Source organism: Myotis lucifugus, unplaced genomic scaffold (genome assembly GCF_000147115.1).
Source record: "Myotis lucifugus unplaced genomic scaffold, Myoluc2.0 scaffold_77, whole genome shotgun sequence".
Taxonomy (NCBI): Eukaryota; Metazoa; Chordata; class Mammalia; order Chiroptera; family Vespertilionidae; genus Myotis; species Myotis lucifugus.
The window spans coordinates 2401424-2473512 of NW_005871125.1; the positions used below are offsets into that span (position 1 = coordinate 2401424).

A 72089-nucleotide genomic window follows, 5' to 3' on the forward strand; every position below is an offset into this window, starting at 1 on the left:
AAGGCATGCAACACCCGACTGTTTAGTCAGGAGCACTGACCTCTTTTCCCTTATATTATCAAATAAAAATACGACAACAGCCAACAACAATAGCCGTCAATGTGAATGAATCTAGTTATACCTATTTTATTTTATTTTTGTCAGATTAGCAAAAATGTATTTTTTGGTATACCACAGAATTTTAGTGATTTTAGTGTAGGTGTACCAGGAGATGAAAAAGGCTGAAAGTCGCTGCTCTAGTGCAGAGTTGAAAACATGGTGCTGCCTCCCCCGAAAAGTTCCTGACCTTTATCTCTCACAGTCTATTGCTGTAGACTGAATACTTGTGTCTCCTCAAATTCACGTGTTGAAAACCAAATGCTCAATAAGAGGTGGGGGCCTATGGGAGGTGACTAGGTCATGAGGACAGAGCCCTTACAAACAGGATTAGTGCACTTATAAAAGAGTGTCATGGCGGGGGTGGGCCAAAAGGGGTCAGTAAGAGAAAAAGGGGGACATATGGTAATACTTTCAACAATATAGATTTTAAAAATAAAAATTTTAAAAAATAAAAGAGGTTCCAGAGAGATCCCTCCTCTCTTCCACTATGTGAGGACACAGACGTTAAAAAGTTTGCAAGTGGGAAGAGGGTCTTCACCAGAACCTGACCATGCTGGCAGCCTGATCGTGGACTTACAGCCTCCAGAACTGTGAGAAATAAATTGTTTATAAGCCACCTAGTCTGTGGTGTCTATTTTGTTATAGCAACCCAAACGGACTAAGACCTTTATCAACTAGAGACTCACTTCTCTTTTTCAGTCCTGACTGCAAAACTCTTCATTGTCTGGCCTCCATTAGATGCACACCCCTGTCCCATGAAATGTGCCCACGGGCAAAATCATATGCAACCATCAGGGCAGCGCACCTCTAGGCTTATGGTTGGGAATATATGATTGTACCCCCTCCTTCCTAGGATCCCAGTGAAAAGATAATAAAGATATACAAAAAGAAAAAAGACTGTTGCAGTATGGAAAACAACAGAAAGTACAATCAACAAACCTGAGATTTTTATTTCTGTGATTATATACCAAATCACTACATCAAAAGACCTTGATGAAACGAATCTCCAGCCCCTCACCTCCATTAAGGAGGTTAACAGGAGCCATTTGTTATGTACAAATAGGTAATTGTAAAGATAACTAGAGGCCCAGTGCACAAAAATTCGTGCACGGGGGGGGGGGGGGGTACCTCAGCCTGGCCTGCGCCCTTTCACAGTCCAGGACCCCTTGGGGGATGTCCACCTGCTGGCTTAGGCCCACTCCCCCGAGGAGTTCTTAGCACTGCCATGGAGGCAGGAGAGGCTCCTGCCACCGCCAGCTGTGAGCCCAGCTTCTGGCTGAGTGGCACTCCCCCCTGTGGGAGCACACTGACCACTAGGAGGCAGCTCCTGCGCTGAGCACCTGCCCCCTGGTGGTCAGTGAATGTCATAGCGACTGGTGGTTCAGCTGTTTGGTCGATTTGCAGATTAGGGTTTTATTATATAGGATTAGGGATTTCTAAAAAACAAACCAAAAAACACACAAAAAAAGAAACAAAGAGCTTTATGAAGAACTCGTGGTCCAAATGAAGGCAAATTGAAATTGGACACAATTGATGGTATGTGTTACAGGCTAATTTGAGTCCCCCCACCCAAATTCTAATATTAAAGCCCTAACCCTCAGTACCTCATAATGTGTATTTGGAGATATGGCCTTTAAAGAGGTAATTAAAAGAGAGTTAATTTGGTGGGCCATAAACCAATGTGATTAGTGTTTTTATAAAAAGAGATTAGGACACAGAGAAAGAGACACCAAACATGTGCACACAGAGAGAAGGCTATGTGAACACATAGCAGGAAGATGACCATCTGCAAGCCAAGTAGAGAGACCTCAGAAGAAATCAAACCTCCTGACATCTTGATCTTCCACTTCTGGCCTCTGCAACTATGAGAAAATAAATTTCTATTGTTTAAGCTACTCAATCTGGTATTTTGTTATGGTAACCCTAGCAAACTAATATAGGGGTGGTGAGGAAAGAGAAATTTGCTTCTTTCCTGCATTCTTTGGTATTGTTTGCATGTAGTAAAAATTGTTTAAAAATAGAGGAACTGATACCCAGAGATGTGAAATGACTTACCTTCAATAACAATGCACAATGGCAGATGAGGTCTCAGATCTCCTGAGTCACCAGCCAGGGCCCTCTCCTTAGTATTACTTGGTCTCCCTGTCCCCAGGTGAACACTTGAATTACAGAGAGTGGACTGCTGGACTGCTTCCTAGGAGCAAGGAGGTTGAAAGGTGGCTTTTGAGGCTAGGCTTGGTCAGACGATGACCAGGATGTTCTGGGAGTAAAAGAATGTTCCATTTATTAAAGTGAACTCTCTTACCTCTAGAACCCAAAAATAAAATCCCTAGAATTTGTTAACAGTGGTGCTTCACAGAAGTTATGACAGGTACAGCTTAAAAAGTACCTGACACGTATGCATAAGAAAGCATTTTCAAGGAAACTGTTCTATAGATCAGGAAGCTCTACCAAGAAATAATAATAAATAATTTCTTCAGGATGACCCCCAGATTGAGGGAGTGGGGCTGAAGTCAGATTACTGAATTCTCATCTGTGGCTTTCTGTAAATATGTACTGTGTCCAAGAAAGCTATTTGTGAGAAACCGCAGATTGTTTCTGAGATCAGAAAGGGAGCCATTCTGGAGAACTCTAGGGGAGATGTAGTTGATTCTTGTTACTTGAAGTTAGGTTTTATAAAATCACCACAAATACTGATTTAGTGAATACTGAACTATTGCTCCTAGAGGAAGATAGGGTTAAGTTCCTGTGAGCCTCTGTACACAACATTTTCATTAAGTGATCAATACATGCATTGTTTTATGTGTTTTTTTGTTTACACGCTGTATTTAGTGTATTATTGATTCATTAACATTGAACTCACAGCCAACAGAGGCTTATCTAACATACATATTTTCTCCATAAGGTACATTATAACTTCTTACTCTTAGGAACACTAGGCAACACTTCTGCACTATGCCTTTAAACATTTTATTTTTAAAATATATCTTTATTGATTTCAGAGAGGAAGGGAGGAGAGAGAGAAAGAAACATCAGTGATGAGAGAGAATCAATCAGCTACCTCCTGCATGCCCTACACTGGGAATCGAGCCCACAACCAGGGCATATGTTCTGACCAGGAATCATGACTTCCTAGTTCACAGGCCGACACTCAACCACCGAGCCACACCAGCTGGGCTGCCTTTAAACATTTTAAATAGTGAAATCACCAACAAAAAGCACAAAAATGAAAAAAAAATGTGGCACTTGTTTACAGTAAGAGAGCTGAGCTAAGAAGGCAGAACATTGCCTTGTTCAACCTCAGCTGGTAAACTGAAGTTTCTTGTCATTCTGTGTATGTCTGTGCATGATCATGAAATGAATTTTGGCAAGCAGGAAAATTTGCAAATATAGAATCTGTGAATGAAGAAGATTGTATTATTAAGTCAAACTAAATCCTGAATTATATACCAAATCACTACATCAAAAGATTTTGATGAAACCAATCCCCAGCCCCTCACCTCCATTAAGGAGGTTCACAGGAGCCATTTGTTAACAGAGAGATGGGTGACCTTTGCCAAGCTACTCAACTCTTCTGTGTTTTAGTTTCTTAGTCTGAAAAATGGGGAATGATGATAATGGTGATAGTCCTTGTCTCATAGGTGTTGTATTAAGCGAATAGGCTTATATAAAAGCCAATACAAATTTATTATGGTAGTGTCAGGTACAAAGCACTACAATTATTGGTAATTATTATTCATTTGACAGATTTATTTTTAATTTATGAAAGAATGAATCATCTTTTTCAAATACAAAAGCACCTGTGATCCTAAAAGCCATCACTTTCCACCTCCTTTCAAATCCTTTAGTTTGGGAAAAGGGATGTGCTGAGAAGGAGGTAAGAGAACTAAGAAAAGCGGAAGTTAAGCAGGGAAATGAATCATTTTTCTCTTCTATTAAAACTTTATCTGTTGACATGTCTTTCAGGTAATTTTTTTGTGGCTAAAAGTTAATTTTCTAATATGCTATATATTGTGTTTACAAATAAATTCCATCCTAAATACAATAAACTTTATTTTTTTTCTAAAAATATATATTTTTTATTGATTTCAGAGAGGAAGGGAGAGAGTCAGAAACATCAATGATGAGAGAGAATCATTGATCGGCTGCCTCCTGCACGCCCCCTACTGGGGATCGAGCCCGAAACCCAGGCATCTGCTCTTGACCAGAACCCAGGACCCTTCAGTTCTCAGGCCAACACTCTATCCACTGTGACAAACCAGCTAGGGCACAATAAACTTTTTAAATGAAGGCATTTTACATAGAACTGTTATGCTAATAAGTTAATATATCAACAGTATTTTTATTGTCTGATGGCTTTCATTTGTTACTTTTAAACCTAGATTAGCTTTAAAATGCTACTTTCTGCAATTATAATAAATACCCCTGAAAAATGACAGTTTAATAAATAGTTAACATATATATATGTACAAATAGATAAAAACTTTAAATGTTGGAATTTCATTACTGAAGTAAAAATCTGCCCTAAAAATTTTCCCCAATTCTTCTTCACCAGGAAAAATGAAACTTTGTCTGACAAAAATGAATTTGGACATCTCAGGAGTGAAGATACTTGGATACCAGAGCAGATTACTCAGAAGTAAAGGGAAAACCCCTCACAAGGTAAGATCCCTTCTTTCGGGCCCTGAGAACAAAGATGTGTCTGGTGGGCTCTCAGGCATTAGAGAAACTGATAACTGGATTTTCAACTATTAGAAAGCTCAGTTGACAGCCCAGTGGTGAGCAAAATGTGTTAACATCTGTCCTGTAACTGCTGATATATGATTCTAGGAATTTAGTTTTGCTTCTTGAGGACAGCCCTGGAACAGCATGAAAATTTCAAAAAGTTGTGTCACACTTCTACCCATTCATCTGGCACTGAAGATGTTTAAGTCTCCTTTTGGAAAAAAAGCTTTTCTCAGAAATATACTATTTCTGAGAAAATTAATCAATTAATTATCAGGTACTTACTAGTTTTCTACTTTGTTTTCAGCACTGTGCAAAATACAGATGTAAGATGTAGTTCTGGAAATCAATGCTAATTTGAGCCATCTACAATTTGGAAATGGATGTATTTAACAGAAACTGGTTATCCAAATAGGTATAATCTACATTTTTGGTGCTTCATAGTCTAGAACTGCTCAGGAACAATATGAAGATTAATGTGACTTAGATGTGTAGGAGGGCTGCAGACGGAAAGGGGGGCTTTTGGAGAGCAGGAGGAGGTTTCTCTGCTTGGAGGACTGGTACCCTGGAAATGGACATTTGTCTTTATATCAGTGAGAAGGGAGGGCAGGGTGCTGAACTTTAAAAAAACAACTCTGTAATTGGATCAGAGCCTTGATTGGCTGCTGAGCTAACATATTTAATTTTCACATTAATTTAATGCTAAGCCTCCCTTAAAAACTAAGGATTCTGGGAGCTTTTGTGTTTCTAGCAGTAGGGACTTCTCTATTCTATGACACAGGTTAACTTAGTCATTTTATAAAATGTCCCTGACTGTCTATCCTATGTCAGGCACTGTTTTAAGTACTGAGGATTCAACAGGACACAAAACAGACAAAAATCTTTGCCCTTGTGGTGTGGGAGACAGACAATAATCAAGATAAAATGTTGGTGGAAGGTACTAAGGAGAAAAAAATAGAGAACAATGGGTGAGGTGGGGTGTTATAATTCTAAGCAGGGTGGTCCAGGAAAGCCTATCGAGAGTGACATTTAAGGAAAAGTCTGGGGAAGTCTCCATGCTCTAAGTACATTACATTTCTAAATTAATCTAACTCTGACTCAGAGCTGCAGTTAAACACTGTAGCGAGAAATTAACCTCAGCCAGGTTTTGAGAGTCCCTCCCATCCTTTGGTTGTAGGGGTTCAGCAGAGGGTATGTCTCTATCCTCCAAGTGAGTTTCAAGCCCCTGATCTTGCCTCAGTCGGTTTTTTTGTTTGTTTGTTTGTTTGTTTGTTTGTTTGTTTGTTTGTTTTTTCCTGAGGTCTCAGTGTCCAACCCTGTGTGGTTCCCTGGAGGAGCCAGATGTTGGCACAGGAATCTTTCATTGACTGCAAAGCCATGGCTTAATTTTGTCACCCAGGCATCCAAGTGTTACCTCATCATAGAGGCTCTCTCCTGTAGGGACACAAGTGTGGGCTACTCTGGGAACACCCACACACTCGCCAAAACTCCCAAAACCATCTTTAATCTAGAGGCCGTTCATGATGAGGGTATTTCTCTTCCTCAAATATCAGTACACACCTTTCTAATAGACCTTCTAACAAACCAAGCTCCCAAACAAGAGACTGCGTATTGTTTTCCAGGTGTCTGGCTACCTTTTTTAAAAACCTCTAACGCTGTGGTAACAAGAGAGTGACTTTTAAAGATGAAACTCACTAGTAGAACCCTTATTCCTTTGACACTGCTAAAGCACTAAAGATAAAAAAAACAACAATAATGTTTCAATAAATTACCTTTCTATACATTCAAATAATGAATGTGGTCATTATAACTTATTTCTATTGGTCAGTACACTCAGAGAATTGTTTGAAAAGTAATTTTGTTCTCCCTTTCCCTATTAGCATTGTGATTATTTGTGCTTGAAGTTAGGGGGGGAAAGACATTTCTTTAAGAATATTCCGTTACCCAGACTATTTCCAATCTCTCCCTCCCCCACCAGTTGTGTTATATTTATAATAGTTCAGTTTATCTAAAAGACCAGTAAATGCCTTTGAGACAGCATGGAGAGACCTAGAGAGTATCATGCTCAGTGAAATTAGCCAGAGAAAGACAGGTATCACATGATCTCACTCATATGTGGAATCTAAGTAACAAATTAAACTGATGAAGGGAGTGGATCCAGAGACATGGAAGCATGGAACAGTGTGGAATCTGAGAGGGAAGGTGGGGGAGGATGGGTGAGTGGGAGGTAATCAACCAAGGACCTTGTATGCATATATGTATGGCCCATGGACACAGACAATGGAGTGGTGAGGGCCTGGGGCAGGGGGTGGGGGCGGGCTGGAGGAGGTCAAGCGGGGGTGGGGTGGGGAAGGGGATATATGTAATAGTTTCAACAATAAAGAATTATTAAAAATAAATAAACAAAAGACCAGTAAATGTTAAGGTGGAGAGTTGACAGTGGTGAGCAGAGAGATTAGGAGATAAAAAAGAGAAATGTTTAGGGGACAATGGGGGGATAAAGACACATTTGTAATACCTTAATCCAGAGGTTCTCAACCTGTGGGTCACGACCCCTTTGGCGGTCGAACGACCCTTTCACAGGGGTCGCCTAAGACCATCCTGCATATCAGATATTTACATTACGATTCATAACAGTGGCAACATTACAGTTATGAAGTAGCAACGAAAATAATTTTATGGTTGGGTCACAACATGAGGAACTGTATTTAAAGGGCCAGAAGGTTGAGAACCAATAAAAAATCAAAAAAAAAAAAAAGAGAGAGAGAAATGAAGGTCAAATGAAAGAAAGGTAGAAATGGGAGAAGGAGAGGGACAGGGAAGGGGATGGAGTACTGAGAAATGGGGAAGAGAAGGGACAAGGAGACAAAGAAGAAACAAGTGAGGAGCACTGACCCATTACTAAACTTCTGAAGGTCAGAAGTTTGACAGTGTCACTGGGCTAAAATCAAGGTGGTAACAGGGTTGTGTTTCTTTCTGGAGGCTCTAGAGGAGAATCCATTTCCTTGACTTTTTCAGCTTTTAGAGCTGCTGTATACCTTGACTCATGGCCCCATCCTCTTCCCCCTTGAAATCATATCTCTGACCATTCTCTGATCTTCAAGTGCATTTTTCTGACCATTCCTCTATAGTCACCTCTCTCCCTCTCCATAGCCAGGAAAGGTTCTCCATTTTTAAGGACCCATGAGATTAGATTGAGCCTGCTTTCATAACCCAGGATAATCACCCCATCTCAAGGTTCTTAATAATCACATTTGCAAGGTTCTTTTTACCATGAGAGGTGATATATTCACAGTTTCTGGGAATTAGGACATGCGTATTTTGGGAGGCCATTATTGTGCCTACTACAGAGATCATGTAGCCTTCATTGGAACTCTCTGTAGGTCAGATGATCATGTATATCCAGGCTAGGCCATATCAACTGTGTTTTACCCTGCATGTCATTTGAAATGTAGAAATAGAATGTCATTTATTCTCAAAGAATTAAGAAATGCATATTTTGAAGAAAAAATGCGTATTTTTATCATGTTCTAATGTAAGACAGCAAAAATAAATGGATGAACTATAAAACTTCATATGAAATCCCCTACTCAGGTAGCCTGGAGACCAGGATTAGGTAGTGAGCCACTAAAGTGGGTGGTTCATTTGACCCTGCATGAACCAGGGCCATGCAACCATTGCTGAGGATCATGGTCAGCATATCCCTTCTTTCCTCGATGTTTCTCTGCTAAGATGTTTGTGGATTCAGAATAACTGCTGGTGATTCCAGATGGCAGCTGTTGCCCCTTGACTCCCAAAAGATGTTTAAGGGGCCCCTCCTCAGATTAAGAGTTGATGATCCTTGTGTCTGTAGCTAAGGGACATTCTGTGTAATTCATTTCCTCATTCATAGGTATTCATGTGCTTGCATTTGCCACACATCATTGTAACTAGAAACTAGCCTTTGTGAGAAATATTGGTCAGGACCCCTTTAGGAATGTAATTTCACTATTTGATTCTGATTCTGATTCATGTCCTTTTCTCATCTTAACCATTCTTGTACCAGCTCCCTGAGCAAGCTGGGAGTGGAAGTAAAAAACTCCGTGTGAGAGAGAAAAATGAGGTCTGAGAGAGAAAGAGAAGCCAAGCTTTGTTATGTGGAGGCCTGGTGCATGAAATTCATGCACTCAGGGGGTCCCTCAGTCTGGCCTGCTCCCTCTCGCAGTCCGGGAGCCCTCAGGGGATGTCCAGCTGACAGCTGGCCTAAGCCATCAGTCGGATATCCTTAGCGCTGCCTCGGAGGCGGGAGAGGCTCCCACCACCACTGCTGCACTCACCAGCCATGAGCCTGGCATCTGGCTGAGCAGCGCTCCCCCTGTGGGAACACACTAACCACCAGGGGGCAGCTCCTGCGTTGAGCATCTGCCCCCTGATTGTCAGTGCACATCATAGCAACGGGTCATTCCACCATTTGGTCAATTTGCATATTAGCCTTTTATTTTATAGGATAGGCTTGACCTTTGCAGTCCTCAGGAAGGAAATGTAATGACTCAAATTACCCATAGGTAGAGCTATTTATCTCAGAGTTCTGAGCTCATCACTTGGGCTATTAGTATTTGGTATGTTCATAGGTCTTGTTGAGTGAGAGTTTATATATAGAAGAAATTCACATCACATTTTCCTATGAGTACCAACATATACAAATTTATGCAAGATCACCTTATATTTGTTAAACACTTGACTTGTCAGAGTTCTTTAACCTCAACTCTTTCATCTGGTCTTATGAAGATGACAGCAAATATGAAAACAGAGTCATAGGGAGGTTAGCTATATTATTCTCATCTCACTTGATCAAAGGGATAGTTTATTAGAAATGAGATTAGAAAGTTTCTTTACTTTCAAGCCAGGGCCCTTTCTACTTGATTATGTTGATTTAAAAAAAAATTCCAGTAACTCAAGAGTTAGAGCAGAGTTTTAATGACATCAGAACTGTAAGAGGTATCACACCAATTCTCACAATGTATATTTAACCTTAATTAACTGTTATTTGGTGGTAGGGGAATAAGAAAAAGAAAAAAAAGACATTTCATAATATCATATAAAAACACAACAAGATCTTGAAAATGCAATGTCATAGAAAGATCTAAGAAAGACTTTGAAAAGCAAATACTTTTGCTGCTGTACTGTTCAGAAATAGTACATAATGAATATCTGGATCAAGTAAGTAAATGTAAAGATGACCTCTAAGTTTAAATGTTTTACATGCACAGAGATAAACATTTTCTCATCAATGTAATTAATCCCACCAAAAATGGGATAAGTGATATGCCTTTAAATGTAGGCTATAGAATTTAGAATTCTACCCTTTACCTCATGTGTTGTTGTTTTTCTTTAGTTTAGCTAACCTAGGCCAGTTATGCAGAAATAATTTTTACATAAAAATGATCAACACATTGTTTGGGACTGGCTTGAGCTCATAATGATTTTCCAGATCATTTATAACATTGAACCAGGTTGGAGTTTTGTTTTCGTTTTTATGCCAGTCTAAAAGTACACACAAAACCTGTTTCTTCCTGGTTTTATTTGTCAGTTTTCAACAAATTAAAATTTTAAATCTTTCAAAAATGTACTTTAAAATAATATGGTTTGTCTTTTTTACCTAATAATTTCTTTCTGCCTCTTTAAACATTTCTCTAGCCATATTGAATATCGACAGGGGAAAAACCTCCACACATGAAAAATTCCTCCTAAGTTCTCATACATATTTTGCTGATATTTATGGCAAATGTGAATATTGCATTTAGCTAAGTAGATGAAAAGTGGCCTTTGTTTCAGGATATTGTTTTGGTCTGTAAGGAGTGAGGTCTGGCTCCCATACAGGGCAGGCTCCTAAAGCCTTTCCAGTGCCACTGCTTCACCGCATGCAAGGAGCATCAAACAACTCTTCAAGTCTTTATTCATTGAAATGGAATGTTTCGTTAGGAGTTCTACTCAAAGAGTAAGTCTGCATACTGAGAAAGTTGTGTCGGGAAAGTTATCTTTCCCTAACCTAAAAATAAAATACAAATGTGGAAAAGTTCACAGCATTTCATGCCCCCTGTCCTCTCCCCATGACCACCTGGAGGCATGGTTGAACCAAGAGGAGGTACTGCAGACCCTCAATGGGCTCAATATTAAGAGTCTGTGCAATAACTTCGAGGTCCTTCTCTGATTAGCTGTGTTTTCTCATTTGCATTTGTAGGCTGAAGAACAACTGGAAAGTCCAAATCTAAAAGTAAACAAAGCAAAACAATAAATATCCTCTTATCATGCTAAGCAAGTGGTGGATATTTTTGTTGAAATGATGATTGGCAAATCAATTCAACTCGTAAGATATTGAGGATGGTTATCATTTAAAGGACTTCAGAAGGGAGGAGACACTGTCCTTACTCTTCTATGAGTTCTATCAATCATAGAAATATAAAACCAAAGCACTGAACCCAGCTTTCAGTTTGAGGCAATTGCTGAACTTGGTTTAGTTTTTACCATCTTATGGGAATGAGGATAGACCCACTACATATCATATAGACTATAATATATATATATATATATATATATATATATATATATATATATATATTATGAAAAATGCCCCCTAGAGTTGTGCAGTGCACAATAGCATATAAGGCTCTCGTCGGGAGAGAGGCCAAAACCCAGAGTTTGCTTAGATAAAGAGTCTAATAGGAAGCTCCCTACATAAAGCCAATACTCAAAATGGTTATGTGCTCTGTAAATCACCATACCTCTAAATCTGCAAGGAAATTTGTTAGTCTTGAGTTGTGTTGAGACATTTACTACATTTGCTGTTCAGCATTCACCACGCTTTATAAACCAAAAAAAGGGCACCAAGGAAGATATTAAATTCTTCCTCTTTTTCACTGATCCTCACTTCCCTTCCTACTCCCTCTATATCCAAAAAAAAAAAGTCTCCACCTAAACCTCACACCTTATACAAAAGTGAACTCAAAATGGGAATAGATCTAAATGTTAAACATAAAACTTTTAGAAAACAATGAAGAAAATCTTCATGATAGAGGCTTAGGCTAAGAGTTCTTAGACATGACATCAAAAGCATAATCCATTAAAAACATTAATAAATTTTTCATCAAAATTTTTTCTCTGCAAAGCAGCAGGAAAAAAACACACAAACCCAATATGTAGCTATAACATTTTTGTAAAACAAACAAAACCCCTTATAGTTACACAAAATTTTTTTTAAGTTGTGATCCTTGAGGAGCTGGTGCCAGGAGGTTTATATAAACTTGGCTTTCTTTGACTCTGTACCCCCCTGTGGTGGTTGAATTTTTATGAGTATGTCTTACTTTTCATACAAGGTCCCAAACCTCCCCATGATTGGTAGCTTTCAAATGAGGTTGGGCCGCAGTCTGCTAGAAAAATTGTGGGGAGATGAGGGTTGACACCTTGGACTCCTTCCAACTCTAAAATCTTAGGATTTTATGATTAGATCCAATATAGGATAATAAAAAATCCTCTAAGTGAGAATATGTTTGCTATATTTTATTCTATTTCAGAATCACCAAAATAAAATAAGCAGAGCTCCAATGACCTACATGTGCCTTCTAATGGACTCAAATCTTGATGTATGCTGCTTATCATTTGTCACGAGTAACTTGATATCCAAGTGACTAGTAGCTACTTTCAAGTGCCTTTTCTTAAACAACTTTAAGTGGGTCTTCTTTTGCAGAGCGGAAGAGACCATAACCCATTAATAGGATCAGAGTCCAGAAAGTATAGTCTTCACATGGAATCTTCGTTTACATCCTCACAAGCCTTAAATTGCGCTAATTTTACCAGTAAACTACATTAAGTCTTTGAATTAGTGGAATAAAAGTCTGAAACTAACTAATGCACTTCACTTCAAATAAGGCATAAATTCTCATAATGAAATGTTAGACTGAGGAGCAGTGGTGGTGGATTTACTGCAGTTAATGAAAGTTAAGCTTCAGGGACCCTAGAAATATGTTCACATTTTTTGTAGATTTGCAAAAGTAAAATGTTTTAATCATAACAAAACACTGTCTCTTTCCACTTTACTTTTCCTCCATCATGCTTTTCTTCTTGATGAGTGGCAACAGAGGGGCTATGGACATTTTGGAGATTCGGTTAAGGGGAGATATAGTTGGGGATAGGTTTCCTTTGGGTTTAGTGAGATATGATTTTGTGGTTTGCAGCAACTCTGTGTATAATTATTGGTAGCCATACTGGCATAGGGATGGCTTTAGGGATAAGCTTGTAACTCAGTATGCCAATCCACTTGTTGAGGGGGCACGAAGATTCACACCAGAGGTGGTGTCACACAGTATGAATGTGTCGGTGGGCTCTGATCCTGGCAGTATTGGGTGATGGAAGGGAAACAAGGTTTGAAATGTGCAGTCAGAAAATGGTGTGTGGAAAGTTTTTTCCAAATTTTATGTTATATATGAAATCAACTAATTTTCGCAGATTTGACAACAATCCCTAAAAATTTAGACATTAGCAATAATGAGTTGCAAAACTGTAACTTTTCTCATCTACAATCATAAAAACAAATTGATCAAACATGCTAGAAGAAAGAATTATTTTTCTATTCTTGTTACAGAAAATGATATTATGAAAGTATTGTTCAATGAAGAGGCAAGCAAAGAATATGCACCCAGAAAGCATAGGGTAAAAGTATTATAGAGATGTGCCAGGCACTTAATTAAACTATTGCTGTTTTTCTAGATTTTGTGATATTTATGTTATCTGTCAGTTTTTTAAAATATATTTTATTGATTTTTTACAGAGAGGAAGGGAGAGAGATAGTTAGAAACATCGATGAGAGAGAAACATTGACCACCTGCCTCCTGCACACCTCCTACTGGGGATGTGCTCGCAACCAAGGTACATGCCCTTGACTGGAATTGAACCTGGAACCACCTGGAACCTTTCAGTTCGCAGGCCGACACTCTATCCACTGAGCCAAATCAGTCAGGCCTATCTGTCAGTTTTTAAGCTTTGCAGTTTGTTGTGATTTCTTCTTCTCATTCTAAATAAATATTTACTTTCTGAATTTAATTTTGCATTTGTAATTTTGTGTTCTTTTTCATAAAAAGGACTGTCCCCAAATTGTATAAGTTTAAAGCCCTACAAAACCTGGATTAATTCTGCATTGGAGCTTTTAAGTATTTAGGAATGGAATAAAGCTTTTTCCTCTTGGCTAAATCTTCTTTGGGAGGGTGGTCTATTTTATTCGTCAGTTTATTTTGTTCATTATATTCCACTTATAAGTGAGATCATGTGATACTTAGTAATACAGTAAAATGAGATCATAATTTACTTAGTCTTGACCTCTGCAATGGAATTGGTAGCTCTGGGGGGCATCAGAACTGAGAACAGTGAGAGACACATAGATTTATCACCAGTCACCCTGCAGGAAGGAAACCTGGGTGGAATTTGGCACCAAGGATGAATTTCTGTTCCAGAAAAGAAATCTGCAAAGAAGGTCCACTGAAATGACCTTTGGAACTTTGATCTAATTTAAAAGAGGAAAAACTTTGCCTTGGCTGGTGTGTTCAGTGGTTAGAGCACCAGCCCACGCACCACCAAAGATTCATAGGTTTAATTCCTGGTCAGGGGCATGTACTTGGGTTGCAGATTCCATCCCCAGCCCCAGTCAGAATTTTTAAAATTAAAAGAGGAAAAACTTTGAGGCTTTTCAAAGACGTGTGGACACTGGATTTGTGATATCTAAGTTCAATTCACCTAGTTTTGGGTTCCACAGTATAAAAGACAAGTTAAAGTTGCTCTTTACAGTGGGTGATGATGACAGTGCTCTCCTTCCTATCCTCTGTCAGTGAGTGAGTACTGGACAGGAGTGATGGATATTATGGGAGATCCTCTGAACAATGGGACCAGAGACCTCTGACATGATCTTTCAACATTTTACCTGCCTCAAGGAGCAGTTGGGATTAATACACTGGGCTCATCATTCTTAAACAAGTTATGCCAAGGCCATTCACTGGCCCTTTTCTGAAGAGGAGTTTGCATATATGTATCTCTTTTTAACCCGTGTATGAGTAATACTGCTTGCTTGTGCTTTTTGATATTTATGCCTCCATTAAAAGACTTGTTCTTTTATATCCCAAATAAGGCAAAGGAAACTTATGATCACATTTCACCTTGGGCCCATACTTTGACTCCAGGGACAGTAGTAAAAAATTGTAATAGCATCCCCCATTTGCTGGACTGGTCACCCAGCGGTCTCCATAAGAAGGGGTCACAGGTTACAGGGAAATCCCTTCCATCCTCTCTGACCCCCCCAATCCTAAAATGGTGTGAAACTAAGCATGATTCACATGATTGAAGACTCCTTCCTTGAAGCTGGAGTCAGGGTGGATAGTAACTGGATACTACTTAGCATCACATTTGATTGGGAATAAAAGATGCATGCAAGCCTTTAAGCAGTCCGCTGCTTGATGTCATGGAATTTGTTTCATTGTGATGCAAAGAAGCAGAGTATGGCCCTAACTGGTTTGGCTCAGTGGATAGAGCGTCGGCCTGTGGACTCAAGGGTCCCAGGTTCGATTCCAGTCAAGGGCATGTACCTTGGTTGCGGGCACGTACCCAGCGGGGAGTGCAGAAGGCAGCTGATCGATGTTTCTTTCTCATCGATGTTTCTAACTCTCTATCCCTAACCCTTCCTCTCTGTAAAAAATCAATAAAATATATTTTTTTAAAAAAAGAATCAGAGTATGGTGCAGTCCAAAGTGCACCATTCCCAATTTCAATAGTTATGACAACACTGGGCCACTGTCTGAATTACCAAGTAATTCTCTTATTTGGCTGTCCAGGGTTCTTTGTGATTTAGTGATAGTCCATAATTCAGAATAATGATGCATTCTACAGGAGAAAATGACAGTAGAATTATGGCTACAAGATAAAGGACAATGGCAGGTTTGACTCCAGCTTGTTTAAACAAAATCATTTTTCAGCGAATGTGAAATATTTCTGGTGTTGTAAATTCTGTGAGATTTTATCATTTGCTACATTTTTTCGTTATCATTTCTGGGCAAAGTGAACTTGAATAATCAAGTAATATTTCATGGATATATACATATATATATATGTGGATATATACATATATAGACATGTGGGGGTGGTTTAACAAAAGAAATAGCCCTGTTTACATAGGACAATATTCTTGTTGCTGGTTTAGGGCAAGCTCTAAAGTGTAGGTTTGGAAGGAAGCTACATTTCCAGGGAAAAAAGACTATGCTCCCCCAAATCTACCCAAAACTCATTATAAAATAATCAAAAAGAAGAAAAGTGACAGGTTGCTGACTTTTCTTGATGTCCATTCCCTTCTATTTGAATAAAGATCCTAAAGAAACAGGCTGAAATACTTCTTCTGGGAGAAATTTCTACCTTGGTTCTCCTACCCCTGGGCACTCCCAATCCTCCCTGAACCCAGAGCTCACACTCTTGTAATAAGACCATGAATTATACTAGCTTTGCATATTGTACTAGACCAGCATATTTCATGATTTCTTTCTAATGGTGTCAGGCTCTGTTTTTCTCTGTTGCTGCTAAAAGTAACTATTCTTTCATCCTCTGCAAAAGAAGTACCAAAGCTGACAGTCTATGGCAATGGTTCTCAACCTTCCTAATGCCGCGACCCTTTAATACAGTTCCTCATGTTGTGGTGACCCCCAATTTCATTGTTACAAATTGAACATAATTAAAGCATAGTGATTAATCACAAAAACAATATGTAATTATATATGTGTTTTCCGATGGTCTTAGGCGACCCCTGTGAAAGGGCTGTTCGACCCCCAGGTTGAGAACTGCTGGTCTATGGGGTTCTCCCAACTTGGTTGATGAATTTCTCTCACTTTTGTGATGACCATCACCATGGGACCTGGTGCTTGGCCAGGCCTATGAAGGGACACCCACTACCTCTGCTCTCATCTTACTCTACCTTTTTCCATGTCAGTCTTGATCTGCTCCTCAAGATCCTCTGGGGACACATAGAAGTCCTCTTCTGGCTCCGATGATTTGGGCCGGCAGCGTCCACAGCAGCAGTTGCAACAACAGCATAGACAGCAGCAAAAATAGCAGCCGGTCAAGAGGCCAATAATGACAAACAGGGTCTAGGAGAAACAGGAAAAGCAAAACAGGGGTGAGGGGTAGTGGGGTATGTGAGAACTCCAGAAATCAAGTGTGTACTCATGTACCTCCAGAGACTGAAGACCTTGCAGTTCACCCTGCACTCTCATCTTTATTGCATGCAATTTTTTTAGTTCCCTTGGAAACAAATTCCACATAGAGTTTTACCTAGTAAGTTAAAACCCAGAGGAAATGTCTTGTAGCCAAAGTAATGATGCATGACATTTTCTTTTTTATTCTTAAGTTATGGTGATCATTATTAAGAGTAAACCAAACCAAACAAACCCAACCAACCGACAAGCAAAAAATCTACAGGTCTCATGATCTAACCAAGGGGACAGAATCATTCTCACCAGAGGAGCTATTGATAGCTTCCCCTCCCCCACCCACATTCCTCTTAGTCTCTGCAGACTTTCTCTTCTCAGTATATCTTACCCTCTCCCCTGTCTCTATCCTGGCTGGCAGGGCTTTAGAACAGGTCCTGTTACCTCTGTTTTGGATGTTTCAGTAACATCGTAACTGGCTTCCCTACCTCCTCCTAATCCACCCTATGGGTTGCTGCTGGAGCTTCCTGAAATATATATATTCTCTTGAACCTATGCAGCTACTCTCTGCCTCTCAGATAAGGCTGGAGCTTCTTGTTATGGTCATCAGCCCTTTGCCAACCCTTCTCCTGCACCAGCCTGACCTGTTCCTGCCATAGCTTTGCTCTCCCTGTGGAATTGTCTGCCTAGATGTACCCACCTAGCCATGTAAAAATTACCCACTCTGTGTTTCAGAGTCATCTCAAAGATCCTCTCCCTGACATGTTTTCTGACCCCCCCCACTTTATACTCCATATAAACTTCCACCACAGTGGTGCTTAAGTGGTTTATACACCTTTGAATCAGAATGCACATTTTTATCTAATAAAAGGAACAAAGAGGATAAAGATCACTGTGTGTGTCTGCATTTCTTCAGTGACTTAAGGTGACTTAAGACTTAGGTTGAGGAACCTCACCTGCCCCATCCTGGCTTCCCAGCCCAGCACTCCATCTGACTCTGGCCCCAGTTGTGGGGTGGCTTGGAGTGAGGGAGCTTTAGTTACACCCTCACACCTACTATCTTTTTGCTCTGAATACTCTACATTTTTGTAGACTTAGGTAAATTACTCTAAAAATAAAACTGCAGCCAAAACCGGTTTGGCTTGGTGGATAGAGCGTCGGCCTGCAGACTCAGGGGTCACAGGTTCGATTCCGGTCAAGGGCATGTGCCTTGGTTGCGGGCACATCCCCAGTGTGAGGTGTGCGGGAGGCAGCTCGTCGATGTTTCTGGCTCTCTGTCCCTCTCCCTTCCTCTCTGTAAAAAATCAATAAAAATATATTTTAAAAAATAAATAAATAAAATAAAAATAAAACTGCAGCCCAGCTGGCGTGGCTCCTTAGTTGAACGTCTACCTATGAATCAGGAGGTCATGGTTCAATTCCCAGTCAGGGCTATGCTTGGGTTGCGGGTTTGGTCTCCAGTGTGGGCAAGCAGGAGGCAGCTGATCAATGATTCACTCTTATCATTGGTGTTTCTATCTCTTTTTCTCTCTCCCTTCCTCTCTGAAATCAATAAAAAATATATTTTGAAAAAACAAACCTGCAACACCCTATTCCTCGACAACTGCCTCTAAGACCCTCCTGTGCAGTACTCTGGAGTCATTGCCCCAACAAGCTCCTCCTTTCATCCTTTTAAAATTTTTTACTGTGCAATTGCCAGATTTTCCTCTTCTCTGGAAATTTTCTTTAATTCACATACTGTTTTGTTCTTTAGTTGTTTCAAACTAGATTGTTTGTCTTGTCTTATCCCTTCCAGTGCGTAGCACAGTACTAGGTGCAAGTAGGTGTCCAATGTTTTTAAAAAGCATATTTCAATAGTACAGATTTACTCATACAGTACATACTTAATACATGCTAACTGTGTGCCAGGCCACTCTCATGGGCACTGTGCAATTAGGCTTTGGCACAAGCAGAAGGGGAAGGTAGAATTTTTTGTAGCCCTATTTTTAAAAAGCCACATCAGGAATTACTTTATATACCGCTTATACTACTGGACATCTGCTTGTCTATGAATTTTGATCAATTTTGTCAACTTCCTGAGCAAAGAAACTTATTCTCATTTTTATGCAGGTGGGCTCCCAGATGCAATCAGGTGCTAGTGTGCAAATAATCTAGAACTACAGATGGGCCTTCCTATGGGAGAAGTGTCATGCCTGGAGGTTAGGTCCCCAGGCAAGCCCACAAAAAGCCCATATTGTTATATGAATGTTTAATCTATCATCAGAAATGACATTGTCAGTAAGTACACTCTCATTCCAAGTTCCAGATCTGCTTGGCAGTTGTCTCCCTCCCAAGTCTTCAACAATAGAGAAAGGGGGGTTTAGTGGGAATCCTAGTTATCCCCAAGAAAAGGAAGTATGGGACTGCAGGAGGCAAATGAGGCTTGAAGTTGCAGACTCTCTCCATGCTTATGTACAAAAACATTCTCTTCCTGCATATATAAAACTCTTCAATTTAGCAATATTTATTTTAGTGGGAGAAAGTAGCAATCAGAATACCAAAGAACATGCCTTTTTGGAAATCGGCAGCTTTATAAATTATTAATTACAACTCATGAATGTAAGTTCATATGATTTCACAAAATGTGTGAACTGCTCACATGTATGTGAATTGTCCAGTAATATGCTGGTGGGCTATATATATGTTCATATGCAAATACACTTTTATCAGAAGATATTAAAACTCATAAACAAATATAAAACCATCACCAAACATACATATAGTAGGTATTCCTAGGAAACTGCACAAAATTACTGTCAAAAATCAGTTCTGATTGCACTAAGTCCTTAAAAATGTTGCCTTTTCTTGACCAGATATCTTTTTTCTCTCCTTCCCTCTCTCTGTCTCTCCAACTCCCTCTCTTCCACTACTTAACTCCCCCCTTTCTCCCACATTTCCTTCACTACCTCAACACAGGCTCCGCGTGAGCCCATGACATCATTACCACATACTCCCCCAAGTACTGTGTTTGCTGATGTATTCTGTGCTATAAATAGTAAAGTACATGGCTAAATTTGTTAATAATAATTTATTGGACAGTCGTCACACTAATAAATTATTTTCCATTTTGAGCCATGAGTTAGTTCTTAATTAGTCACTATGGAGGAGGAGAAGGCAGTCAGAATTAACCTGAAGCTTCAAATGCAAATATAATTAATGTCTGGAAGTATCTTAAGTCGTGCTGTATATTACAATCATTTGATGAGCTAAAGCAAAAACAATCCTCAAATAACAATTTTCCATCAAAGCTATATCTCCTTTTATTTACACGAGTTTAATAATATATAAGGTTAGGCTTTCTTTGAAATCGAGTCTAAAAGTGTGAATAATATCATGATCTAACAGGAAATTGGTTCTGAAGGGAAAAAAAAATATGATTCACCTTTGCCCACCAACTTGACAGCATAAAGTAGGTATTAACATTTTCATCTCCAAATTGCTCGGCCACATACAGTCCCAGCGAGCCGTACTTGTCGTAGATGATTCTCTTGGACATGTCAGTCAGTATGGTGTGGGCATTGTTGATTTCCTTAAACTTTTCAGCAGCAGCTGGGTCATCTGGATTCTTGTCTGGATGGTGTTTCAGGGCCAACTTTCTTTTAAAAAAAGTAAGGGAAATGTCATTTGACAAGAATTACAATGGCATTTTAGAAGGGCACTATTCATTTGTACATCCTTTATAGATCTAATACTATGAAATGAGCCCTAGTTGGTGTGGTTCAGTGGAGAGAGCGTCGGTTGGCTTGTGGACTGAAGGGTCCCAGGTTCTATTCTGATGTGTCTCTCTCACATCAATGTTTCTCTCTATCTCTCCCTCTCCCTCCCACTCTCTCTAAAAATCAATGGAAAAAATATCCTTGGGTGAGGATTAAAAAAATAAATTAAAAAATAAATACTGTGAAATGATAATGTTGATTTAACTGAGCAGGTGCTAATTAAATGTCTCTTGTTTCTTTTTTTAAAAATATATTTTTTATTGATTTTTTACAGAGAGGAAGGGAGAGGGATAGAGAGTTAGAAACATCGATCAGCTGCCTCCTGCACACCCCCTACTGGGGATGTGCCCACAACCCAGGTACATGCCCTTGACCAGAATTGAACCTGGGACCCTTCAGTCCATAGGCCGATGCTCTATCCACTGAGCCAAACCAGCCAGGGCGATGTCTCTTGTTTCTAATGTGCAGGTACAATAGTATTGTTTCTCCTCTCATATCCTCAAAGGGATTCTCAAATGCATGGTTGTTGGGGCTGAGACATCTTGCTGTTGGCAAATATTTGAAGTTTATTATTACCTAGAAGCTGATCATGCAAATGCATGGAACTTAAGAGCAACAGGACCAGTTTACACCAAAAATTTCATTTACAACTAGAAGAATTTTCCAGAATTAACAAATCTACACACCACATATTCTAAAAGTTAAATTCACCTATTAAACATTTTTCTAATTTATATTTCCTTAAATAGATACATTATAACCCCTTCAACAAATCTTCCACAAATCCCTTTTGTTTTTCTGAATAAATACTGTGACTTCCCTTGTATTCAAATGTATATTTTACCTCTTTTCAAATAGGTCTTTCCACTTCAAATAATCCATAGAAATTTACTTGTGAGTAAAAGGCCCTGTCTCTGTGGACCATAAAGCGGTTTGTAAAGGGTGTGAGTATGGATTGTGCTGCCTCGTGTGTGTTTGGGGGGGGGGGGGGGGGAGGCTGACTGGAAATGTTTTTTTATCTTCAGTTATACTCAAGTACAAATAAAACTGTAAAATAGATGTAAGAAGTCAGGCTCTGGCTGGTAGCCCTCTCCAGAGAGATTTAAATATTGATTAAAGCCATGTATAGAATTGAGTCTATAGTAGTTTTTCCAATACAAAGTCAATTAATTTTATGACTCTCTACTGGAAAGTCCACATGACTTATTCTCCCTACTGTGCCTATCATAGGTATATGTAGGAATATACCATATGGTTTTGTTTATTTTATCACTTTTAGAGTAAATTGTTTTTTTTAATGCAATAATAAGGGCAGAAAAGTAAAGTATATCTTATAAAGCAAGCTATACAATAAGTAGGGGAGGGGTCACACCTATTTTATGAATGAAAGTATTGTTGGGTTAGGAAGTAAGGGAATAATAAAGTAGCTCAGTGTTAGAATGCTTAAAAAGCACCAAAATATTTAAAAGTACAAATCTTGGTATGTAATCCATTCTAGCTTTGACCTCAGGATAAACAAAAAGAATAAAACAATGATGGTTCATTGTAAATTTGATTAACCAAAACATTTTTCATCTTTTTGAGAGATGTTTGGGTTATCTAGAAATTCTTATAGATGGAACCATTGGAGACATTTTTATGTGCAGAATTTATTATGAGATCTTGTGCTAATAGCACAAAATTCCTATTTTGTCATTTTTAAAAACTTTTATATTTACTATATGCCAGCACTATTGTAAGGATGTTATAAATATTAGTTCATTATTATTCACTAAACTCTATGAGATAGGTATTATAATTTCATTTAACAAATGAAGAAATTTAGCCAACAAGAAGTTAAGTAACTTACCCAATGTCACACAGCTAACAATTAGAGCCAGGCTTTGAACACAGGCAATCTAACCCTGAGCACATGCTCTTAACCACCAATATGCTGCCTCCTATATATGTTTAAACTTAAGAAAGTAAGGCACACAGAATGTTATTAGGCCATTGTAAGGACTTTGGCTTTTGGTCTAATTAATGTGGGAAACCATTGGAGTGTTTTGAGAAGGAGAGTGGTATGATCTGATTTTAGTTTCAGAAGAACCATTAAGTCTTGGAGAGGACAAAGGTGAAAGCAGGGAGACTCTTTTAGAAGTTTATAGTGATTCAGACCAGTGTGGTAGTGTAGAGGATGTAATGAGAAATGGTTGGATTCTGGATATATTTTGAAGACTGGCTGGATTGGATGTGAAATGTGAAAGAAAAAGAGGACCTAGGGATGAATCAAAAATTTGGCCTGAGCAATGGGAAATTTGGAGTTACTGTTAAAGGGTTGGCAAGAAATTTTTTTGTAGTAGGAAATGGTTTGCTAGGATTTGGAATTCTCTTTTGCACACCTCTGAGATGCCTATTAGACTTCCAAGTGGAGATGGAGGTAGAGAGATCTATGAGCCTGGAGGTCACATGAGAATTATGGGACATGTATGTTTGGGAGTTCTCAGCGGGTAGATAGTGTTTAGAGTCATGGAACAGGAAAAGATTCCCAAGAGAGTAGATCGAACAGAAGTCCAAAGACTGAACTATAGGAAGGAGGAACCAGCAAAGGAGATGACAAAAAGAAAGACTAACTTGTAGAAGGAAAAAATCCAGAGAATATGGGATCTTGGGGTCCAGGTGAGCAAAGGATTTGAAGAAAGTCAGCTGTGTCAAATACTATTGACAGGTTAGGTATGATGAGGATTAAGAATTGATCACTGGGTTTAGTTATATAGAAATCTTTAGTGACTTTGACATGTACCCCCCACACACACACATAAACACATGCATCTATACACACACACACAGACAATCTATATCTATATCTATATCTATATCCATATATCCATATATCCATATATCCATATATCCATATATCTACATATCTACATATCTACATATCTACATATCTATATATCTATATATCTATATATATAAAAGCCTAAGTGACCAAATGGCCGAATGACTGGTTGACCGGTCATTATGACATGCACTGACCACCAGGAAACAGATGCTCAACACAGGAGCTGCCCCCTGGTGGTCAGTGAACTCCCACAGCCAACCCTGCGGTCCCTCCCCCCAGCAAGATGGCCCTGATCACTGGCCCTGATCACCAGTCAGACCGAGGGATTCCACCCATGCGCGAATTCATGTACCAGGCCTCTAGTTATGTATATGTCTTTATATAGGGAAAAATAAAGCATAAAAATAGGCTCCTGGGATCTTTGCATTAACTCTGGCTTTCTTAGAAAAGAAAGAAAAATGGAAGGTTATATCTATAAGCACAATTAACTGGGTTTATAGATGTACATTGGGATTATAGGCGACTCTGTGTTTTGTTGTTTGTTTTAATAGCTGAAAGTTTAGAGTTTGTTCCCTTAAATGGCTCATGACAAATTAGAAGGGGGGAAGGAAGAAAAAAAGTCCTCCAACTTCCATGATACAACATTCATCATCAAAAAACCTCATGTGGATTCTTTAAGCACATTAATTTTAATGGCTCAATATTCCTGGAATTCTCATTCTGTGCCCTGGAATACAATTGCAGCATTTTCCCTACAAGTTCCAGAGATCATATCCAGACCAGTCAAATGCAAGAGCTGTTAACTTCTGCTTAGAAACAAAGAAATTCCTGGAAAAATGGCTCTTTACATGCATTTCTTTGTTTCTGGTATTCAGTTGTAGATTGATACACACCGCCCAAGAGTTGGCCAGAGAAGCCTGGCTTCCTGTCATATTTTAAGCTGCTTGGATCATTGTCAGCTCACAAGGGCAGATGCTCTCAACCATTTATCACATTCCTCTAACAATGGAGTTGGCAAAGTCAGAGAGCTGGAACACCTCCATTTGTAACAAGTCCAATTCTTGGTTGCCAGCAGCATTTTGACTCCTCTTGGCAGATACTCTTGGCTCTGAGGAATCCTCTGGAAATATGGCTAGCAGAGACAGCTGCCAAAATTACACAATTGCTCAAGGAGATAGTTGATCAGTGACCCACCCTCTTAGGAATTGTCTATGGAACAAGAAATGTGTAGAATTTAAGGTTGAAAGGAAGTGCTTGGAGTACATTTAAATGTACTTTTACTCACTTGTTTTAAATGTATTTCTTATAATTTCTAATTTTATACTTAAAAGTGACATAATATTAAATCAGAGCTTGTAATTCTAAATCTCTCTCTCCCATTAGTCACCTGTTAAACTGGTATAGCTATAACTAATATTAGAAGTAGCAACAATGCCTTTAATTTCTACTTCAAGACCCAATGACAGCTATAAACTGAAATGCATAGTGAATTCAGTGAGTTACAGATAAGCCAAACATGAGTTTATAGTTGTGATTTCCTAAGGCCCCTAAGAGCTATCTACTTTGAGGCAGTGGAATAATTCTAAGAATTGTAATGTTCCTCCCAGTTCTCTTCCTTACACCACCTAACACTCAGGTGAGATCTACCTACTACTCTACCAGTTTCTGAGTCACCTAAGACTTGATTCTGACCATGTTGCTCTAGCTCTAGTCCAAATCTATCTCCATGGGATTGGAATGTCAGGTTTTTCCTCTTTGATTTTCTGCAGTTTTTATGTGATGTGCTTGGGTATAATTTTTTTTGTTTTATTCTGCTTGGCTTTTACTGGGCTTCTGGTATTTAGGGATTGATATCATTCACAAACCTGGGAAGTTCACATATATTATGCTTTCAAATGGCATTCTCCTTAATTCTCTTTCTACTCTCCTTTCAGACTCCAATTGCATTTATCGAAGGCCATGTTAATGGATCCTTTATATATTTTATCTTTCTTGCATTATTTCCTCTCCTTTTCTAATTCTTTCTGGCTATTTTTTCTGACCTATCTTCCAGTCAGCTCTCTAATCTGTTAAACCGTACCTTTGAGTCCTTGATTTTGGTCATTGTATCTTTTAGTTATAAAATTTATCTGTTTATTTTAAAAATCTGAAATATTTTCATAATTTTCAGTTCTCTCTGAAAATTCTCATTGTTGTAATTTATCTTTCCTGATCCTGATAGTTATTTTTAAATCTATATCTGATCATTTTAATACCTGAGGTTTCCACAGTTCTGTTTCTATTTTCTCATTTCTGCTATTCTTGTTCATATTGTCTTGGCTTGAGTACTTGATCATCTCTGTGTGCTAGATATGTATTTTAAAAACTTTTAAAGAAGTATTTGGAGAACTAAGATGTTATCTTATACCAGACAGCATTTTTATTCCCTATTTTCAGATGTCTGGAGGCACATACAAAAATTGGGATCATTTTAATCCAATATTAGGGATTGAGATTTTCTTGGTCAACCAGTGGCTCAAAGTTTGGTTACAACCCATGCAATACTGGTGTTTCCATGATCTGTGTATGTGTAATAAAGCTACAGTAAAATTTAGTAGCTTAGAACAACAAGCATTTTATTTATTTGCCTACAATGTTGTAATTGGATTGGACTTGGTGGGGACAGTTTCTTGCTGTATCTGGCTTTGGCCAGGACTACTCAATTGGAGACGAAGGATCTGCTTCCAAGATGGCCTCGGTGACCTGCTGGGAAGTGGTGCTGGCTGCAGCTAGAGTTCAGCTGGGGCGGTGGGCTGGGGACTTGCTTCTCCATGTTGCTTCTCCACATGGCTAGGAGAGATGCTTCACAACATGAAGGTCTCAGGGTAGTCATATTTTTCCAGTGGCTAGCTTAAGCCAGATTGCAAAAGTAGAAGCTGCTAGGCCTTTTAAAGTTTTAGTAAAATATCACTTCTGCCACATCTATTGGTTAAATCAGGTCAGAGAACCAGCCAGATTCAAAAGGACTCCACAAAGACATGAATACCAGGGAACATAGTTTGGGAGGCTCACTAAAGTCATTGTCAACCACAGATGGTTTACTACCTTGCTGCCCTTTCTCCTGAGGTGCCGCACTTGGGAATCTAAGTAGAATTGCAAGATTCCCATTCTTGTTGGGCTAGGGTCCAAAGCTTTTCCCCCTTTGTAGAGTCTTGTTCAGCCTCTCAGCTTCTTTTCTCCCATATTATGACCTAGTCAGCAGTAATTCTTTACTCTCAAATGATTTTAAGATGTATATTTAGAAATAGAACGTTCCTTTTAGTTTTTCTAGTTGTTCTCTGCAGAAGGGAGAACTGATACACATTACCTAGCCAGTGATAACCAGAAACTCCTAATTCAGAAACTTCTGCTTACTTTGTATGTTTATGTTTTCTTCATTCAAATATAAACTGTGCAAAAAGCTTTAAACCACTGTTATATAAATGAGCCAAAGCACCTCTATGTTGACTCCTATGTTGTTCACTTATTTCTTTTTTAAAAATTGATTTTAGAGAGGGAGAAAGAGAGAGAGATAGAGAGAAAAACATCAATTGAGAGAGATACATTGATTGGTTGTGGCCCATAGGGGCCCCACCTGGGGATCGAGCCCACAACCTAGATATGTGCACTGACCAGGAATTAAACCTGCAACCTTCAGTGCATGGGACAATGCTCTAACCAACTGAGCCACACTAGCCAGGGCCTTTGTTTACTTCTTTATTGCAGGCTAAGACCCATTAGCTCAAAAGTCTACTGGTGCCAAACTCAAATTTTTATACATTCAAGTATTTTAAAAGTAACCCAAACAAGAAGATTGTTAGCTTTTTAGAGCCTGCCTGCTTTATATATTGCAAGACCTCACCCTACAGCTGCTGACCATTGATAAGATACAGCCATGTGGTTATAAGACTCAAGCTGCCACGGCCCTTTGGAGCTCTCTGACTCCAAGACTTCTCACTAAGCTTCTGAGTGACATCACCTAGATCAGCGGTTCTCAACCTGTGGGTCGAGACCCCTTTGGGGGTCGAACGACCCTTTCACAGGGGTCGCCTAAGACCATCGGAAAACACATATATAATTACATATTGTTTTTGTGATTAATCACTATGCTTTAATTATGTTCAATTTGTAACAATGAAAATACATCCTGCATACCAGATATTTACATTACAATTCATAACAGTAGCAAAATTACAGTTATGAAGTAGCAACGAAAATAATTTTATGGTTGGCAAGGGTCACCACAACATGAGGAACTGTATTAAAGGGTCGCGGCATTAGGAAGGTTGAGAACCACTGGCCTAGACAGTGAGCCTCCTTCCCACCTTCTCCCTCTGTTGGGAGTGCCTTTGCCTGTTTCCCATTCTGAGGGTGGCCCCATGCTGTTAGTCTCTGAAAGGTCTCATTCTGTGAGGGGCTTCCCCTCTCCTGTGATCCTGTGGAAACACCGCCCAATAAAGCGTGTTGTGTGTTACTGGCTTTCTTGGTCACATCTTTTCCCTTGATCAGCCCTCAAGTCTTTCACACCCCCTACAAACATTTCATGTATTTGTACCCAGTACAGTTTCACTCCCTATAAAAAACTCTAACAATAACAACAACAAAAAATGCAATATGCTACTGCGAGCTGAAAGGAGAGTGTTAAAGGGACTCAAGGAAGCAGGATCCACTGGTCCAGGATTAGTGTAGAGTCAAGGGACAGAATAGAATTTAAATAGCAAATAATGATGCTAGTACTACCTCTGCTGCAAATTATTTCTGAACACCTGATACCATAATGTACAACTCAAGTAACTGAATCATACCAAAAGCAAAGGGCCCCCTGAAGGCACATTACACAGTCCTATGATTTCTTCAAATTTACAGATAGAATATCTGAGCATCTCACCCTGGAAATTGGGTGTTGTCTGGGATCCACAGTCACATTCGTGATTCAAGACAGAGTGCATGAGATAACAATAGGAACCATAAATGGTGATCTCTTTCAGAGAATTCGTCTTTTCCATCAAGTAGAAACACATTGAGAGTCAAGTGCTGACCTCTAGTGGCGGTCAAGACAGTGACTCCACTGTACTTCAATGATTCCCTGGCAAATAATCCCAGATTTTTACTTGACTTTATGAAGCATTGTGGTTGAGTATGTTTTTAATATGAGAGTTAAAAATACTTAAACTTTTGAAAAGTTAAAATGCCGCTTGCTATTATATTTCCCTGATGATTAGTGATATTGAGCACCTCATGTACCAGCTGTATGTCTTCTTTGGAAAACCATGTTTATTCAGATCCTTCACCCATTTTTTAATCAGATGGGTTTTTGGTTTTTTGCTATTGAATTGTATGTATTATATATATGATATTAAATTATTATCAGACATATAGCTTGAAAATATTTTCTCCTATTCAGTAGGTTGTCTTTTCATTTAGTTGATGGTTTTCTTTGCTTTGCAGAAACATTGTAGTTTGATATAATCCTACTTGTTTATATTTGCTTTAGTTGTCTTTCTTTTGGTGTCAAATACAAAAAAAATCATCACCAAGACTGATGTCAAGGAGCCTGCCACTTACGTTTCCGACTTATAATTTTATGGTTTCAACTCTTAATTCAAGTCTTTAATCCATTTTGAATAATTTTATGGTTTCAACTCTTAATTCAAGTCTTTAATCCATTTTGAAGTAATTTTTAAAAATTATTATTTAAAAAAAAAAAAAAAAAAAAAAAAAAAAAAAAAAAAAAAAGAAACTGTCCTTTCCCCATTGTACATTCCTGGCTCCTTTGTCATAAATTAATTGAACTATACAAGCAGATTCACTTCTGGGCTCTCTTCATTGATCTGTATGTCTGTTTTTCTGCTAATACCATACTGTTTTGATTACTGTAGCTTCATAATAAGGTATGAAGTCAAGGATCATGTTGCCTCCAGCTTTGTTCTTCTTTCTCAATATTGCTTTGGTTAGTTAGGGTCTTTTGTGGTTCCATACCTGTTTTAGGATTCTTTGTTCTATTTCTGTGAAAAGTGCTTTTGGAATTTGATAGAGATTGCATTGAATCTGTAGATTGCTTTGAGCAATATGGACATTTTAACAATATTAATTATTTCAGTCCATGAGCATGTAATATCTTTCTGTTTGTGTCTTCTTCAATTTCTTTCAACAATGTCTTATAGTTGATTAGTTTCCCCAGATTCTGAAAAGGTTTATTCTGACAGCTTTTTTCAGATATTTGTAGTTTTTGTGGAGGATCAGAAATATGGAGTTCCTTATGCCATAATTTTCACTGACATCACTACCTATCAATAGTTTTAATATCTATATCAATTTCCCTAAAATGTATTAAAATTTATAGAAACATATCCCTTTGAAAGTGTACTCTTATTATTTACTAGAGGCCCAGTGTGCAAAATTCATGCAAGAGTAGGCCTTCCTTCCCCTGGCTGCCGGCACAGGCTTCCCTCTGTCACCCAGGACTCGGGCTTCCCTCTGGCCGCTGGCAGGCACCCGGGACCCGGGCTCCCCTCGCAGCCCTGGCTTCATCTGGAAGGATGGAAGGATGTCCAGAAGGACATCTGGTCTAATTAGCATATTATGCTTTTATTATTATAGATGCTTTTGTTTTAAGATTACTGATAGACATAAAGCAGACTTAAGGAACATTTTGGTATGCAATAGGTGTAACAATTTTCATTGAGGTCAAACAGTATTGTATCTTCATATTCTTGCTTTCAAATTTATGTTCACATAATTTCCTTATGAGTGTATTAGATTATTTGATTTGACCCCCATTGCTAAAGCACCCAGGAAGCATTGCTTTTTCTCGCATTTATTCATTTATGCCTTCATACATGCATTTATTCACCAACTAGTTATTAAGCACCTAGTCCATCAGGCATATAGCTAAAGGTGTATGGTATATGGCAAGTAACATCTGCTGAGTGAAGCCATGATTTTTTTAAAAATCAAAAGATGACTTAAGAAGCAGTTCGGCTTAGTAGTTAGTATTGCCACAAGAGGTGCATTACATTACCTTAGGGCCTATAAGGACTCCCTTGTGGATCTAACTATTTTAACCATTAGATATATAATATGAACTTTGCTAGTAGATACCAGAATCCACTTCTATCCCAATGCAAGGAAAGATGTCACATTACCTGGCATGTGCAGTCATTCCCTAGGTGTGCTGAGAGTGAACCCACTGCCTCACACTGTCTGGAACTTAAAGCTTGGTGCTCATTCTGGATCCTTTCTCTGCTTCTGTATTTAAATCCCAGTCTGGGACTAAGAACCCTGAATTTCATCTCCAGGCTTCCTTCTCAGACATTGACCTTTGCATCATCCTCCAATATGGCCCATCACTCAGGTTCTGGCCTTTGAATCCTTTGGATTCATGGCAGTTGTTTTAAACTCAGAAATGTTATGGTTAAGAGCAGTGGGCTCTAGAGTAAAGCAACCCAAGTGTCAGACTTGCTGTGTGTGACAGCTACTTAACCTACATTTCTAAACCTGTTTCTTCAAGTGTAAAATGAAGACAATAGAAGTACCTATAATACAGAAATATTAGAATCAAATATAATAATGACTACAAATCACCAAGCATAGTGCCTGGCACATAGTAAGCATTGCATACACTAGTATGTTGGAATGTGATTTGTCTTTCTGGCTTTTATTTTATTTCCTTTGATACAAATTGGTGTAAACTGTACTAAAATTAAAACTGTGTTCACTTTCTTGGGGAAGACTTCTCTAATCCCCAGTCCAGATCAGCTGTCTTTGTTATCTACTTTTGTGGAGCCATGCCTTTTCCTCCAGGGCACTGTATCTCATCCATAATTAGGCACTTATTTTTGTCATCATTTGATTAATTTCTGTTTCCTCCACTAGACCTCAAGTTACATGAGATCAGTAACCATGGTTTACTTATAATTGTAATCCCAGAACCTAGCATAGTGCCTGGGACAGGAATGAATGGTGGAATAAAGCATTAACTTTCATTTAAATGATTAATATGAATCCTATGCTCAAGTTAATCTATTGCATCCACAACTGACTCCTTTATTTGGCTTGTCTTTCAGTATGTATCTTTTAAACCTTACTAAATCTAACTTTCTATAAGACAAACTCTTTAAATGGTACAAGCTATAGATATGAATAGGTATAATATGAATAAGTATCCAATACTAAATAGGTATTAAGTAAATTAGTGGGGGGAAAAAGTCATTGATCGTTATGATTCTTGTGCCCAGGAACAATGAAGTTGAAGTTGCATGAAAAAATAAGAAGATCAAGTGGAAAAATTGTTATGGGAGAAGGGAGGGTATGCAAGAGCTGGAAGGTAACTGACTTGGCCTCATATTCTTTTGTTCTTAGTGGAAGGTTTTAGAATTCAGGAAACAAATTAGTGCTTGATAAAGATTAATTTCAATTTATCTTGTGAGCTTGAATCATCATCTTGCCTTGTAAATATTTACCATTCTTCTATTAGCTGTGTATTCCCCTGACATTCACACTTTATTCATCATCAGCCTCTGTTATGACCTGTAATTGCTAATAAAGATGGGTAAAAGCACCACTGCTTGGGGTTGCCACAAATCACTATGGAAATGACACTCCTTCCTGCTCCTTGTGAAAATAACTTTTGACTCACTTTCGTCTACTCTGAGGCAACTCACCTCTTTAGAGATGGAAGATGAATTCCAGAAAGTTCCATGTGAAATTGAATGAAATAGAATAGAAGAATCAATTTAATTACTGCTGCTCTATATCAGGATAGAAATTAAGCTCATCCATGAGGCACAGAGATCCAGGTGCTGATGTATAAAACGAGTTCACTCTGATTTTGTGGTCTCTGATATGTTAAGGAAGAGTTAGATCTCATTCAGAAAGTAGGCCAGCATTTTGTTAGTTTCTTGCACCAAGGGAAAGCAGTTGGTCTCCCTTTTAAGCATCCTAATCTTGTTTTTATCTAACTTCAACAATGTACATATCAGTGTAAATAAAAACTAACATTGAAGTTATACATGAGATTTTGAATACTCAAGATTCACATTCTCCAAATTGCATAACTGGCTGTATTTTCTACAGTTTTCCTTCCTTATCCACTACTTCTCACTGGAAGGTCCCACAACCCTACAAATTGAGCAGGTCCCAGACTGAAACCATTGCCTTTCCTTGCTGGTCTGCCCTCTCTATTTACGGGGTCAGTAAATGACTCCCTACCCAGCGAGGTGGCAAAACCTTTGAGAATGATCCTGAAGAAACTGAGAATGTAATCAAAGAGAACACACAGAGGCAAAATCTATTTGCTGACCAATTTGTTCTTACATTTGGTAACATTAGCATGGTGCTAGGGCTGGAAGTGAGAGGAAGACAAAACACCGTGCCTTCCCTCAGAGAACTGATGGAGTGGGAGAGGCAGGAAAGGGAGGAACTAAAACCTCTCTGATGCTCCGATTGGACATCACAGTGGGCCATGGAGCACACGGAGGGCCTCAAAGAAGGCCCCACAGGCCTCCTTCCCCCAACCCCTTGTAATCATTTTGGGTGTAATGTTTGGGTCCCTCCCTTCCTCCCTCCCGCATTCCCTCTCTGATTCTAACTTTTTGCTTATATGCCCCTTAAAATTTTGAGAGACCATTCTCTCCACATTCTAAACTTGATGTCTAATCTTTTTGTTTGTTTATATGTTAATGTTCACCCAAAGATTATTTTTCCCATTAATTTTTAGAGAGGGAGGGAGGGAGAGAGAGAGAGAGAAACATCTATGTGAAAGAGACACATTGATTGGTTTCCTCCCTCCACATGCACCCCAACTAGGGCCAAAAATTGAACCTGCAACCCAGATACATGCCCTTACCTGCAACCCTTCAATGTGTGGGCTGACACTCTAACCACTGAGCTACCAGCCAGGGCAGTATCTAAATTTTTTTTATGAGAATAAACAGATGCAAAGAGTATAAAATTTTCAGCATAGTAAAAACATTGGCATGTTAAAATAAAACAGTTTTAACACCCTTTTAAATGTATGCAATGGAATTTAAATGTCACAGAAATCTAAATACCCGCCCCCAACACACACACACACACACACACACACACTCCTAAAACAGTTTCCTTGCACCCAGGCCCTAACTAGTTTGAAGAATGCCATTCCTCAGGGCTATTTCTATTACTTCTTGTGTATTTTTTGTATGACTTCTTAAGTATTCTTTGTATGACTTCTTAAGTATTCTTTGTATGACTTCTTAAATATTCTTTGTATCACCCAGTACCCATGTTCCAGACCTTGGCTAAACACTTCACATGTATCATCTCACGTAATTCTCAGCAGTCCTCTGAGCTCAGTATATTATCTGTATTTTGAAGAAAGCGAGGCTAAGAGATGGTATTTAAATCCAGATTTTTCTGAATTCATACCCTGTGCTGTTAACTTCTACGTTATACTTAGAATTCACTGAAACCAAGGGATTTTGGTGTTAAAATCTATGTGGAACACCTTGAAGAGAATGTGTAACTTCCAGCACCACTCCCAGCACCTCCTACCTCCTTTGCTTTTCTGCACAGCACTTACAACATCAGATAGACTGTATGTTTTACTTAATTTACTTATTATTAAGCTTCCCTACTCACCCAGCCCAGAATATAGGCTTCAGGAGTGCAGGGATTTTGTCTGTTTGCCTAGCACATAGTAGGTGCTCACTAAATATTTGTTGAATAATGAACAGAACTTGCTGCTAGAAAGCCATTAATGATGGTGAGAGATTCTAGATATACTACAGGCTGCTAAGTGCTCTCATCATCCTTCTTGGCTTCTGCTATAATCAGGTAGCAGTATGAGGTATAGATCAACATCTACTGACTTTGGACTGAAGGATTTTTATGTACCAGTCAATATCAAGAAAAGAAGGATCTAATCACACACCTAAAGTGCTTGCTGAGCAGCAAACTATATTTACCTCTTTCAAGTTACTAAGGAGAATACAGAACAGGTAGCCTTATTTGTTATAGAACTATGGTAGGGAGGTGGATGCATCTTTGAGCCATTACAGCCTACTGTCCATGGCTGGGAATTTGAGCACATCAAGGCATGCTTGGGGGACTTCTGGAGGCAGCCTCCCAGAAGTCCCCCAAGCCTGAAGAGCCTTCCAGAAAGAAATCCACGTCATATACCCTGCTGGGGCAGCCACAGCCGGGTAAATCTGATGAACCAGTGGGGCCTGATGGAAGCCTATCTGGGGGTGGCAGAGTCTCCTTGAAAAGAATGCCATCTCAGGAAAGAAAGAGCCAAGCATAATGAGCTTGACCTAGGAGCAAAGCTTTAGGGGTCAGAGAGGATGGAGAGTCTAAGTATAGGTCATTACTGCTAGTCTCTGACTCACCTCTGAGCACGCGTTTGGGTCCTTTAGAAAGAGATCTATAAGAAAAGATGGAAGGAGCTTATCTATCAAACTTTGACACTCCCTGGAGGCTCTAACAGAGGGTATCACAAAAAGGAGGGAGCTATCCCCTATATCCAGCCTCTACCTCTTAGTGGCGCACAGACCAGCAGGCACTGGTGATTCCCTCAAGTCTCCAGATGAATAGCATAGGTGGCTTCTTGGCCTGGGGGAGTAATTCGAACACTTGGTCACCGACTACTTAGCAAGGAGACCTGCTCTCCCTGCTGGGCCTGGTGGGGCCACAGAATAGCAGCAGAGCAGCCCTGCCCAGCTGAGAACCAGAGGAGCTGCAGCAGCAGAGTCTAGCATGCCGAATTGTGCCTGCAGTTGACCATGGACGTGCCCACTGAGTGAATGAAAGCAGTGTCGTTCACAGGGTGGAAATTTGGTTTGTTGGAGCAACACTGCTACATGAGGATGAACTCAGTCCTGGATCCTGGGAGACTTTCCCAGGGGGGACTCCTAAAAGGACTTGGGTGGTGAAGACTTTACAGGGAACTCAAGTTCTTGAGTCACTTGAAAAGGGCCAACGCCCGGTATTGGGGATTAGAGAACAAGCTTTGAGTCTCTTATTTCACCGACCAACCCTCTCGCCAATTGTCCCACCATTCACTAGTGTCTCTCTCCTCCTCCCTCCCCGTCCTCCCCAGCTTCCTAACTCAAATTCCTTTGCCTCAGAGAGACTACTTACATTAGGTGAAAGAGGGAAACATGCCAGTTTAAAGTTACAGCAAATATGTGCAAGATAAGTGACCGCTGAGCCTTCCCAGGTGTATTTGATTAGCTAAAATGTCTCCTTCAGACAGCATGCAAAGGGGGAGTAAAGACTTTTAGGCAGTGGGAGAATAGGGGAAAATATTTGCTTATCTCATGCAAACACTGTTATGATTAAGTGGTGTGACCCAGCCATGAAAAACTTGGATTAAATGAGCCTTAAACTTTAAGCTCCTTGGAATGATTACGCTGTACAATGTGAAAGGCAGATTTATTCCCTAACGAAGGCCATGGATGAGACTCATACCACGAGTCTCACCCTGTGATATGGCACTTTTGACATGGAGCAAAACGTCACTTTATGCTGGATAAATGGTTTTTGAACAGTAGCAGCAAATGGCAGGATAATTTTAGACTTTTAAGGATGATAAGGATATCTATCCATTCATAACTGTACCTGATATTTTCATTGTGCTCTTCCACAAAGAGCTTCACACACTTTGAGAAAAAAATGATCTCATTTATCTTTACAAAGTCTCAATGAGACAAGAGCTTCAGTACATGATGGATTGACACAGAAGCCTTCCTCTTGTCACTGCTCCCAGCTACCCTCTGAGGTAGCTGGGGACTCCAATTTATCAGCTAACAAATGAAACATGGTTATACTATTGTAGGGAAAAAGATGACATATGAAAAATAGATGCTTCACTCATAGAAAGATTTTATGATAAAGACTTATAAATAAACATAGGAAGGGGCTGAGCTAGGCCTATGAGGCTGCTATTTATGTGAATTTTTAAGGGAATAAAGAAATAGAAATATTGGTAATTTCCTTCCCAACTCTATACTCACGCTTAGAGAACATTGCCCCTTTTTCTTCCCAGGAGTTGGATCCTACAGTTCTTGCTAAGGTCGTGGGTATTTGTGATTCCAGATCCCTAGTCAGAGCCAGCTAGACTTGGGTGAGCGTCTGACCCAGCTGGGTCTATTCGATCCTTGCTCAGGAATTTGGAGTAGGGGCATAGCAAAAACTGGGAAGTGGGCAGAACAAAGATAGTTTCCCTCTCCCCATCTCTATCTACTTTTCTGGGACCATGGGGTTTTCCTGAGACGCTCTAAGTTGGTTTTAAAAGGAAACCTAGATTTAAAACAACCGAAATATTTATCAACAGGGAACTGATTAAATCATGGGACATCTATGTTATGGTACATGATGCTGCAAAATGAAAAGAATGAAACTTTTTATGAACTGATCATTCCTGAGAATGATCTCCAAGGTACATTGTTAAGAGAACAATGCAAAGTATAGGATAGGAGTTATAGTACACCACCATTTGTATAACAAGGAAGGAAAATATCATATATGCTTAGACCATTACCTTTAATATACTTATTATGTCAGGGCTTACGTCTATCATTTTATTATTTGTTTTCTGTTTGTGTCCTCTGTTTCTCACTCTTCCATTTTCTTTTTCTTGTCTTCCTGTGGGTTACTTGAATAAAATTTTCATATATATATACATATATATATATATATACATATATATATACATATATATATATATATATATACATATATATATATATACATATATATATACATATATATATATATATATATATATATATATATATATATCTCAGTCTACTGATATTCTACTGATATTGTTTTATCAATTTGCGTGAAGTGCAGAAACTTGACTCCCATTTGGCTCCCATTATCCTCCTCAATTTTAGATATAATTGTCTTGAGTATCAGATAATGTTATAATTTTTATACTAATCATCATATGTAATTTAAAAACTAATGAGGATAATCTATTTTATTTACCCATATTTCTGCATTTTTCATTTTCCCTCCTCCCTTCCTGATGATCTAAGATTCCTTTTTTCATCATTTTCTTTCTTTATCTGAGAATATTTTTATTTTCCCTTAATTCCTGAAGTATAGTATCACCAAACACAGAATTTACAGCTGATAGCTCTTTATTTTTAACACTTGAAAAATGTTGTGTCACTTCTGGCCTCTGTTGTTTCAGATGAAAAATCTGCTGTCATTTGAATTGATGTTCCCTCATAAATAATGTGTTGTTTCTCTGTCTGCTTTTGAGGTGTTTTTTTTGTGTGTGTGGTTTTTTTTTTGTCTTTAGCTCTCAGAAGTTTAATTATGATGTGTCTTGGCATGGATTTCTTTAGATTTATCCTATTTATGGTTCACTCAGCTTCTTGATCTGTAGGTTTATAGGTTTGCCAAGCTCGGGGAATTTTTAGTCATTATTTCTCTGAACAGTCTTTTGATCCCGCTTTCTTTCTTTCCCTTTTAGGACTCTAATGCCATACATGTTGGATCTTTTGTTACAGCCGTACAGGTTCCTGAGACTCTGTTGTTTATTTTCAGTTTATTTTCTTTCTGTTGTTCAGGCTGGCTAAGTTCCATTGATCTGTCCTCAACTTCGCTGATTCTATCCTCAGTCAGCTCCCTCTACTACAGAGCTCTTCTAGTTTGTTGTAGCATTTCAGCTATTTTCCAGTTCTATAATTTCCACTTGGTTCTTTTTTTATAATTTCTATTTCTTTGGTGAACTTTCTATTTTTTTTCACTTGTTTCAAGAGAATTTGTAATTGCTTGCTGAATCTTTTTTATTATAGTTACTTTAAAATACCAATAAATCCGATATCTGGTTCATCTCAGTGTGGAAGTCAGATGATTATCTTTTCTCATGTAACTTGTGATTTTCTTGGTTCTTGGTACAATGAGTGGTATTCATGTGGACATTTTGGCTGTTGTATTAAGAGACTCTGATTCCTATATATATATATTTTTTTATTTTAATGGGCAGCTACTCTGGATTTAACATGCAGTTTCTAGCTTGTGGTCCCTAACCAATTCATCTTCTCTTTTCTACCTTTCAGGGTTCTCTTTTACTTGTCTTTTGCATTATTTCCAAGGCTTTTTAGGCATGCTTAGCAGGGAGGATCAGAGAAAGACAAACCTGTACTGTCTTGCCCAGATGAGAAAGTCTGGATATATGCTTATAGAGGTAGGTGATCTCTCTAGAAGGGTACACAGGGAATTGCTTTCCCCTGAGACAGAACTTGGAGATCTTATGTATGAGGGATATTTTTTGTATACCTGTTTGTTTGATCTCATTTTAATCAGGTAAATATATTATCTATTCAAAAATAAAAATAAAATATAAATGAAGAAAAAAAATGTCTTCTAACTCAGCCGTGTTTTCAAGAGCACAACCAAGGATTACAACAGAGGTCAAGCAGTGTATGGATTCAACAGTTGGTAATTTTATTAAATTTCACTGACTTTTAATTTCACTACATTTTGACTGCTTTAATTCGGATCCCTGAATATAACAATAATATTATGAGTAGTTTTTCAGCCTGCTCATACACTTTGAATAACTTCCAGAATACAAATGTGTAATTTAGATAGAAGCAGATGCTCTTGGCAGCATACTAGTACCCTAATCAGCTGAAAAAATAATATTTGTATGACATTAAAACAAAATTAATAAGAAGATGTTGACTACATGAAAAGACTTTAGGTTGTAATTATTAAAGTTGCGAACAGCTCGGCATAATTAGTGCCTTAATTAGGATATGACCTGAAATTTTAGCTTACAAAGTTAATAAAGGCAATTAAAAGTCACATTTGTAAAGTGAATTTTAAAACTTACAAGGTAGTTAGTTAGACATCACTTTTTTTTTCAATTTGGAGAGCATCCTTGTAGGTATTAAGCTTATAATACAATTACTTTAATTCCCAACTCCCACCCCAGCACAATGTCTCAGCACCAAAGCTTTAAAAGTCAAGTTTAGTGACCCTCGTCCAAGGGTGTCCAGGCACAGGGCTGAGCAGCTCTCAGGCACACACCTGGATAGCTCTAGGACCCAATAAAATGGCAAAGACTCTTTCTCTCCCCACTACCTTACATGAAATATAAGCTGGAAGATTGACACTGACTTTGGTCAAACTTTACCATTTTCACAGAACTGTTTGGATTCAAATGGCAGTTTCCACCACTGTCACTTATTCTTCAACCCATGCTCCTTGAAGGCCTTTTGGGTCCTACAGTTTACCACATAGTGAAGGTTCCAATACAAAGCTAAAGAATTTTTCCATCAATAGATAAAAAGAGAGAATTCAATAAATTTTGGTGGGCTAGTGATTTAGGAAAAAATAAATGAAATCATACCTTCATTCCTCATGTTAAACTCCAAATTGACCAAAGATTTAATATAAAAAATGTAAAGTCATAAGTGTACTAGAAGAAATGGGTTAATCCTATATAATGCAAGGCTAATATGCAAATTGTCCCCTCAGGAGTTCGACTGGCCGCTATGATGTGCACTGACCACAAGGGGGCGGCACAGAACTAAGTAAGGCCTCAGCCAGCAGCCGGCAGCCAGGGGAAGGAAGGCCCCAATCAGCCCTGATTGCCAGCCAGGCCTAGGGACCCTACCCGTGCACAAATTTTGTGCACCGGGCCTCTAGTATTTTTATAATATTGTAATTGGGAGAGGCTTTTTAACCATGACAGATAAGATAAAATCCATAAAGTAAATGACTAACAAATTTATCTACTTAAAAATTCTAAACTTACATACATCAAAAAACCCCATAAGTTTTAAAAACCTAATTCAAGGCCAAATAAGAAGTAACTGATTAAAAATAAACTTTCATTTATATTTTGATTCATTTTTCTTTCTAACAGCACAACTTTATTCCTCAATGAATAAGGACATAATTGAAAATGTACATCATGTTTTATGTACAAGGAAATTAACTCTAGGGAAAAATTAAAAGAATGTACATGTTTTTAAAAATAGCTAACAAGGTAATTAGAGAATAGCCATAGCATTAAAAATGAAAATATTTAATAACACCAGTATACTTTTAAGATAGGACCTTGTTAAAGTGAAAGAGAATATAGATGAATCCAATTTAAGTTTAAAATGTCTTATTTAAACAGGAAAAAAAGACTAGAAGGAAAAAATATCAATGATAATTATCATTAGAGATAGAATTATGGATATATGTTATTTTTATTTTTAGTAGTTTCCAATTTTCCTATAATAAGTAAATTATTTTTGTACTCAATCCTTTTTAAAAAAATCCTTGGGGGGTTAAATAAAAAAGTGTTTCAAATTTTCCCAAAAATAGCTAACTTGAAACTAGATCAGATATGAAAGATCAAAACTGAAGAGTTAAAAAGTATAGCATACAATACAGCAACAAACCCCCCTTAAAACAAAAAGATTTGTTGAAACTATATTAAATGGGTTATGGGCTTAATCACAACTCCTATTCATTCACAGTGAGATCTCTCTCTCTCCATCTCTCTCCTCCTCCCACTCCTACTCCTCCTCCTCCTCCTCTTCCTCCTCCTCCTCCTCTTCCTCCTCTCTTTCCCTCCCTTTCTTCCCCCCACCCTTCTCTCACCCCTACCTCTCTCATTGTAGGCTTAATAGGCTGCCCTTTCCTAAGGCTCAGCATCATGAGACAGTTCTTTCATAAAATCAGTGTCTGCCTCTCTATTCCTAACTGCCTGTGTTTATGGAACAGGGAACATGAGCTCCCAAAGTGAGATTACCTGGTCTTAGCAGAGAGCAAATATCTTTAATTGAAGGCCCTTGCCAATCACAAAATAACCATCTCTAGTAGTACAGGATATGTCATCATTGAACTGCCTCTGTACCTGTAGGTTTTCTTAATTTCTTCATTTGATGCTCCCTTATGCAGACCAAGAATTTCATACAGAGCTTCTCCAGAGGTTGACATAGTCCGCTGTCTTTGGTTAGGGACGTTACATGCCATTTTCTCCTGCTGTAAAACCAAAAGGGGTAAATAGCCATGAAGGTTATGCATACTGGATCCTAAAAGGAAGATAGTTCATGTCTGGCCTTTTGCAAAATGACAACCTGAAGTACATTTTTATACCAGCTGCAAAATGAGGAGAGTAAAGGGTTAGGATTGCCAACAGGAGAACTTCAAGTCAGTATGAAAGGTTACAGGCAGATATACAAATGGAATATGGTTTTGTCTATATGGCAAAATAGAAGCAAGATGTTATCTAAGTATTCAACTAATTCAGAATTATTGAGAAACAATCCTCATAGGTCAGGCATGTGTAGATTTATTTTTAAATAAATCTGTAGAACTTGTAGAACTCCTTCCTTGTCTGCTTTCCAAAGTTAGCCAACAATGGAAATAATCATCCATTTTGCCTTGACCTATTGGCCTAACACAGGGCAAGAGTTTAAAAAAACAAAAACAACTTTTTATTAAGGAAAAAATCCTGGCCTTATCTGGGAGCCAGGTTAGAACTGCTGGGCAGCTGTGTGATACCAGAGGCCCCACAGTGCTCATGGGCTCTGCCCCTGAGATAGCTCCTTTCCCTGAAGTCTATCTGGAAAGAGTTGTGCTATCCCAAGTCCCAAGGACCATCTTCCTGCTATGTTCTGGCTCTAGGAAGGGCCAGGCAGAGTAGCAAGCACACTAGGGGCATTCCTGCACCCACCACTTAACCTCTCCACGCCTTAATGTCTTCACCCGTAATATAAGGATAAAAAAGACAGCATAAGGACATCTTAAAGATTTAGAAATAATGCATCTGATAGGCCCAGAATATAGTAGGTTCAAAGGAAAATGTAAATATTTTTATTAAAGGCGGCACAGTATAAATCAGGGAGTGCACTGTAGCCAGACCCTCTGGGTTGGAATGTTGGCCTTGCCATGACCCAGCTGCATGGCTTTCCCTGTCTGTAAATGGGAGACAAAAAAAAATGAGCCTAAACACAAGAATTCAATCAATTAATATATTAAACAAAAATGAACACCATTGTTCATAGCAGAGTTATTCATAAATGCTAAAAGGTGGAAACAACCCAAATGTTCATAAAGAGATTAATGAAAATGTGGTGGGTACATACAATGGGATATTTTTCTGTGATAAAAAGAAATGGAATCCTGACACCTGCTACAATATGGATGAACCTTGAACATTATGCTAAGTAAAATATGCTAAGCCAGTCACAAAAGAACAAATACTATATGGTTCCTCTTATATGAGGTAACTTCAATAGGCAAATTCATAGAGACAGAAAGTAAAATAGAGGTTACCAGGGGCTGAAGGGGAGTGGGTAATGGGAAGTTATTGCTTACTGGGTACAGAGTTTCTTTTTTGGGATGATTAGAAAGTTCTGGAAAAATACAGTGATGATGGTTTAAAATCATAGTGATTGTACTTAATGCCACTCACTGTACAACGTTCACTGAGTCTGGCGTCTCAGGGGCCTCTAAAACCATCCTGATTCACCAAGCAACATTGGGCAAGCTCTGCTCTTGCCTGTGTTGGTTTGGTTATTAGCCTGCTGGGAGCAGAGCTGGAAAGTTGGTTCCCACCAAGCCCACCTGACACTGGGACGTACCCGTTGGGCTCTGCTGCTGTCAGCTCTATTTCTATAGATTCCCTAAGTTGAGCATGAGTGTCTCCACATCCCTGACACCACATTCTGGGCCCTGCTATAGTCATTCATTCACATTCATTCACTGATAACACTTGCTACACAAGGCCCAAAGCCAAGAGATAAATGATGATTTTCAAGGAACTTGTGGTCAGAGGAGCGGACAATCTAAGCAGTTTTTATGTGTGTGTGTTTTTCTGTTGCTGTTGTTGTTGTTGTTTTGCTTTTATGGTAAAATATAACATAAAGCTTACCAGGATAATTATAGATTTTTCTTAAATCACTGCACGTAGTCTTCCTTTAAATTGAATGTGACTTCTAGGTATTTGGGGATGAATACTTTGGGGGGAATTACAAGGGAATATTAAGAGATTCAAACCAAACAGATTCAGATGTATTGTGTAGACATTACTAGTATGGATAAAAGGAGCAGTGATTCCCAGTAGAGGCACATGCCCGGGTTGTGGGCTCAATCTCCAGTGTGTGGCGTGCAGGATGCAGCCGATCAATGATTCTCTCATCATTGATGTTTCTCTTTCTCCTCCCTCTCCTTTCCTTTTTGAAATCAATAAGAATACATTAAAAAAAAAGAAGAAGAAGAAGAAGCAGAGATAAATTTGGGTCAACATGCTTCCATAAAGAAACTGTATCTAGCTAGTCAAAAGCACTAAGAAGAAAAGTATGGCAAATAGTTACCTTTGCTTTATCTATTTTTCTCTATATTCAGCATTCAAAAGGAAGTTGTAATTTGAGGGGAAAATGTATTCACTCTTCATCTGTATCATGAAATAAGACAGATGTCAGGGTTCCCAAAAATCAACTGATAGTCCTAAAATCAATTTTAACAAGGCACAGACATACACAATCTTCACTTTGAGAGCATCTTACTCCATGACCAGCTTTAATTCCCTCATATTTGGGTCTTGCTGTCACTAATCCAGGAAAAAGATGTACATAGTATTGAAGATAATCTGCTAAACATATTATGTTAACACCCACAGCAGACAATTCAGTTACTTATTTTCAAAATCTGCAGTGCAGGCCTGGTCTTTAGGGAGATTGCAAATTAATATGGGATGCAAAATGGAAAGCCAATAATGAAACTAGTGTTCAGGGTTAAACTAGTACTAAGTATAGAGGGCAAACTGACTGAGAAGGAATCTTCTGGAGGACAGAGATTCAGTTTTGAGTCCTGGCATTGTGCCTGGCACCTATTAGGTATGCAATAAATGTCTGTTGGGTAATTAAATGAAAGAAGATTTTCTGGTTTGGGGGTTGAAAGAAGAGGGACATTTTGACAGTTTGACTGGAACATTTTTTTTCTAAGGCTGCCTCCTTCAAAGTTATCCCAGGTGTGGGACAACAGAGATGGGGTCAGTTGGGGGCTACCATTTCCAGAGAATAGTACTGGAAACAGCTGGGTTTTATCCTTCCCTGTCCCATAGCCATCCCTCTACGCACTCCTCTTCCCAATGGAAAAAAGGAAGGCAGATTGCATCTCTCAAATAATTTCATACATAGAAACTCACACCAGCAAAGACATCATAACTGGCTATTCCTTTGGTTTATGTATTTTTTCAAATCATCTCTTCAATTATAAATCTAATCACACTGTATTCTGTACCCAAGTGAAATATGGTAGCTGACTTGCTCTGTGATGTGGGTTGAATAATATTCAGAATGGGTTGTTATAGGGGAGTTTGGAAATTTTTTATTCTATCTATCACCATCTTTGCCTTATTCGCCAAAGATTTCCTTTCAGTCTTTAATTAAAGTTGGTCAATGTGTTAGAGGTTGGCTAACTACAAACTGAAACATAGAGCAACCAAAAGACTGCAAGGTTGCTCTCTGCACATCCAACAGCAACAACTTCTACTTTTCCTGTTTCCTTGCTGAGCTAGAAACCAGACTCTTCATATATTATTGATATAGACAACATTTAGTTTCAAATTCAATAGAGTAATACATTGAAACCCTTAGTTGTTTTAATGTGTAAAAATATATTATGCTCTGAGAACATACAAACTACAGAGTAATAGTGAAAACATTCCCTAAAAACTCTCCTTAAATAACCTTAAATAATGGAATCATACCCTTATTTAACTCCTTATATAAAATATAATTTTATGAATTCTTTTTCTGTAGCCTTTGAATTCTAATATTCCTATGCAAAATTCAAGTCATTATTATTTATTCATAGTCTCTCATCCATAAGCTATCCAATGGAGTAAAAAATGTTGTCATGCAGTTATTAATTTAATCTTGATCATCCAGTACTTGATACTTAATCTTCTGGACTTAAATTAGTTCTAGCTGCATTATAATTCATTAATATCATAATTTCTTAAAGCATTGATTACTATACAGTCACTACCAAACCATATATGGTCACCCTGTCCCTTATAGGTATAATTGAAAGAAGATTCAGCATGCTGCTGATGATAGGTATCCAATGCAAAATAAACGCATATTTTAAAAGTTCTACAAATGCTGTTCTAAATTCTTTATGTTCACTTGAAATGTTCCTTTCAAAAAAAAAGAAGCTTCGTCTATATCTATTATGTGAATTCTGAAAAATGGAAAAAAAATCAAACAATGCTTTTCTTGGCAGGGTCCCTTCATAGTTGAGAAAAAGAAAATGGTCAGGGGAGATAATCATTAAACACAGCAAAAACTCTTTTGATGGCTTGGATTGGGGAAACCAACATGCTCTACTATTCTGTTATTACTTCTGTAATTTCTCCATAGGACTCTATTTATTGGAGAAAAATCTCCTTATTCAAATTGTGTATCTTAAAGCTAAACACACATTCAAAAAGCTAATTCTGTTTTAAGATAATAATTATTCCTAGCATAATTACTTATTTACTATTGAAAAATAATTCTCTCTTAATTGCATTGGTACTTATATAAACAGCAACCTCAAGACACACAACTCAGAAATGTTACAATACGCACAGTACCTGTTCCTATAACTCCGATTCTGTGTTCTCAATCAGGAACAACGTGACGTTTTTAATTGGTCTGGAAATAGATGTGCAAAGAAATACAGGAAGGCAGAACCGAAAGGATCTGTTCCATACCTGTTCCACTGTTTCAAAGCAAACAGTTGCTCCTTTCCATCGTTCCCATATGGAGTTAAGCAGGTCAATGGAGTCAAGTTACTTTTCATTTGTTACTCTATCAGCCAATTGGTTATCCCTCTGGAAAACATAACAAAGAGAGAATAAAACATGCATGACCATAAAGGTTGCCGTTACAAGGCATCTAGTGATCCCAAAATAATGCTACCTCTATTTTGTTCATTAGTCAGCTGGTACTTGGTTTAACCAAATGCTACAATGGAACTGCCACCAGGTTTTCACCAGAACTTTACATTAAGAAAATGTGCTAATCTCCTGATATGCAAATTGAATTCTTATAATATTTTTATTGAGATATAATTGACAAAACATTATATTAGTTTCAGATATACAACATAATGATTGATTTTTTTATATATTGCAAAATGATCACCACAATAAGTGTTATTAACATCCACCACCTTACATAGTTACAAAAACTTTTTCTTGTGACGAGAACTTTTAAGATCTATTCTCTTAGCAACTTTCAAATGTGCAATACAGTATTAACTATAGGCACCATGCTGTATATTACATCCCCATGACTTATTTTACAACTGGACGTTTATACCTTTTGACCCCTTTCATCGATTTTGCCCAACCCCCAGCCCCCATCTCTGGCAACTGCCAATCTGTTCTCTATATCTATGAGTTCTGTTTTGGTTAGGATTTTTTCTTATCTATATATATAAAAGGCAAGGTGTCCCCGCGGGAGTTCAACTGGGAGACCTGGAGTTCTATCGCTCACTATGACATGTGCTGACCACCAGGAGGCTCTGGCCAGCATCCGGCAACTGTGGAAGGGAGGCCCCAGCCAGCAGCCAGAAGGCCCCGACCGGCCCTGATCACCAGCCATGCCTAGGGACCCTACCCGTGCATGAATTTCATGCACTGGGCCTCTAGTTCAACATATAAAAGAGATTGTATGGTGTTTGTTTTTCTCTGTCTGATGTCACTTAGCATAATGCCATCAAGGTCCATCCATGTTGTCATAAATGTCAAGATTTCCTTTTTTATTTTAATAGCCAAATGAGACCCCAGTGTGAGAGAGAGTGTGTGTGTGTGTGTGTGTGTGTGTGTGTGTGTGTCACATTCTCTTTATCTGCTCATCCATTGATGGACACAGGTTATTCCCATTTCTTGGCTATTGTAAATAATGCTGAAATGAACATAGGGGTGCATATATCTTTGAAAATTAGTGTTTTCTTTTTGTTTGTCGTGGTTGTTTCAGATAAATACCCAGAAGTGGAATTGTTGGATCATATGATAGTTCTATTCTTAATATTTTGAGGAACCTTCATACTGTTTTCCAGAGTGGCTGGACCCATTTGCAATCCCACCAACAGTGCACAGAGGGTTATGTTTTCTCTACATCCTTACCAACCCTTGTTATTTCTTACCTTTTTGATAATAGCCATTTTAACAGGTGTGAGGTAATATCTCATTATGGATTTGATTTGCATTTACCTGATGATTAGTAATGTTGAGCACCTTTTAATGTACCTGTTAGACATCTGTATGTCTTCTTTGAAGAAATATCTACTCAGATTCTCTGCCCATTTTTAAATCTGTTTGGGGTTTTCTGCTGTTGAGTTGTATGAGGTCTTTGTATTTTGGGGATATTAATCTTTAATTAGATATGTGATTTGCAAATATTTTCTTCCATTTGGTATGTTGCCTTTTCATTTTGTTGATGGTTTTATTTGATGTGCAGGATTTTTTTAATTTGATGTAGTCCTACATGTTAATTTTTGCTTTACTTGCCTTTGTTTTTAGTGTCAAATCCAAAATATCATTGCCAAGACCAATGTCAAGGAGCTTACTGCCTGTCTTTTCTTCTATGAGTTTTATGGTTTCAGGTTTTACATTCAAGTTTTTAATCCATTTTGAGTTGATTGTTGTGTCTGGTGTAAGACAGGAATCCAGTTCCATTCTTTCACATGTGGCTGTCAGTTTTCCAAACATCATTTATTGAAGAGACAGTTCTTTCTCCACTATATATTCCTGGTTCCCTTGTCATAAATTAATAGGCCACACAAGTGTGGCTTTATGTCTGGGCTCTCTATTCTCTTTCATCTTTGTGTCTGTTTTTAATGCCAATACTGTATGTTATGATTATTATAGCTTTGCAATATAGTTTGAAATCAGGGAGCATGATACCTCCAGCTTTGTTACTCTTTCTCAAGATTGCTTTTGCTATTCGGGGTCAAAGTGGGTTCTTCTAGATTTTATTTTCTTTAGGTCTAAGGCTAGAAATAATCATTTGCTTTAAAGTTACTGGAAAGACCATGTAACATTAATAAAGAGGAAACTGTAATTGCTCAGTATATAATTCAACTATTTTTATATCTGAACATTTTATCCTAACCTTAGTCAAGAACTGAATCACAGTTACCCACATCTTAGTCAAGGTGACTGAGGTGGTTTTAAAGAATTAAGGGATCTCTTGTTAAAATAATACCCAACTCTCAGATGCAGAAACGAGAGAATAGTTTCTGTGATTTCAGGTAAGATTCTACGGACAGAAAAAGTCTTAAATCAACTGAGACAGGTGTTACTCCTGAATTTGGCACAGTGGGTCTGTCTGGCTCCTGAAGCTCAGCAGAGTTGAAAGGTGCTGCTTAGCTTGACACCTAGCTCGGGGCTATTTTGTGTGAACATTTTAGCACTCTGATCTCTAGATGGCACTGTTCTGTTTTGTTTTAGATACAGTATAAAGGAACAAAAGGCTATTTCTCATAGATCCTGATTTCCAACCAGAGTTTAGGAAGCAGCCCTTTGTCATGCAGAGAATTAGGGGGAGGGGAGGAAACAAAAGACATTTAGATCTAAGTTCCAGAATCGCTGCAGCTTTAGGACAATGTCCTTTGATGAAATAAAAGTAGTTGATGGGTTAATGTGATGAGATTAAGGGTGACTTTTTTTAAAATTACAGTTTTTCAAATTCAGTGTAATAAATTATTTAGTAAAATTCATTATTTTGCACAATTAACTTTCTTCTTAAATCATTACTTTTAATTTTTAAAATATTGAAAAAACCATGAGTTTTGAAATTTCTTTAAGTATCGCAAAACTCATAAGTGAAGTAGAACTGTAGCTATGTTTCAAAGAGCAAACACAGTTTCTTATTTATCTAGTCATTCAACAATTAGTCACCTACTAGGATCCAGGGGCTAAATGCTAGAAATATACTAGTGAACAAGACCAACCACAGATTCTGGGTTTGTGGGTCACAGAGTTACAGCCTACCAAGAGAGACAGATATTAATGAAATGAATACTCAAATAAATATAAAAGTGAGACTTTGGAGAGATGCAACAAGGCCATGCAAATCAGTGGAACAAGGGAGATCAGAGAAAGCCTCCCAGAACAAAAATAACCAAGGAGGGATATGAAAAGAATTAGATGTTGAGGTTGCTGGTAGAATCAAATATATTCTAGGCAGGTGAAAGAGCATGGTCAATGGCCCTCATGCTAAAATTAGAGAAGTAAAAGAGACGTGCTGACGTGCTTTCATACATAGTGCATAGAATGGCAGCATATGCCTCTACAAATATGACTTCTGATATATCCTCTGAAGATACAGCCAGAGGTTAATGGGATCATATTCCACTTAAACAGGTGAGGCTTTCCAGAAGTGGTGAGCTTCAATGATGTTTGTAAAAGGAAATAACTCATGGTAAGCCCATAAATAATTCCCCAAAGCAAAATGCACCAACTATATTGTAAAAGCATTACCAATTAAGTCATTTGGGTTTGAAGAGGCTGACTTAGAAGATATTGCAAGATTGAAACAAAGTGGCCTTTCTGTGATGTAGAAAATTGGAGAGAGAATGGTGTGTGTGGGGGTGGGGGTGGGGGAGGTGGGGTTACTTGCTAATTTTCCTGATGTATTCTATTTATGGAATCTGCACTATTCCTTTATTCACTACTAGAGGCCTGGTGCATGAAATTCATGCATGGGGGTGGTCCCTCAGCCCAGCCTATACCCTCTCCAATCTGGGACCCCTCGGGGGATGTCCAACTGCCAGCAGGGATTGAGCCTAAACTGGCAGTCGGACATCCCTCTCACAATCCGGGACCACTGGCTCCTAACTGCTTGCCTGCCTGCCTGCCTGATCACCCCCTACCTGCTCCCCTGCTGGCCTGTTTGGCCTGAACTGCCCTCCCCTGCTGGCCTGATTGCCCCTAACTTCCTCTGCCTCAGCCTCCGCCACCTTGGCTTTGTCCGGAAAGACATCCGAAAGATGTCTGGAAGATGTCCGGTCTAATTAGCATATTACCCTTTTATTAGTATAGATTCCTTTTGGGTGCTTCTAGAGACATTGTATATACCTGTCTCAATGATCGTATAGAGTTAGGGTTACTATAAGTAATGGCAAGTACATCAGCACAGAATCTGCAGCCAGTGCTAGACAAGTTTGAATATTCAACCAAAATAATCTATCATAAACATTAGGGTACATAGTCTTTCATTTAAACTTCCTATCTTAGCAGGTGCAAACACTACTCATTATGAACATGTAATGTGCAAGTGCACATGGCCCCAACAAGTAAATCCTAATCTAAACAGCCCAAAACAATGAACAAAGACATTATTATTGCTCTCATTATTACTATTACCCATCTACATTGTTTATCTATAATAATAAAAGCATAATATGCTAATTAGACCAGACGTCCTTCCAGACAACCTTCTGGATGGGGCTGCAAGGGAAGCCTGGGTCCCAGGTGCCAGAGGGAAGCCAGTGCCAGCAGCCGGGAGGTAGGAAGGCCTACTCTTGTACGAATTTCGTGCATCGGGCCTCTGGTATTATTATAATAATACATGGAATTCAGGCCACCACTTTGTAAATTTCAAAGGGAAGAATCATCTGGGAAAGCTTTATTCTGTTAAATGAATTTAGAAAGAGGAAAGACAGGTGATAACTTTGATTTTGTACAATTAAGAGGCTTTTGGTTACCACTCCGATGGCATCTCAGACGTAACTACAGAACAATCCTGGCAATTCTTCTGTAAAATCAAGTGTTTATATTTCAGAAGAGCAAATTTGTTAATTCCTATTAGGCTTCATAATTTTCTGAAGTTAAAAAAATGTCCCTATTGAGGAAGGTTACAAAGAGGATGGAATTTTAATGTGCCTGATGTATAAATATGGAGAAAGTATAGAATCACAGAATGCTGAGCGGGAAGAACTAGATGGAAACTCTTCTTAGGGTCACTTAAAAAAGATTTTAAGAATTTTGATGCCTGGCCAGATTATCCCAAAGCAAAATCTTGCAGAGTGGGGCCAGGCTCAGACACTTTTAGGCTCTGAGCCGTTCTGAAGAGCTGCCGGGTTGAGAGACACTGATAACCTCTTCCCTTATTCACTCCATCTGACGAGCAGAGAGCTCTTCAGTTAAGTAACATGGAAAACACCTGCCGACTAAGCAGCCTCTGGAGGAATTTTCCATTGCCTGGACGTCCTAAGAAAACATTTACTGAAGATAATGGCTCCCATGTGATTAAACACAAAATAAAATTTGGCTTCACATAGTTTAACTCAAGAAGGAATATCCAAAAACAACATGCCTTTTTCTTAGACTCTAGGCAAGTCACTGTAAGCCTGTGTCTTTTCTGCAAAACAATAAAATAGGAAATCTTTTTATCTTTCAGACCTTTTGTCAAATGTCTAGTACAGTGTTCCAAGAATGACACTTGGAACTTTTGTAAGCAGAGATCTAACGATTGTTCTCTAGGGTTGGGGTTTGAACATTGGTAAGTAGTTAATCTCTCTGTGCCGCTTCCCCGCACTGCCCCCCCACCCCACCCCAACACACACACCAAATCAGAACATGGTATGCTAAAGGTGCTTTAAGAAATTGCACTTTTAGCATAAGTGGTTGATCCTTGACCTATGAGCCAGGAGGTCACGGTTCGATTCCCAGTCAGGGCACATGCCCAGGTTGTGGGCTTACTCCCCAGTGTGTGTGGGGGGGTGAGGGGGGGTTAGGAGTGAGGGAGTGCAGAAGGTAGCGGATCAATGATTCTCTCTCATCATTGATGTTTCTATCTCTTCCTCTCTCTTTCTCTCTGAAATCAATAAAGATATATTTTTTTGAAAAGAAAAGAAATTGAAAGTGCAATCTGATTAATTTCATTCCAAATCTATAATTCATCAGTGAATGGGATCCAGTGAATGGTAATTGCTCCCTTGTTATCACAGTGCAGGGCACTATGCTGGGGGTTGTGAGGGATTCAGAGATGGTGATGATGGTGATTAGAGTAACTAACATGTAACTAGATTATTTCATTGAAAACCTACAAAGTATAAGGTTGGTACGTCCACTTCCTGATTTTGCAGAGGAGGAATCTACACCTTCTGATAGTGAGGACAGTCTGGCAGAATGTTCATGGTTTCTAAAGCAATCAGGAAAGCTGTGTTCAGCCTGGAAGGAGCAGGAGCAGAGCAGCTGGGAATGAATCTTGACAGTGGCAGTGAGTTTAGACTGCATCAGAGAGCTTTGCTTCAGGAGTTGACAGTCTCATTCCAGGGAACTGCTGCCTGCTGTACTCCCTTGCTTATCAATCTGCGCCAGATGGTGTGTGTGTTAAAGCTCAAGAAAAATAAAATGGAGTGACGGCTTTAAACAAGGAACTACCAATAGTCACGTTCATTAATGAGGCCCAGCGTGTAGTTCAGTGTCGAGGACAATATCTATTTGATTAAACAGAACTCTGAATGAGACCTGTGTTTACTGAAAAAATATTGACTGAGTCTTCTCTCCTGCTAGGAAACGTAATATGTATTTCACAGATGTGAAATTTAAGCACCTCGTTGCTTACTCACAGTAAGCAATTGCTGTAATAAACCAAGGAGGCTTCAGGTCCAACAGATGTGTTTATTTGACAAAATGTTTATAAACAAAACCTTGATCCTTGACTTTGCCAATAGTTGTTCCCTTTTCACATTAGCCCAAGATGACTCTTACGTTAAGTAGCTAAAAAAGATAGAAGACAAAAACTTTTGCTCAAGACAAAGTTCTTTCAATAGTGTTTCCAATATAAACAGTGATTGTTCTGCAAATTGTCATTTGAATGTGGCTAACCATGAATGTAACCTACAAATTGTAGAGTGCACAGAAACCAAACTAGTTCTCATTCCTTTTTATTTGGCTTTTTAGTAGTAGTAAGACTGGACTAAAAATATATCTTTATCTTAACTCTAAGCACCCTTTCAAATGAATCTTCACCCAGCTCAAGTAACAGATAAATATTTGAGAGAAGGAAATGCTAAGGATGCCCTCTAGAAATTAATAACTGTCCTTATATCACACTTGGTAATTTCCCAAGTATTTTCACATGTATACATTGTTTGGTACTCAATGCCCATTTTAAGGAAGAGATAACTGGCTAAGTGTTGTCAAGTGACTTCCCTAAGCATGAACAGGGATAACGAGAAGTAAAAGCTGGAACAGGAGTCCAACCTAAGTGTTCTGCAAATCCTGTTCTTTTATATCCTTGTTAAATAAAAAGGCTGAATTGAGCAATAGAATTGTATATGACAAAGAGGATCCTATCTTATTCATGTACATGGCCAAACAGCCCCAACAATGGTCAAAGACCTAGGAAGCAGGGAAGTCCTGTCTGCCTTCTGGGCCCACCGCACCATGCAGACCATGGCCCTGCACCAATTTCTAGTGTCCACAGTAGATCTTCTCAGTGGTACATTTCAACCTAGATGTCAGATGACAGTGACCTTGTGCCTTTATTATAGATATACATTCTCCCTCATTTTATCAGTTTTCATGTTCAGATGAACCACTGGGGCCACTAAATAGTAGTCAACTCATTAGCAGTGCTTTTGTTCTTCAAGGCCTTCTTCTATCTTGTGTAGTAAGTGGGTGCTTTGTTGCTGACAACACGCTATTGGAAAGAACAGTCTAGCTCAGCTCTCGGCTGAATGCCACTGGCTGGTCCGCAGAGCCAAATAGCTAAAACAGAGCCGCCTCTCCCAGGGGAAGAAGGTGGACAGGCCCCTTTCCAAATAAGTCGCGAAGTCGGGTGCAGTTTCTTCTACAACTGCACACACACATCCAAGAGTTCTGGACACAGAGAATTAGATGGGCTCTGATGCTAGTGGTGTCTTGTCCCTGCTGCCCAGGGGGCACCTGCCCACAGGCCTCAGAGCTCCAAAGCCAAGCCCAGTCTCCCCTTCCCAGGGCCCTCACCACTGTCAAGATTCCCATAAATGTTCCCAACTGCTCTACTTCTGCTCCTTCCAGATTCTTTGATGAACGTACAGTTTTCCTTAATTCTCCAGAAACCATGAACATTCTGCGGATCTCTCCTCACTGTCAGAGGGTGTTGGAAGGAGCTGGTCCATGACCACAGACACACAGCCTGGTCAGCTGGCCACCATCACCAGAGCCTCAGCACTGCCCATAATAACCATTAGGACCTCTGCAATCTCTTGACCTTCTTCGTTCGCTCAGGGCCAGGCCTCACTTCCAGACACTAAGTAGAACAATCTCGTGGAACCAATTTACAAGTAAAATGGCCCTGGAAGTAACAAGCTGGGTCCTAACACAAGGTAGCTCTTACCTTGGACACAGTCCAAACCTTCCCACAGAGCCGACAAGAACTAGACAGTCTCAAGATGGGGTGGGAGGATGAGTGACAAGTGCTTCCCCACAGAGGAAGCTGCAACCTTGCCCAGCACCTTTCTGTGGGTCTCCCAGCCCCAGGCCCCAGAGCTTGGACAGCCAAGTGGTCTCAATAGCCTTCTCTGTAACTTTCTTAGATGCCTGAGCAAAACACATAGTCCAACAAACAAATATTCAATTCAGCATTGGTTCTCACATTTAAAAATAAGTAAAAGAAAAGACTGGTTCCCAGGATCTCAAGTTTATAGCAAGGTAGTCAGCTATTCAGTGGGTCTGCATCGCCCTCTGGTGTTCAAAAAGAAATGAACTGTAAACGGGAGTTTCAACTTGGAAATAATCCTCACCCCAAGTCACCCTCCAATGTTCCTGACACCTCCCTCTCTCAGCCACCTGAGATTCCAAGAATTGCCAAGAAAAACACTCACAGAAACATTAGGGTAGGGCAAGCTTTGCCTAGAAGGGGCTCCGCCCTCTTGTTGCATTCTTCTGAAGCTGAAGTTTTGCAATAGTGTCGAGTCAGTGGGGGATATAAAATATAACCTTACAAAAATCTCTTTTGAAGCTTTTATCTGAAAAGAAACTTTGGGCAATTGTTGAGCTTCTAAGGTCTCAGACCCATGCACTCATTGGCTGGGCTGGACAAGACCGGAGAGATCTAAGCAGCAAATTCACAAATAGTAATGAATGTTCGTTCGCTGCTGTTGGAGGGAGGCAAAGGCCAAAAGATGTCCCCCCCCCCCCCCCCGGGTACATGCAGAGGTCCCAAAACAACAGGTCTTAGTCCGGTTTTCCTCGGCCAGCAGGGTAGAGAAAGTATTTTATTTAAAGGCAGACACACATGCCAGTCTGAAATGGTTCCCCTGGCATCCCACTCAGCAACCTTGACCCATGAGGCAGCTGAGTTTATAACCTCTGGTCACCACCTAGAAGAAGAGGCAACATGTCTTCACTTAAAAGCATAACCCACACTACAAGGCAGCCTACAAGAGGGGCCAGAGGATGGTATAGAACATCTGAGCTAGAGGAGTTAGGAGGGAAGATTTCTGGGAACCAGAGCACAGGGAACAGGGAGCTCCCCCTTGCAGTTCACACTGGGGAACTTCCACTTGCCTCATGCCCAAACTTGACGCTGGCATGACAGGGTATCAGTTTCCTAGCACTGCTGTAACAAGGTAGCACAAACTGGGCGACGTAGAACAGCTGAAGTGGACTCTCTCTCAGTTCTGGGGGTTGAAGCCTGAAATCAAGGCGTCAGCAGGGTTGGTTCCTCTGGCAGCTCGGAGGGAGAGTCTGATTCATGACTTCCTCTTAGCTTCTGGGGTTGCTGCAATCCTTGGCGTACGTACCTCCGTCTCTGCCTCCATCACTATGGCATTCCCCCTGTGTCTGTGTCTTCACGTGGTGTCCTTCCTCTGTCTCCTCTTCTTACAAAGACACCAGTCTATTGGCTTAAGGGCCCACCCTACTCCACTGCAACCTCATCTGAATTTACACCTGAGTAACATCTGCAAACGTCCTTTCCCAAATAAGGTCACATTCACAGGTACCAAGGGTTAGGATGACCACTGTTAGTGACACAATTAAACCCACAACAACAGGACTGCAAAGTCGGGCAGATTTGGAGGTTATATTTAGGCCTATTCAGTGGTGTGCTGGGAAATGTTTAACCACCAGATTTCCAGGGGAGGAAAGGACCTAGTTTGCAGATTTTCATGCTGTAACTATTTCTTCCCAGGCTTATTTCAAGCTACTAACATGACATCTAGCTTGCAAAATTCCAGAAAATTTAACAATGTGTGGCCCTCAGCCACTGGTGCTAACTGGCACGCCATTGGGCCTGTTATATGAAAAATATCAATGACTAAAAGGAGTTACCTATTAAAATGTTTATATATTTGCATATTGAGGCCAAGATGCCCCTACAACTTCTGAGTATCTATATATAAAATGACTTGTTTTTTATGTAATTCTTATCAAATTTTAAATCTGAGCATGCCTCTAGGCCCGTGGTCGGCAAACTGCGGCTCGCGAGCCACATGCGGCTCTTTGGCCCCTTGAGTGTGGCTCTTCCTAAGCCTTAGGAGTACCCTAATTAAGTTAATAACAATGTACCTACCTATATAGTTTAAGTTTAAAAAATTTGGCTCTCAAAAGAAATTTCAGTCGTTGTACTGTTGATATTTGGCTCTGTTGACTAATGAGTTTGCCGACCACTGCTCTAGGCCATTCTGTTTTCTGGGCCACCCTTACCCTGAAGCAGCATCAGCATTATGCTCCTCTCAGCCTTTCCAGACACTCAGCCAACCCCCCACCTTCGATATCCCTCCATCCACAGGTTCCTTGTCCTCCCTATAACTATCCCCAGGTCTGATAACTCACCCATATTCTCTCAGGGCCCTAGCACTCAGCTCTCATTCTCTCAACCCCAACTCCTGTCACTGACCTGGGGCCCTTCAACTCCCGGGTGCTCCTCCCAGCCAGCACCCCCTCCCTCACAGCTCCTTGTCCTACTCAGATATCCAGATGTCCTCCAGCTCTCAAACCTTCAACCCCAGCCTTATACTTTCTGCCCACCATTGCCTACTTCGTCAGCTAACTCCATTGCACACGTGGCATTTACATCTCACTAACACTTGTCAGCTCCCCAAATCTATCAGCTGCGTCCCTTTCTTCAACCCTTTCCCTGTTGACTCCAGGGTCACCGTTGTAACCATTCCCTTGTCAATACCCCTAATTCCTTTCACCACCCCAGCCAACATTCATTTGTACATCCACTGGTGTGGTGAATGTCGCCACCACAGACCCATGATCTCCAATCCCAGCTGCAACTCAGCCTTGTGTCTTTCTGTGTGTCTCAGGAGGGCCTTGGCCCTTTTACCATTCTCCTCCAATCTGTGCCTCACTTTCAGCAAAAGACATTACTAGTATGTCCTACATCACAGGAGAAAATACAGAGCACTCTAATGTTAACAGTGTGCTTTCACATAGGTTTGTTTGGCCTGTACAGCAACTGGGACAGGTAGACAGAGGAAGTGTTGTTATTCCCATTTTACAAACCAAGAAACTGAGGCTCAGAGGAGTTTCATGTCAACATCAGACAGTTACTAACAGGGCCAGGGTAGGAACAGACATCTCCCAATTCCAGGAATCTCAGGTGAAGCAATAAAGTGGATGTTTTGTCCAAAGGCACCAGCACGTCCTTGGCAGCCAGAACTAGCACCTATGTCTCTGGGTATCTTCCAAAGTCTTTATCCACCTCTAGAGTGTGCTGCCTTCTCAACAATGGTCTTAATGCCCTCAAAGCACCTGAAGGCCACTTACCCTTTATGTTTAGAAAACTAAGAAGTAGAATGATCTTGAAAGCAGTAAGAAGTTTTATCTTCCTTTCTTTTGAAAGTTGCCACCAGTGATTGTTTCCTTGTGTAAATGTTTATCCGATAGAGTGTTCTCAGAGCCTTGGCTGAAATAAGGCCCATTCACCCTTAGTTCCTGTCACCTGGTTCACAGGCTCTGGAAACAACACCAGAGGAGATGGAGGGAGCCAAACTAGGGGTCTGACCTGGAAACGTCATCTTACAGAGCCCAAATGTGCGCCTGTTTGCTTACAAAAGTGCCATAGAGAATCCACTGGGTGGTGGAGCCTGGGTAGGAACATAAAGCTCCCAATTCCAGGAATCTCAGGCCAAGCAATAAAGTGGTTGCTTTGTCCAAGGGAACTTAAAGATGAGCTGATTTTCTAGAAACACATGATACACGCCAAAGCCACTTCCGTTGGGAATGGGGGCCATAGTGAGTCACTCGCTATACTGTAGTTCCAGACAGATAGGAATTGCAGCTCTTTCCCCAGCCTTCTGGTGAAGCATGCAGACCAAAGGGATTCTGCTTCTGTTCATAGAAAATGACTTCCTATCCCAATTTCTCTACCAATACTTTACTTTGTGCTGCACCTTCATCATTGTACATCACTGTATGTGCTGCAGACGTGAAAGAGGTGCTGACCTCCCTTGTCATTTGGTGCAGTCTGCCCCTCAAGCGCTGCCTTGGAGACATGCTGTCCTTGAACCTTCCTCCACTCAGGGTCGAACCTGAGGCTGCCCAACCCCCACCCCATCAGAATTGATATCTATGGGGTACGCCAGGAGGCCTGGGAAATGGATGACTTGGCTTCTAACTGTGAATTTAAATAAGACACGCCCTCCTGAGTCTCAGATTCCTCCTTTTTAAGACAAAAGGTTTGCTATGGCCAAAGCTAACTCAGCAATAGTGGAAAGACTGCTTAGATTGTCACAAGCAGACTCACAGGGAGAAACGCAGAGAGTGCTGTAGGAAGAGAGTAAGAGCAGTCTCCTTTAAATAAGATTGATCTCGGGACTTACAGTGAGTTTTCAACTGGACAGCATTTCCAGAAAGTGCTAGTGGGGATGGATAGTGAGGAGCAGTGACATGTCAGGCATGAGGAGCAAACCAAGTGAAGGGAAAGCCCAGGCCTGTTCCTTGGGTGAATCAGCAGACAGTACATACCTGCAGAATTATTGATTCATGCACACTTTCAACTGGTTTTATGGGAAGATTTGGGGGAAGGATGGAACAGGATTAGACTGGCCCATGGGGACATTTAAGGGAATATGGGGTGTTCCTGGGGGCTCTGAGGACAGTATTTTAAGAGGAATGTCTTACAGTACCTACCCTTGGCAGCCCATGGTGGCTCTGTTATCCTGTCCCTCCCACAGCAGAGTGGGGTGGTGGGAAGAACACAGGGCCATTCTGAACAGTAAGTGATATCATCTATGCCAAGCATAAGCACATAGCTTTCAATAACGGGTAGGAACTATTAATATTCTATGGATTGCCTCAAAGGCAAAGGAAAGCAGAACCTTCCTAGTAGCTCTAGTTGCACTCATGTCCAATATGTTCATACAAGTGACGTTAAAAATGAGCCCCCTTCCCCACTACTGCCCGTGAGCTTTGACCAACAGATAATGCCTTCAGACCTGTCCCACCTCAAGCATGGAGCCTCAGGATCTGTGGGATAACAGCACCAGCGCAGAGAGGCAGTGATTACACCGGTGAAGAATGCCAAATGAAGTCATTGAAACCTAGATTAGAATCCTGGTTCTGCCATTTACTAGCTCTGCTGCAAGTTATTTCAACTCTCTGAACCTCGGTTTCCTCATCTCTTAAATATACAAACACTTGTTAAATAAATATCTAGAGAAAATGGGAATAAAAGTACTTTCCACATGGGTCTTTGTGGCAATTAGAGATAATTACTAGGCCTATTGGTGATATTGGTATGATGGTTCATGCTATGTGTCCACTTGACTAGGCATGGAGTACCTAGATATTTGGTCAAACATTATTCTGGGTGTGTCTTTAAGGGTGTTTTGGGATGAGATAAACATTTGAATCAGGGGACTGAATAAAGCAGATTGCTCTCCACCTAATCAGTTGACAGCCTGAATAAAACAAAAAACCAACTCTCCTGTAAGTAGTTATACACCACTTACCAATGGGGATACGTTCAGAGAAATGCATCATTATGTGATTTTTCTCGTTGTGCGAACATCATATAGAGTATAACATAAACCTATATCTCCCCAAGGCATGGGGAAAGAGAGCAGAGGTGACAGGGAAGTACAGAGCACATCTACTGTGATTGGTCAGTCTGGAGATGTACTACTTCCTGATGACACGAAGAGTCTTAAATTGATTTATATGGAAAGGAAATATGCAATAAAAAGAAACTGTATGTTCATCAACTTTGTTCCAGGTGAGAAAAGTACATAGGGCCCTAGGGAATATTTTATCTCTTCTTGTACAGACTTTGAGAAAGGAAAATAAAGGAAGCTAGCTTGGGAGGGTGTCAAAGATCACAATTTGGTTTTCTCATGATGACCTTGGCTACTAGACAATAGACACCTTGCAAGGAATGCCGTGAGGCCTTTGAGAGCCATCAATGACTTGGCAGGCAGGCAGATTGATCTCCTAATCAAGGCTTTCAGCTGAAATCTGAGTTGGGGAGAAAGAAGGGGGCCCAAACTATGAAAGGCAATAGAGGATAAAATGTCCACAATTCTTAGAAAAAGACAATAGGAAGACTATCAGGAACAATACTTACAGGAACAGATAGATGTCTGTTCACCAAAGTCTGTTGAATACCTAGGCACCCTGGTGACTTTAACAAATGAATGCAATTCAGGCCTCATATCAACTGACATGTCCTCTAAGAGTAAAGTATCTGAGGAGCTCTTGATCAGCCTTATTGAAAGTTCCATCTCTGAGAAGTAGGAAAAATCTGAGCTTAGTTCTTACTTGCAAAGAACTAGTCGCTGATTGGCAGAGGGCTGTGACATTTTAGAATTTAGAACACCCTTGGTGTGGCTGGAAAAGTACAGGACTTTGAAAGCACATTTTACAAATTTAGAGAAAAGATGGGTGAAATATGAACTGATAAGCCAAATAGCTTCCACCATCACAGATGATTCCCAGGTAGAAGGAAAGTGGTGGGATGTGCTAAATTCTTGTGGCTGCAGGGGGAGTCCTCTTACTGCTGATCTGAAAAGAGATTTGTGTGAAAAGGTGGAAGGAGAGAGTCACCCTTAGTGAGACCATGAGTAGTTTAGAGCAGCAAGCACATCAAGAGCTGAGGAGAGTGGGAAGGAATGAGGACAGGCAAGAGCACTTTAAAACCATGTTTGACTTAAATATTCATCAATAGGAGGCTTGTGAGACAACTGTCAGTGTATATCCATGGTAGACATCAAAGGTAATGAAATAGATGTACATGAGCTGATATAAAATGGCTTAATACAGTTTCACAGTTGAAAAATAACACGGCATAAGAGTGTGTATAGTAACCTCATAAAAAACAAAGTGGATACACACAGACAGAGAGAGCGTGTACATAATACATGTTCTCACACTTGTGTGCACGTAGAACGTTTCTGGAGAGTATGTAAAATGCAAAGTTCCAGGGGAGAAAAAAGCCCAGGACTGGGATGCACTGTTTCTCAGAGCATAACATTTTATACTACTTAAATTTTTTTTAGTACATGCACATACAACTCTTCAATTAAAATCCTTCTCTTTCATTAAACTATGCTTGGGCCAGGATCACCAGTGCTGGGAGGGGCCCCCTGCTTTGAGCAGCTGTACCCTGTCAGCATTTAACACCCACCTCATCCCATCACCTTGGCGTCCATCTGCGACCAGTCTTCCCCTTGCAACCATTCTCCACACCACTTCCAGTTTGCACTTTCAAAAATTAGATTTACCTAAGCCAAGAAGTCCTTGTTGTCTCCTGTTTCCTATCGGTCCAAGTCTGGTTTCCTAAGCTGCCATTAGCAGGAAGTGATATGGCATCTATACAGTATCATTTCTGGGCCCAGCCAGAAATATGTCTATCTTTCTTCATTTATTCTCTGTTTGACCCATGCCTGGCCCATCAACCAAGTCAATTCAATTCTCCTTTCTAAAGCTCTCTGAAGTCTACTGCCTTCCTTTCTCTCCCCACCGCCGCCCCCTCCCCCCCTCCCCACTACTTAGACCAAGTTCATCATTTCTTTGGTTTACCCTGCCAGCCTCCTGATGGTCCTTTCTCCCATCTTTTCCACTTCCATCTGTTCTCCATACACTACATTCTCTTAAAATCAAATAGTATCCTGTTACTCCCCTGACTATAACCCTTTAAAGCTGCCCACTGATCTTGAGCTAAAGCTAAAATCCCAGCTCCTTATCAGGGCCAGCCTCTGCCTCTTTCTCTATGCCATCTCTTCCCAATTCCTTCCACTCTATACACTATCCTAGCTTTGCTTTTGCTGGTTCCTTCAACACACCATCTTTCCTCCAAGTCTTTGCACCTGCTGTTCTTCTAGTTCCTTCTCTCTGGTCTTCCAAACCCACCTGGCTCACTCCTTCAGCCACTCTGGTGTGGCTCAGTGGTTGAGTGTCAACCTATGAACCAGGAGGTCACAGTTCGATTCCCTGAAAGGGCGCATGCCTGGGTTGTGGGCTCAATCCCCCGTAGGGGGCATGCAGGAGGCAGCTGATCAATGATTCTCTCTCATCATTGATGTTTCTATCTCTCTCCCTCTCCCTTCCTCTCTAAAATAAATTTTATATATATATTTTAAAGGGTCATAAATAATAAGAATGTCATGAGAAAAATCATAAATAGTGGATGAGGAAAGCTATCTCCCCTTTGAAGAGGAATCGTGCAGGAATTCAACTCTCAGAACAGAATTGCGTGAGTAAGACCATAGAGGCAAGAAAGTGCTGGGCAAGCGAGAGAGTGGAAAGTGGAGGGACCTATCTGGTCCGTAAGCAAGAGAGGACCGGAAGAATGAGAGGCAGAGGCGAGGAGTGGCCAAGCAAAGCTAGAGAAGGTGAAAGAACTCAAAAGCCAATATAAGGAGTTCAGTCCTCGTTTTTCAAACAATGGGAAAACTGTTTTTGAACTGGCGAGTGACAATGTCTAGTACTTATTTTAGGAGGATGTGACCAACAGAGTGCAGAGGAATGCAATTGGGGAGCTGATGAGAGCCTGGCCCAGGGCGGTAGCAGCAGGCAGAACTGGCAGGGAGCAATGGATTCAAAAGAAATGTGGATATATAAAGCCCTGGGCTTGATGAGCAAATGCAGAGGAGAGACCCTGGGATCAGAGAGGACTCGTGATTCTAGCTAGAATAACTGTGAATATGCTGAGGTCATTGGCTGAGAGTAGAGTCGAAAGAGCAGGTTGGAGGAAGATAATTAATTAGGTGTGGAACATATTGACTTTCCGGTATCAGGTCAGGAAGCCCATTTCCATAATTAAAATCAGAAACCACCCGTTAGAGTTGGCCTCGTCCTTCCTCGTGTTTCCATGATTCCTATTTTCCACATCCCAAAGAAGCCCTGTGAATTGTTTGCCTTGCGTGCAAAGACGGGGTTGTACAAGCACAGGGATGGTGGACCTAAGGTCTGTGAGTGGGAGAAAACCTATTGCACTAGAACTTGTTTTTTCTCCCCAAGCTGGTGTCAGTCACTATTCTGTTTCTCTTCTTTCAAGAGTCCTCTCAAGTCCCAACTCTGCGACGATGAGCACCCCGAGCACTTGAGACAGTTTCGCCTCTGCTGGGCCCTGAGCCCTGGGATACTTTGAAATCCACAGTGCAAACACTTTTCAGTAGTTGTGCAGTTCTTTCTTTGCTTTTTAATTCTTCACAGATGTATTTCTTGTGTGCTTATCTAAATTCTTAAAGAGCCGAATTGATGCCACACATTTCATTTTGTTATTGTCAGAGTGCGTAGTCCGTATTATGTTTTCAAAGAATGTAAATGAGATTGAAACTGACACTGAATTCATTTGGGGGAGGAGACAGGAAAGTAACTTCTTTGAAAGAACAGAATAACAAGAGGTAATGTGTTGGTTAGAGGAGTGAGATGGTATCAGTTCCTAACACATAAAGGAACATATTCTCACATAAAAAGTGCTTTCTACCTCTTCTAATAATAATGACTTTGCATTTTAAATATGCTTGAAAGGAGGAGAATACTGGCATTCTGATTACCAAGTGAGTTGTCTTCTCATCTGGTTAAAAAGTCTGTTTTCCTGGGACCACCTTTTGTTGATAAGCAATATTGGTAAAATAAAATAAAAAACTTGTCATTTACCATTAATTATACTCAGTTGTCTTGAACAGTGCTTAAATGGCAAGACTGAGGGTTGTCTTCCATTTCCTTTTAGTGCTTCCTTTTAGTTGGAGGTCCACTTGTGTGGCCTTCGTGATGTTTGGGCATAATTCCCGGACAGAAGAGGTGGGACAAACCCAGGTGTTGCCAGTGGCCTTATTGTGCATTTGTCATGATGTCTGTGGGGGAGGTAGAGTGAAGAGGTAGGAAGCTGGCTTAAGTTGTCAGTTGACAAATAAACCAATAGGCCTATGAATATCACAGAGATCTCTCCAGCTGTCCTGCCACCAGTTTCTGGCACTCTACCATCAACATCACTATGTAATATGAAACACCCCCCCACCCCCCAAATTAGGATCACCCTTCACTCTGTCCAGGGGCATTGGAAGAATGGGATCTACGACAGCTTTCAAAGGAGGGTGCAATTGGGAATGGGAAAGGAAGTGACTCAAAAGTAAATCCGAGTCTACTCTCAGGAGCAGCATGAAGCATGCCTCTGGAGGTTGGCAAAGACAAAGGGAAAGGGCACTAGAGTATTTGCTTCACGATCCTGCCAAGGGCTCGATTCCTGCTCCTTTTAGTGCACTCTGTTCTCTGAGGTTCCCCAGGCGCAGGGTAAACAGCAGGAGAGCTCCGTCTCAGCCCTGGTAGCGTGTTGGCTCTGGGTCGCATTCCTTTCCAGACTTCACAGGCCTTGGGTTACAAAGGCCTCATTGCACAATTCTTAGGAGACTGGGCATGGGGGCTGGGCTGGGACGAAGGGGAGTGTCCTGCATGTGTCAGGAATCCAGGTGTGGCCAGATGCCAAGACACCCCAGGTGGTGGCAGCAAGAGAAAGAATCAAATATCTCAGGATCTCTGAAGAGGTAGCTTTCTTTTAGTTTTTGTTCTTTCAAAGCTGTTAAAAGATACTTGTCAAAATGCATCTTATCAGATGACTTGACAGAAAACATTTCAAAATTTCACTTGCATACCTGTGTTTCAGTTTACTGCAGAGATTTAAGAATTCAAAACCCACAATGAAGACTCTGAAACTAAAGCTCATTTTATCTCTCCATTTTTTACAATCAGCTTTCTCTTGCAGTTTTATGCTGTAGTAAATGCAAAATTACTCAATATATTACACAACTTTTGAAATTAATATGGAAGCTGAAAGATGTTGCTACAGTCCTGTTTAAACCCTATGCCATGATGGAATATCCTTTCCTGTTGGTAATCACTTCATACATCTCTTTTATTAAAGACAATCTGTATGGAAAACCAGCAACATATGGGAAGATCCTTACTGGATATGCACTTTTTAGTTGGTTAAAAAAAAGTATCTAGTGGCCTCCAAAATATTCAAATATTTAGCTATACAAATAAGGTCTATCCGTGTATTCAACAATTCTTAATTTCATTTCATTTTCTTTAAGATTTGGGGACCTTAGGCTAATATTAATATATTTGCAATACATTCAATCAGAGAAAGCTCTGAGTATCTGTATCCAGGGAGTGCCCGGCTCACACTTACAGATTAATTGGAGATGCAAGACATATATTGCCCTACATAAAACAAACCGTGGATACATCTAAGGCAGCTCCTAAATTACCAAGTTAATTCCAATTAAAGTATTAATTTATGGGATAAATCAGGGAAGGCTTATTAGGAGACATATTAGGTAATAGGTCAATTACCATGGATGGTATAATGGCCCCACACCTGCCCCACATATCACAGACTAAACACACATACACATAAACGAAGTGATCTACCAAAGCCAGAAAAGGCAATGCCAAAGGAAGTCTATATATTTATTATAAAGCAAAAGCTCATTAATTGTACAAATGCTTCCCTTCTTCTTCCCCTCTCCCAGTGGACTACTTCTATTCAGACCTCAAGTCATAGTAGCCTGTCAGTTTCCCTGGATTTATTTTCATTGCTCTATCAGCCTTGTGGATAGGGTCTTGAGTGTCTTTTCTTTACCTTAACCCAGCGGTTCTCAACCTGTGGGTCGCAACCCCTTTGGGGGTCGAACGGCCCTTTCACAGGGGTCGCCTAAGACCATCCTGCATATCAGATATTTACATTACGATTCATAACAGTAGCAAAATTACAGTTATGAAGTAGAAACGAAAATAATTTTATGGTTGGGTCACAACATGAGGAACTGTATTTAAAGGGCCAGAAGGTTGAGAACCACTGCAGCTGTGGAGACTATGTGGAGGCTAGGAGAGCTTTGGTGACTAGTGTCTGAATTTACCAATAACCACATCAAGGTGACAAAGTGAGATTTCCTCACCTTAGAAAATTCTAACTTGGAAATTAAAATAACTAAAATACAAATCAGTAACTTCATTCAGCATGAATTCAGAGCAGGGAGAATTGGAAAGGCCACCAGGCAGAGAGTGAGGGGACTTAAGCTTTAGTCTCCAAGCCAGCTCTAGCCAGCTCAGTGATCTGTGGAGACACTTAACCTCTCTGTACTGGTTCCTCTTCTGGAAATGAGAACGTTGGAATGGATGATTTCTTAGTTCTCCTGCAACTCTAAACTTCTGTGGTACGTGACTAACACAATGGTCAGAGAACATTATAGTCAACACATATAAATGTAGATGAGTTAGGACATTCTGCATTTTATTATTTTAGGGTAAACCTAAACTTAGTTTTTAATGACTATAAAAGAAAAGTCTAAAACCTGGACCAATGGGGTTTTAATTTTCAAGGACTTAAGAGGTTGGATCATAATCTAATTGTGAAAATCATGGAGGTTTTTCTAGCTGGAAGTTGACTCTGTGCTAGAGTTAGTGTGCAAGTACTTTTTGTTTTTATCCAGACCTCTGGATTTATTTACGTGCTTTGGGTTATTCTACTTTTACAGTGTGAGAGTATTGGCCTTACTCCTGAGATATATTTACTCCTGATGTGCTAGAGGCCAAAGGGTGTTAAAACTGTGTCCTGTGGATAGAGATTAGGTGCCCCTCCATTGCTGCTGAGGTCCCCTGTGGATAACTAATCTGTCTGTCAGAACATTGGACTGCTGCTTCCACTGAAGGAGTGTGGCAATAAACTCAGATCTTGCAAGCAAATCTGAGCATGCTTCCTGAGCCTTGTACTGGGCTTTGGGGTCGCAGTGTGCTAAGACCTGAGGGAGGCCAGTGGGGATGAGTCAGGGCCTGGCACCCACCCCGTGCTCCGCCCTACTGGTAAACAGAACAGCTATTTGCCGTCACTTGGAGCCTCTCAGGACTCTAAGACTCCAGGAAGAAACAAATACTTTAGAAGCCAAAACCCCAAGGCAAGGTAAAGAAAACAGAACTGTCCACATCCCCAGCGATGATTTCACTGGTGTAGGTTTCTTAGAGGAGGAGGTGCTGGAGATGGTTCCAGCTGCACTGTTTTATTACTTCTCAACCATAAGGCCCTTCTCTTTCACTGTTTATAGGAGGTGGCCTTTTGCCTTTTAAGCCTTGAAATTTCAAAACCAGACTTTCGAATCAATCTCAGTTGCTAACCCTTAATAAATTTTGTTCCTTCCTTTATTACTTTTGTTTGTACTTTTTGGTACTGTCTTCTATTAAAACACTTCTTTTAGTTAACTTATTTTTTTGTTTAGTTTATTCTTCTCTGTCATTCTGGGGAGAAGTTATTAAAAGAAAATCATACTGGTAAAGGAATAAACATCACTAAGCAACAAATATGGACTACTTTAGAAAGCAATTTTACACTGATCTCTTGAGATGCCAGTGCCTTTTGCATTTTCCCAGTCGTTGGGGAGAGGACAGTGAAGGGCCAACAGTCTTGGAAATGTCTTTGTGGTCTGGCATCATGACAAGAAATCTGGCTGTTAGAAGGACATGTCCCAGCTCTGCTTCTGGTGGGACTGCCTTTGACCTTTGGCCTGCTTATGTGGAATGTTTACATTACCCTAAGTATCTGGTGCACAATCTCTGTGCAGATACTGTTATTCCTAAACCTAGAGACACACTCACACTGTGGTCCTCTCCTCCTGTTCCTTTAGACACCAGGTATTTCTGTTCTCAGCTTAGCAAACTGCACGTACCTGAACTGGAGGCATGGCTTGCTGATTCCTTCTAACTCTGTCAGGTACAGTCTCACCTCTAATGTACCAATAGCTGAACCCCCTGTTACCTTTTTCTCAGTAGTCAGGTGGAGCCTGGGCTGGATATTGTGATGTCACAGATACAATCCTTGCTCCTCCCAAAGGCCCAGCTGAGAGCCTCTGGCTGTTGCACTCCTCTCCCATTCGTGGCAGGAGGTTGGAAGGTCAACCTCCTAATTTCTAAACTGACCCAGAGAATTCTAGAATCTTACTGTGGAGACCTCGTGACTAGATTCTGGTTCATCTCCCTTATTTTACAGATGAGGAAATTGAGGCCTCAGGTGGTGAAGTGGCAGGGCTAAATCTAAAACCATGATGCCCTCAGTGTTTGGACCCTTCTTGAACATACTACACTGACACTGGGCTCAACTCTCTGGATTTTGTCAACACCAGTTTTCTGGTAGGCAGCTGATGAGATTAATTTTACCTGAACCCACCATTCAAATAATTTGCATTATGGGAAGAGAACAGTCTCAGTGAAAATCTTTAGTTTTTCCAGTGATTTATAGGTGCCAAGAATCTCTATCTCTGGTTCTAGCCCTAACTCAGAAATTTCAAGCCACCAGATCAATTCCACTTTAACAAGTATGTGACTTCTGCATAACCAATGTTTTCAATGAGATTTGACAATACTAGTAAGAACAAAGCTCAAAAGCCCAGGATTAATGTTGACTGGAGTGCCATATCAGGTTCTAGTATTTGTTGAGCAGGGAATGGGAAGGAACAATCAGTAAAGAAATATTCTCACTGGAACTTAGTTCTTTCTTCTTTTATACCCTTCACCTTTTCTAGACACAATCCCTATATGGTATTAAAAAATTATCTGCATTGCATGAGATGACTTGTATCTGTCAAGCTGGGGAATTGAGCTTTCAAAATCTCTAAAGAGGGGAACACACATTGCACTTTTATAATGCCAACAACTAACATTTTATATCATGCTTTAGCATTTACAAGCCATATTTACATATATCATTTCATTTAATCACCACAGCTCAGTGAGGTAAACTATTTTTTTAGTGCAATTTTATGTGTGAGAAAATTAGCTTAGAGAGGTTGTGACTTGCACATGATCACAAAGCTAATTAAGTGGAAAGGGTCATATTAACTACAAACCAGATCTTCCAACCAAGCATTTTCCCTACCACAGGGCTTCCCCAGGATGGGAGGAATTGTAATTTGGCCTCAGAACACAACTAAAGTCAATTGCATTAAGCAACCTTTGAGTAACAAAGGAGAAATTATTCCCACGGGTCATAAATACTGCTTTACTGACCTCCTAAATGTCATCATAAAAACTTAGAGAAATAGTTAATGAACACTAATTTCAAAACTTATTAAAATAATCATTGCCCTTATGCTGACAATTCCACATCTGTGAATTCTCCTAAGGGAATTGTCATGGAATAGGAACAATATTTAGCTATAAGACATTCTTTGAAGCATCCTATATAATAAAAACCTAATATGCTAAGTGTCCGGGGGATGTCAGAGAGCCGGTTTAGGCCCGATCCCACAGGCCCAGCAGAGGGACCTCACTGGTGCATGAATTTGTGCACTGGGCCTTTAGTTGTTTATAATAGAAAACAAATTAAAAGCTCAACATTAGAAGAGTGGTAAAATTGATTGTTTATCTAATGAAAATAATGTTGTAGATGAGATTTTCTATTAATCATTTATATGCCATCTTTGGAATATTGCCATCTGCACCAATATCTACTTAACATTTTCCTTTAAATAAACTTGCACATTTTATTAAATTATTTTTTTAAATATATTTTTATTTATTTCAGAGAGGAAAGGAGAGGGAGAGACAGAGAATCATCAATGATGAGAGAGAATTATTGATTGGCTGCCTCCTGCACACTCCCTGTTGGAGCTCGAGCTCAAAACCAGGGCACGGAATGGAACTGTGACCTCCTAGTTCATAGGTCGACACTTAACCACTGAGTCACACTGGATGGGCAACTTGCACATTTTATTGAAATAAGAGTATTGAACCCTGGCTGGTGTGACTCAGTTGTTTGGAGCATCATCTGGTGCACCACAAGGTCAGGGCTCTGATTCCCCATCAGGGCACATACCCGGGTTTCTGGTTGGAACCCTGGTCAGGAAGCATACAGGAGGCAACCGATCAATGTGTCTCTTTCCTCCCTCTCTAAAATCAACAACAACAACAATAAAAGAGTATTAAAAGGTACTTTTTATCACTATACTAGAGGCCTGGTGCACAAAATTCGTGCATGGGTAGGATCCCTAGGCCTTGCCGGTGATCAGTGCCGATCGGGGCCTTCCTTCCAGCTGCTGGCTGCTGGCCGGGCTTTCCTTCATTCCGTGCCACCCCCTGGTGGTCAGTGCACATATCATAGTGAGCAATCGAACTCCTGGTCTCCCAGTCGAACTCCCGAAAGGACAATTTGCATATTAGGCTTTTATATATATAGATAAGTGGAAATAAAGTATAATTACCTTAAGTATCAGATAACCATAAAAATAAATATAAAGAAAACAAAGTAATGCTATTAATGCTTTGATTTGGTCCTGATACCTAGCAAAAAACAGGACTGATTTAATCAATTTGCAATTAATGCCCTTTATTTCTCACACAAACTTTACCTTTCTGCATTAAAAATCTCTTTTTTTCATTACTGATATACTACTGTCTCAATAAGGAACAGAAATGTGTGTCTGATTCCAAATCTCAGTTATGTCTCAGTTATGTATATTTATACATATCGGTATACTAAATAATTGTCAACTTCCAAAAGTGACCCTTTGATGTACCTTAGAATGGCCCTGTAGCTCAGTTGGCTGGAGCATTGGCTCCATACGCCAAGGTTGTGGTTCAGTCTGGTCAGGGCACATACAGGGCACATACAAGAATCAACCAATGAATGCATATCTCTCCCTCTCTCTCTCTCTTTCTCTCTCTCTCTCTCTCTCTCTCTCTCCTTTCCCCTCTCTCTCAAATCAATATATAAAAAATTAAATTTTTTAAAAAAGAGCATAGCTGTCGTATAAACAGTTAGTATAGGAGAATCTATATTAACTCACCCTGATTTTCACTAATGGTTCTCAGGAACTGTGCACTGCCTAGGAAGCATTCAGAAACTTGTGGGTGTTTTGGGTTCTTGCAATAATGGAGGCGGGGGTGGAGGTACTAATGGCTTTGCTGGACAGGGGCCAGAGATATTAGACAGCCTTTGATGCCAGGCATGGTCCCAAGTGACCAGAAATTAACTGGTAATTCCAAGTGACTTTAAATGTCTTACAGAAAAGCCAAGTAGG

At 39.8% G+C, this 72089-nt stretch overlaps 1 protein-coding gene across 1 annotated transcript; it reads right to left on the reverse strand.

The window, feature by feature from the left end:
• Nucleotides 1-10976: 10976 nt before the first annotated feature.
• Nucleotides 10977-41606, reverse strand: DNAJC5B (DnaJ heat shock protein family (Hsp40) member C5 beta). The gene is made up of 4 exons (XM_023755468.1): nt 41488-41606; nt 20455-20668; nt 16802-16973; nt 10977-11071 (listed from the first exon to the last, which is right to left on the reverse strand). The coding sequence occupies exons 1-4, from the start codon at nt 41604-41606 to the stop codon at nt 10977-10979; spliced, it is 600 nt and encodes a 199-aa protein (XP_023611236.1).
• Nucleotides 41607-72089: the final 30483 nt, after the last annotated feature.

Coding starts and splice junctions, on each gene's coding strand:
- DNAJC5B (XM_023755468.1), bottom strand. CDS start 41,606: ATGGCATGTAACGTCCCTAACCAAAGACAGCGGACTATGTCAACCTCT. Junction 16,974..20,454: donor TGTCAAGTTGGTGGGCAAAG/GTGAATCATATT, acceptor TGTTTCTCCTAG/ACCCTGTTTGTCATTATTGG. Junction 11,072..16,801: donor CAAGACTGACATGGAAAAAG/GTAGAGTAAGAT, acceptor GTTTACTTTTAG/ATTTGGACTTTCCAGTTGTT.